Genomic DNA, 72,089 nt, shown 5'->3' with positions numbered 1-72,089 from the left:
ACATTGGCTAATGACTGTTGCCTGTTGGTTCCAGTGAAATTATTAAAATAAAAATCACAATTTGGTCAGAAAGATTGCTCAGTCAACTGAATGTATAAGAATATAACATAAGAAATGGCAAATTGGGTGAAACCAAACCATCCCATCCAGCATCCTGTCTCCGACAGCAACAAGCAGTGAGTGCTTAAGAAAAGTGTATAAGAAACAGGGCATATGTAGGGTTGTGTATCTCCTGCCATACGTAAGTAAGGAAAGGCAGGCTTCAGTAAATCAGCACCCAGCACATAACTTCCATGTGCTCACCTGTTAATTATTTTTACGCTCACTGATAATCATAGATAAACTAGGAATTGCAAGAGTGAATTACATGTAATGCAACCATAAGACATGTATTAAAAGGAAAATATGACACTCATCAATTAGTCTTTATATTTGAATCATATGTTACCGAATATTTTTTGGCAGTTCTGTTAAATATTAAAAATGTATTTAATATATGTGCCTTATTGTAAACCGTTATGATGGTAAATAACCTAATGACGGTATAGAAAAGATTTTAAATAAATAAATAAATAAATAAATAAATAACCTCCCAATTTCTAATATCCATAAGATTTGCCATACCAAGTCAAGTAAAAAGGTTGCTCAAGCCCAGCAACCTGCTTCCAACAGTGGGCAAGCCAGGACACAAGTACCTGGCAGCATCCCAAAAGGCCAATAGATTCCATGCTACTTATTCCAGGAATAGGCAGTAGATATCCCCAAGTCCACCTTAAAAATGGTTTATGGACTTTTTTTCCCAAACATTTTATAAACCCAGCCACACTAACATCTTTCACCATATCCTTTGGCAATGAAATCCAGAGTTTAATTATGCATTGAGTAAAACAATATTTTCTCCTATTTCTCTTAAATGTATCACCTAGTAACTTCATTGTGTGTCCCCTGGTCTTTGTACTTTTTGAAAGAGTAAACAACTGATTCATGTTTACCCATTCTATTCCACTCATTATTTTATAGACCTCTATCATATCTCCTATCAGCCATCTCTTCTCCAAGCTGAACCTCTTTAGTCTTTCTTCAGAGGGGAATTGTTTCATCCCCTTTATCATTTTGGTTGCCCTTCTCTGTACCTTTTCTAATTTTGTTATATATTTTTTGAGACTGATGAGTGTGCCTGACCAGAAAACCAACATGGAGAAAGGAAACTGACCCCTAATCCTCTGGTTTCTTAGCCTGCCGTGGCTGCATGAACTCTAAGTGACATTTTGAGAATGACTTGCAGAATTCCCAGGACATCTGGACAGGCAGTCAAGCTGGCTCCATAAGGTGATGCCTAATCCTAGGGTCACACAAAGCAGAAGCCAATGGCGGGAACTTCAGGCTATCCTGTCACAATAGAGGCACTCTTTCTCAAGGGTTTCTATAAACACAGCCACAGATGTGTTAATTACCCTGACCAGCAAGATTCTAACAGAAGAAAAAGACTATCCAAAGAGTGATGGTAAATGGGCTCCATCTTGGAGAAATACTCAGGGGTAGCTAGGGATTATCTTATCATGCTGTTGACATTACAACCTATGTAAATTATCCTTGAGGTAGTCACACACTCTAGAATCTTCCACAATATTGTATGTTATCTATAAAAGAAGGATCACTGGTGGTCAGTTTGTCAGAGACATGGCATCAGCATCTCCCAAGAATACTTATATTGATCAATAAAAAATGATGCTTTCTAAAAAAATTCTAAGTGTTCTTGTATCCCTGGATATATAAGCATCATAAAAAATGGCATGGCGCTTAACAAGATGTGGTGACCAGAACTGCACACAGGGGTAGATTTTAAAAAACTGCGCCCACGCGTACTTTTTTTTGCACGACCGGCGCAAACAAAAGTACACCGGATTTTAATAGATACGCGCATAGCCGCGCATATCTTTTAAAATCAGGGGTCGACGCGTGCAAGGCTGTGCAAAATCGGCAGCCTGTGCGCGCCGAGCCGCGCAGCCTGCCTCTGTTCCCTCCACCCCCACACCTTCCCCTCCCTTCCCCTACCTAACCCACCCCCCCAGCCCTATCTAAACCCCCCCTACCTTTGTTGGCAAAGTTACGCCTGCCTGAGGCAGGTGTAACTTGTGCGCGCCAGGCCAGCCACCGGCGCACAATTCCCCGGCCCGGGAGCAGTTTTGGAGGCCTCGGCCATGCCTCCGGAATGCCCCCGGGCTGGAACCTTGCCTGCGGCCCCACCCCTGGATGATGCGCCGCCGCGACATGCCCCTGACATGCCCCACCAGGAAAGCCCGGAACTTACGCGCATCCCGGGGCTTGCGCGCGCTGCCAAGCCTATTCAACATAGGCTTGGCAGCGCAGGGGGAGCTTGGGGCAGGGGGAGCTTGGGGCAGGGGGAGCTTGGGGCAGGTTTTTGGGGGGTATGCGCGTATCTTACACGCGTACCCCTTTGAAAATCTGCCCCACAATATTGAAGATGAGTTCGCACCATGGAGTGATACAGAGACATTATGATATTCTTTGTTTTATTCTCCAATCCTTTCCTAATAATTCCTAGCATTGTATTTGCTTTCTTGGTCACCACTGCATAAGTAGCAGAGAATTTCAACATATTATCCATGGTGACACCTAGATACTTTTCTTGGATGTTGACTCCTAATGTAGAACCTTGCATTTTATAGCTAGAATTTGGGTTGCTCTTACCTACACTCACTTTGCACTTATCCACATTAAATGTCATCTGCCATTTGAATGCCACATCTCCCAGTCTTGCAAGCTCCTCTTGCAATTTCTCACAATCCTCTTGTGACTTAACAACTTTGAATCATATCATCAGCACATTTGATCACCTCACTCATTGTTCTGTTCTCTAGGTAATTTATGAATACATTAAAAAGCAGCAGTCCCTTGGGTACTCCACTAATTACATTTCTCCAATGAGAAAATTGACCATTTAACACTACTCTCTATTTTCTATCATTTAACCAGTTTTCAGTCCATCATAGAATATTGCCTCCTATTCCAGGACTTTTTAATATTTATTTAAATTTATTTAAAATTTGTATATACCGACATTCATCCAGGATATCACATCGGTTCACAGTGTAACGCAAACAGACGCCATGCATGGCGCTTTACACAGAACAAATAAAACATGTTAACACGGGAATAAGGGGGTAAGAAAACATGGGAGAAATTGCATTAAATAATAAACAAGATTTGCAATTATATACATATGTACAAAATGGGGAGACTGAGAGAAAAGGGATATAGGAATACTAGGAAGGGAGGGGGGGTGGAGAGCAGGGGGGGGAGAACAAGAGAGGAGGGGGAGGAAAGAAGAAGGAAGGGGCGAGATGTGGGGGACAGAAGGAGGGCCGTGGTGAGGCCGTGGAGAGGAAGAGGGGGAATTAGGTGTATGCTTTGGCAAAGAGCCAGGTCTTGAGCTTCCGCTTGAAAGATTTAAGGCATTCCTCTTGCCTTAATTCAACTGGCATTGTGTTCCAAAGGGTCGGCCCGGCAAGGTACTTTGTCAAATGCTTTATAAAAATCCAGATATACTATATCATCTTTATCTACATATTTATTCATGCCTTCAAAAAATGTAACAAACTGGTGAGGTAAAACTTCCCTTGGCTAAATTAATGTTGACTTTGTCTCATTAAACCATGTGTATCTATATGTTCAGTAATTTTGTTCTTTAGAATAACTTTAACAATTTTTCATGTCACTGAGATCAGGCTCACTGATCTGTAGTTTCCTGGATGACCCCTGGAACCCTTTTAAAAAATCAATGTTATATTGGCCACCCTCCAATTTTCAGGTACCACAGCTTAATTTACTGATACTTTTCAGATTATTGTCTGAAATTTCATTTTTCAGTTCTTTCAGCACACTGGGATGTATACCATCTTTTCCCAGTGATTTACTGCTCTTTAGTTTGTCAATTTGCCTTAGCACATCTTCCAGGTTCACTGAGATTTGTTTCAGTTCCTCTGAATCATCACCTTTAAATATTACTTCTGGCATGAGTATCTATCTGCCTTACTTCTTCCTCAGTAAAGATCGAGGCAAAGAATTAATGTAATCTCTTCCTATGGCCTTATCCTCTCTTAGTGCCCCTTTTGCCCCTCAATGATCCAACTGACTCCCTACTAGGCTTTTTGCTTTTACAGCTGGAAAAGTATGTAACCTTGGAATAATAATGGACCCTGAAATCAATCTAAAACAGCACATATCACTAAAAGTAAAGGAAGGATACGCAAAACTCATGGTACTCAGAAAACTAAAACCACTACTAACTCAAAATGATTTCCGAACAATTCTACAGGCACTAATTTTCTCCAGCACGGATTACTGTAATGCCCTGCTGCTAGGACTACCAAATACTACGATAAGACCACGTCAAATACTTCAGAACACAGCAGCTAGAATACTAACCAGAAAAAGGAGGAGGGACCACATAACCGAAACCCTAGCGGAACTACATTGGTTACCGATTGAACACAGAATTAAATACAAAACCCTATGTACCATCCATAAACTAATTCATGATGAGAAATCAGACTGGCTAAACACAGCATTACGGGTACACGTCCCACACAGAAATCTTCGATCAGCAAATAAAGCACTCCTAACCATCCCTTCAGTTAAAACAGCAAGACTAACCCAAGTGAGGGAAAGGGCCTTATCATTAGCAGGACCCACAATTTGGAACACAATGCCTCCAGAGATCAGATTACAAGGTGACCTAAAGGCATTTAAGAAAAGTTTAAAAACATGGCTTTTTAAACAGGCATTTTACAAGGAGACGGAAGAATAGAAATTATTCAGGAATAAGCAGATAAACACCGACACACAGTACTTATGACAATACAGTAGAGTAGTCTATGAACCCCACATCACAACTAGCATATTGATAACACTATGTATAATAAATTTACCCATAAAAGTACTTTCAGTACACTTGGTCATGACCCACTTCTCTAAAAATTATTTTGTCTAATGATATATTGTAACCGAACCTTTGACGGCACCTGTTAGAATGTACTATAGTACACTTTTACTTACATTAAATATGTGCCTACATGTAAACCGTTGTGATGGTATATAACTTAGCGACGGTATAGAAAAGATTTTAAATAAATAAATAAATAAATGTACCTGAAAATGCTGCACTGGAGCCAGGTTGACACCCTGGCTGTGATGTACCAAATCCCTGACTGTCCCATTACAATACCACATAGGAGTAGTGTTCCACTTGGGTTTAGCTCAAAAGCAAATATCAAATTAATTCCCCAGTGTTTCCTTTGTGTAAGTACAGTTGAATCCTGTTAAGGGGGTACCTCAGTAGCAGGAGAAATGTGTGTGCCTTGCTTCCCTGCAATCCAGATTGAAAATTATCTTATGGACTTGGCAGCATATCTGCTTCCAAAGACAGTTCCAAAAATCCCAGTTGATCATTTATCAACATCTCCTCTACCCACACTTGAGAAGGTTTAGATATTTCCTTTGGTTGTAGAATTTGATAAGATTTCATCATCTAATTGAATACAAGATCAGAAGGAATAAATAAGCTTCACAAATTCAATTGCTGATCCAGGAAGATGTTATTTAGTTGATCATGTAGGCAGATCAACTGAGAGAGAAAATGGCTGCAGTAAGTCATTTTGCTCTCCTCTGTATCATCATTAGGGTACTGTCAGAGAAGCAGGGGAGAAGAAAGTTGAAAAAAATGGTCTCCTTTTAACCTAACTGACCACAATTCCTCTCTCACTCACTCTTCTCACAATGCATTTGGAATACAGTTTCAAACCAGTTCCCAGTGCACTCTACAAGAGTTGGCGACAGTTCATTTTTGTGGAATGACTGCTTGTATCTCAGGTCTTCCCCTAGCTGGTCCAGTTTGCCTCTTGTAGTAAGTCTATCAGCTTGGATTCTTTCACATGTTCCCCTGTGCCTCTTTCCTATTCCTAGCGATTGGGCGCAAAGTTGCTGTTTACCATTTTATGCAATAAGTCCAGCTGATATGACTGCGTGCATCCAAACTAAACAGTGCCCATTTAAAAGGAGTGGGGAACCCCAGCATTTATCATTCATTCTATAAAGTAAAACCACCCAAACCAGTCCCTTGTCATTAGAGCAGGGGTGGCCAACTCCAATCCTCAAGAGCCACAAAGAGACCTGGTTTTCAGGATATTCATAATGAATATGCATGAGATAGATTTGCATGCATTGCCTCCATTGTATGAAAATTATTTCTCATGCATATTCATTGTGGATATCTTGAAAACCTGGTTTGTTTGTGGCTCAAGAACTAGAGTTGGCCACCCCTGCATTATAGAGTTAAATCTGTGTGTGCTGTGCCATTAGGGAATGCTAGAAGCAGGGAATTACTGGAAGATACTTGCAGAGCCAGGTTGCATTGTGTCTACTGTTTTAACAGTGAAAGTTCTTGTTTCATTAAATTGCCTCAAGCTTTGTCTGTGAGTGACTGGCCGATACCCATGACACTCCCCAGTGCTGTTGTACCCCTAGGACATTCCCCCAGCACGAATCTGTATGATCCAATCTGATATCAGACCTCCCACCCCTATTTGTAAACTAGTACATCAACCATATTCGTCATCTTTGGTGTTCTCTGCATTCTTTGTAAAAATGTTAAAAGCCAGGAGACAAGTAACCCTCTGTCTTGTATAGGATGTTCCTTATCTTGGATAACAAATATTTAAAGAAATTAAGCTTTTTTTGTTGATTCCTCCAACAAAAGAAAGGTGTCATTAGCCTAACTCAAAATACAGTTTCTTCTCTTCTGTACCCCTAGTGTTCCCTGTGAGGCTAAGCTTGTGAAATATTGATATTCTCCTGGAAGGTCTCTGTTTTCCTGCAGTGTGCGATGGGACACGAACAAGTTAATGTAAGTGTGTTTGTTCTAGCTGCAGTTTTGCATTGCCAAGAAAGCAGTGAAGATTTATCACTTCTGAAAAGCAAGAAGACAAATGTTGGGTTGTTTTGTTTTTTTTTTTTGGCAGAAGACCTATGAACTATAAAATAAAATTCTCAGTCTTAATCTGAAATGCATCATTAAACTTGGGCACATAGGGGAATGCAGTTGTCATCCGCCCCAGATTAAAGCGCCTCTGAAACGAAAACAGAATTCATGAGCGATGGGACAGAAATGGACATAGGGCAGTAGGTGAAGGGTTGCAAACTTTCCCTCTGTCCTCTGCCGCCGGTGCCTGACTTTGCAGCTTTAGTTAAGGTAGAATTATCGACCAGCTTCATCGCTCAGAACAGAGTCAATCCAGCATTGGGTTTTTTTTGCTGGGGAAGTGGGAGAAGAGCAGAGGAAAGGGGTGGAGCGAGAAAGGAGAAAGAATTCAGAACTGGCTCGGTCTGTCCTGAAGAAAAGGAGTCCATCACAGTCATCCTAAGTGGTTCTCCGGTGAATAAGGGCCAAAATGAGTCTTCCCTTGGACGCGACTAGCCAACCTTCATTCAGAGCCTTTTATTCATTTTCAGGACCCTCTAAAAATAAAAATTGGGAAAATAGTTTACTTCCTCAAACTAAAAAATGCTAATTGTGTTGGGTGTGATCTTTTTTTTTTTTTTCTTACTTTCTGAAACATGCATGTGGATAAATTTGGATAGAGGGAAACCTCTGAGCTACTCCCTCCTCTCATCAAATTGTAATTACTTGGCAGCTTTTAGCAAGAAGAACGGGGAAAAAAAACCTAGAACATGATGACAGATAAAGACCATACGGCCCATCCCCGCTTTATATTTCCTTCTTCTCCCTCTGCACTTACTGTCCTTGTCTGCATCACTCTGGTTCAGAAGGGCCCCAGACAGCGTCCAGTTTTTGGGATTGCTGCGCTGAGCGCTCATCAGCTACATATGTAATACAGGTACACTCATACAGCCTGGCTACCCCAAATACCAGATCTATCCAAAGACCCCCCTTGCTTAAAGGCACTTGACTAGGTAAAAATGCTTCCTTGCGGATTTCATTGTGTTAAATATGTTAACAGTGATGGGGGTTTATCAGTTCAAATACACCCATGACAGACTCGGTGTGGCTGGATAGTGCTCCCTGGGTGTCCATCACTGCTGCCGCTGGCCTAGCCACTCACCGCCGAGCAACTGGCACCTTGAAGTCGGCCAAATATCCCCGCCATCCTGAAAGCCAAAAGGTTACTTCAGAGGGAGGCGGTAGTTGAGAGGAGAAAAAGGGCCACTGAGAGCGTGAAGAGGATCCACCCACTGCGCGCCACAGGCTGATGCCATTATAGCTGCCACTGCCATGATTCCCGGGGGGCTGACGCCACAGCAAACCCTCCACGCCCATCAACTGGCAATCTGAGGGGGCGGGATGGTGGGTCCCTCTGCCCAGTCCATCAGCGATTCAAGAGCTGGCGTGCCACGCTCCTTTTATGGTAGTGAGACAGAAACCAGGTTTTATAGAGAGATAGACATGTGTGACATATATTTTTCTTTTAAATGAAGGGTTATTGTCTCTCTATAATTTTGGCGGCTTTGCTGCGCTCTTGGCTGCATGCCAGTCCCCCGGCTCCGAGTTGAAGCAAATAGGAATATGCAGCAGATGCTGGGGAGAAGGGCCCTACCTGACAGTTCAGCAGGGGTTCGGAAACACCTCTCTGAAGGGGGGGGGGGGTGTGAGGGATGAACAGATATTCTCTAATATGCACCTAGCATACCCCAAATTTAAAAATAAATTACTCGTTCTTTTAATAATGTAGAGAGGTTTTTTTTCCTGTTAAGGATGATGTAGTTTCGTGATCTGTGCCCCCCCCCCCCCCCAAGGACTATTTGACAGGAGCCTTTCCCATTCAAATGCCCTGGCAATAGAGAAATTCAAATAGTTGCCAGTGAAAAATAATGGTTTGTTTGGACAACGTGGGAAAGCAGGAGATCTTGGAATAATGAAGATTAAACACAGGGCAAGGGCAGTTGTGGCCAGTCACCAGTTGTAGAGCTGAGCGGATATTATTGATGGTCTCTGCCTCCCGCACTGGAGGTCATGATACCAATATATACAAGAATTATCCACACTGCTACGTATTCAGGCTTACATGATGTAACTGTTAACTCCAGCCACTAGGTGGCAGCCAAGGGTCTGCTGTATCTGTGTCTGCATCTGCAGCAGCAGCGCCAGCTCCCTGGATCTGTGGGGGCAACATCTGCAGGGCTTTGAGTGCCTGGATAAACCTGCGTTATCAGAAACCCCCCCCCCCCCCCTTGCCCCCATCTCTCCTCACTTTCTCCAGATACAAAAAAAAATGTTGTATGTGAGCATGGAGGCCTCTTGTGTCCTCTGACGCAGGTCAGAGCCTATCAGTGGCTGTCCCTGTGTGTTCCTTCCTGTGGCTACGCCAGCCCGAACAGAGGAACTGTGACCTCACCCTCCCTGTGGTCTAAGTTTTAACGAGAAAAGCAGAGAAAGTCCTTAGAACCAGGGAATGCAAACAGAAGCTGTTTTAGAGAGAGGGTCAACCAGTGCTGGGCTAATTAGCCCTATTAACAACAGAAAGAAAACAAAGAAGAAACATTTAAGCCAAAATTGTATATAGATAGATAAATCATAGCAATTTCCTGAACTTCCATTTGACCTTAAACTTAAACATTCGGGCTGGCTCAGGACAGCTTGGCTCAGACATAAAGGCAAAATATTCAAATAATGCCTTTCTTGGAAACATCTGTTGCTCAAGGGATGTTTTCCATGGGAAATTAATTTTCCACACCGTACTGGGATAACCTTATTTGGGATGGGGGTCTCTCTTAAATTCCACAGATGTGCTCCGTTTAAAGGCACCAGTGCTAGGGAATAAAATGTACTTGCAGGTATGACAGCCGCTGGGAGAGAATTTAGTTGTATTTGGGGGGGGGGGGGGGGGAACGACAGGGATGGGTTTGTTCGTCCCAGCTCCTCTGGGCTTGCAGCTCTGTCGGAGCTGGTCCACTTAGGGCTACACCGTCATGAGTTTTCATTCAGAACTATGCAAGGTTCCTCTCCCCCGGTTTTTATTCCCTCACGCTCCTCCCTCTGAAGCGCAGCCATTGAAAAGGCAATTCTCGGGGGGGGGGGGGCAGGGGGAGAGGGTCACAACCCATGGCTCGTTGGAATCCCATGCATGGATTTAATTTGTGATTAACAAACCACAAAAACTACTCACTGTACCTTCTGTGCCTGTGCTGCGTCTTCAGGAAACCAGACAGAAATATTTTCCCATTGCTTTACCTCTGTCCTGTGGAATTCCCGACCTGTTGACATTTGCAGAGAATCTGAGGTTTCAAAGGAGAGTAAAAACATTCCTGTTTACTCAGGCCTTTTCCAGCTATGCCAGGATGTAACGAGATGATGAAGTAGCGAGGGTCCGATAAGTGCTGGATGTAATCTTGTGCATTTTCTTTTATAGTTGTGCTTTGCTGATTTCTTGTTTATTGTTTTAAACTGTCCAGTTCATGTATTTTATTAAATTATGCATCTCTGTAATCCGTGTTGGCCATTCCTGGAAATAGCAGAATATTAAGACGGATAAATTAAAATAAATAAATAAATACATAAAACAAATACAAGGCAAGCCAAATCATACCCCCACAAACAAAACAAAAAAAAACAAAAAACTACCCAGTCCATTGCCAACCCTGGCAGGTCACAGAGCTACCTGAGAGACCCGTTCCCCCCCACCCCCCAAACAAATCACCACACAGAGACATCCCCACCCTTGGAGATCACAGCAGCACACTGAAACCCATCCACATCCCACCCAGATCCTTCTCGCCCCTAAACTCCCCAGAGGGCTACAGACCCTCCAGGCCTCAGCCACTTCCATATTACATTAGCCTTTAGGAAATATCCAGGTTTGTTTGGTTTTTTAAAATTATTTCTTTATTGATTTTAAATCATATTTACAAAACATGCTGGAAACCAAGAAAAGGAAACAAAGCAATTCAAATACTTACAAATAACCACATCAATCCTATATAGTCCTCATTATATTGGAGCTGTAAAATAAGGAAACAAATTATATTGGATCAACCCACTAACCAATCCCACCTCATTGAAACCATCACAGGACAGGGGATATATGGAAACCTCTGGAGAACCTCAAAATACAATCAAAGAAAGAGCACAAAGCTGATCTACCCCACGATAAGTTACAACTCTCCTGTAATCTCTTCCTGCCTATTGTTTACTCTCCTATAACTAAATGTTCAATCTCTGTCAAGGAAAATCCCCCTGATAAATGATCCACTAGAAGAACTAAATCCTACTATCTTCTGCATTACCGAAACCTGGCTGAAAGACACTGATATAATGTTCTCTTAAGTCAAATTGAGCACCCCAATGATGATATCTTCCATTTCCCCAGTCACAAATGTCATGGTGGGGATCTCTTAATAATCAGTAAAGAAGAAGTTAAACCCTACAAAATTGAGACTAACCCTCCCTACGAGGTGGCAATACTAAAATCACCAAAAACTAAATATAAGCTTGGTCTACTGTCCACCTGGAGCACTCCAAAAAGACTGCTCACCTCTAATCAAAATTTTCACTAAAGTGTTTCCATCACCTGAATCCACTCTAATCGTAGAAAACTTTAACCACGAAGACAGTATACCAAAAACTACTGTATGTGAAATCTTTCTAGACACTATGGAAGCAATGGCTTGGACACAATTTGTAACCAACCCCCCACACAAAGCAGGACACATCCTTGAACTAATATTCACCAATCACAATAACTGCATAATCAACACTTCTCACAACACATTGCCCTGGTCTGACCACCAACTAATAAAAGCAGAAATAATCCTCCTCAACACACAGCAAACAAACTCATATAATAATCAAGCTTTCACAAAAAGGAAAAAGATAGAACTGGAAATACTTGAAGAAACTATTAAAAATAAGAGAACCGATTTCAAACAAGATAATGCCTCCTCAGCTTTTGACTCCTGGGATAAAATCGTCAATGAAATTGCCAACAACTTGTTCCCAATCCAGATGAAAATGTTCCAAAAAGAAGGCAATACCTCTAAACAAAAGAAACCCTGGTACAGCGAAGAGCTAAGAAACACTAAACAGACACTGAGAAAATCTGAAAAACAATGGCGGAAATGTCAATCTATGGAATCCCTAGAAAAATACAAAGCCCAATCAACAAAATACCATGAACAGATCAATAAAGCAAAAAAAGATTACTATGCTAAACAGATCCATGCTGTAATATTTAATTCCAAATTACTCTTCGAAACAGTTAAAAACTTAATCAAGGACCCATCTTCTGCAATCTCAAATAACTACGACTTTTCAAATAATTCTTGCAATGAATATGCCACTTTTCTATTAGATAAAATCAATAGATTAAAAACACAATTCTCCACTTACCTACCAACAAAAGAACCTGAAGAAAAACATGAGCAAGCTAAATGGAACACATTCAACACAGTATCTAAACTTGAAATTAACCAAATCATTACAAAAATTAAGCCTGCTATCCACTCACTTGCCCCAATCCCCACAAGTTCTCTCAAAACAGTACACAGCATAATCACTCCAACAATCACAACCATAATCAACCATTCACTTTCAGAAGGATTGGTCCCTGAGGAGACAAAACAAGCTGTGATAAAACCAGTCCTGAAAAATAAAACTGGAAGAATTGATGATTGGGACAATTACCGACCAATATCCAACCTGCCTTTCATCGCCAAAGTACTAGAAAACATAGTGTTACCCCGATTAGAAAACTATCCAGAAGACAACAATATTCTTCTATACTCAGACCAATTCAGATTCAGAAAAGATCGCTCAACAGAAACCCTACTCATTTCCTTAACCAACCCTGTACTTCAGGGGTTTGACAATGATGAATCCTATATCCTGGTACTAATTGCTCTAACAGCAGCCCTGCTATGCCATCAGTTGAGAAAAATCGGAATAGATGTAAATGTTATCAAATGGTTCTCTGCCTTCCTAGCAAATAGGTCTTTTCCAATCAATCTAGGCAATCACACATATCTGACACCTTCCCAATAGATACAGGTATCCCCCAAGGTTCAGCACGTTTGGCTACACTATTCAACATTTACATGCTTCTTCTGTATACATTGCTAGCGGAGCTAGGAATCAACTTCTTCCTGTATGCGGATGACATACAATTCTATATCCCATTCAATATATCATTTGAAAAAACTGCATCGACTCTGTCAACATACATGAAGGCAATAAAACAAAAACTATCCCTGCTAAAACTAACACTAAACACACACACACATACACACACACACACACACAAAAGGAAATTGTGTGTTAAGGAGAAATTCCTCGTTAATCAAACCTCCAGCCCTAGACCTGGGAAATGTTGACATTACACTCTCAGATTAAGTACGGGACCTAGGAATCGATGAAAACTTTACAATGAAAAAGCATATAAGCATATTAATCAAAACTGGATACTCTAAGCTGAGAATATTAGATCGGTTGAAACCATTACTAACAACACAGGACTTCTGCACTGTTTTACAAACACTAATATTCTCAAACTTAGATTATTGCAACTCCCTATTACTAAGCCTACCCTCAGGACTATTAAAACCTCTACAGTTACTACAAAATGCCTCAGCTAGACTCTTACTAGGGACAAGGAAATTTGGCCGCATCACCCCCTCACTGATTGCACTGCATTGGCTTCCTGTACAATCCAGAATTCATTATAAAGTATTAACTCTAATTTTTAATATCATCAACATTAACCCATGCTTAATAGGCGTGACACTTCAACCATACACACCACAGAGAGCCTTAAGATTACAAAACAAAGGACTTCTAAATGTGCCCACATCACGGAGCATACACCTAACACAAATAAGAGACCAAATGTTTTCCATAGCAGGAGCCAAGTTGTAGAACTATCTTCCTGAGTCATTACGCCTGACAACAGAAAGAAAGAGCTTCAAATGTGAACTGAAAATATGGCTCTTTAGAAATGCATATGATTTAACGTAAAACACCAAAGTACCGATAACATCACTGTCAAAACCATAGATAATGTTAGTAGAATGAGCAATAAGTATTGATCGACCAAAAGTGTAACATGACAACTTTCGTTTAATATGAGAAGGATAATGAAATGGAAATTTCAGGTTACAAACCATGATTATAGCCCCATAGTTAACTTGTACCTGATGTTGATGTGTTAACCTAGAATATGTATTTCCTGTTGTGTTGACCTAGAATATATATGTTGTCCCAGAATATGAATGTTGAATTTGTAAACTGTTGTGATCTTGCTTTGGAATGATGGTAAATAAAACACCTAAATAAATAAATAAAATAATATGCAGTAACATCAAGAAGACTTATCCAAAAGAAAGGTTTCGAAGTGCATTGGGTCTACAAAGACAAATTTGTTATTCTGATAGGTAATTATGCACATAGGGGGAAATTTTAAATAGAATAAGGGACCGAGAGATAAGACACGAGGCTTTAATTGAAGAAACTGCTTTCTCCCTAGAGACATCTGGGAATACCTGAATACTTTGCTCACACATAAGGAATCCTTATATTTAAAATATTGCCTAAAGGAAACCTTCCTATCAATAGTTAGAGCAAAAGAGACAATAAAAGTAGATCGAGTGAAAATATTGTCATCTGAGGTTTGCAAAACCAGAGAAAGATCGAGCTAGAGAAAGTTGCTGGAACATCTGTTCCAAATAGCCAAGTTTTTGCTTTTTCCCTAAAAGTAGATCATTTTTAATCTAATATCAAGCAGCAGCCAGTTCCATGACAGTGCAGCAGTCACTCTAAAACAGGCTTTATGCATTTCCCACTCTGTCAGAAAGCAGTCCCTTGACTAGATCTAAGGCCTGCCTTCTGCATACCTCTCTCCAGCTGATGCAACAGATGGGCTGGCCCCATTACTCCTCATGCTTGGAAATAGCAGCCTGAGAAGCTTACATCTAGCCCACGCTGCAATGGGGAGAGTCAATGCAGGCTGCAAGGCACAAGAGGCAGCACCTGCCTTCAGGGCCAATTCTTCCACTTGGCAAAGTAGGCAGTCACCTAGGGCACCAACATATGGGAGGAAGCGGGGAAAGAGGGCAGCCAGAGAAGGGGTTAACAAAGGGTTATCCATTATTAACATACACAACTCGTCAATCCTATTAATTAATGAATCCTTCCCATAAAATGTAGAATCCAATACAAAGTCCTGACGATTATTCATGCTCTTATCCATAACGTCTCATCAACCTGGTTATGCACATCACTACGCAGTTATAAACCTGGCAGACAGCTGAGATCACTATCAAAAAATCTTCTAGACATGCCTACAATTAGTCTAGCAAGACTAGACATAACCCGCAAGAGAGCCTTTTCTGTGGCAGGCCCCTCTTTGTGGAATTCATTATCAGATTTTCTCCCATTCATACCAACCACACAACAATTTAAGAAATCTTAAAAGCCTACTTATTTAATAAAGCATTCAACACTCCCCCTACAAACTGATCATAAAGTTCCCCCACCCTGGTCCTTCCAAGTCGATTACCTACGCCACATACCACTAATATGCCCATATACCCCTACTCTCCCTATTACCACTTAAGATTAATGTGAGTTGTGGCACTTTTCGTAATGCACTTAAAACAGAGTTCTGTTTTTGTTGTTTGCTAGACATGTTGACTTTTTTGTCTATTTTATTGTTTTAATTTTAAGCAGATTATGTATGTTTTAAACTGTAAACCATTTTGATTAAATTTTATTTGTAAAAGCGGTATACAAACACTTTTAAATAAATAAATAAATAAATAAATAAATTACCGCCACAGTGCACAGTGAGAGCCACATCAAATGAGCACATATGAGCCCAACAAAACATCCCCAGTGCACCTTCGGCCTGTTATTTCCTCCCCCTGCCCCTATACCCCCTACCTTAACAACCCATTCCCCTCGAAAAAGATGGCCCTTATATAATCAATGCACTAACAATCAGGCTGTGGATTCTGGTAGAAAGTGATTTCAGGTATGAAGCTCAGATCTTCATTAATTTCTGTCACTGTCTTGTACTACTTTTGAGCACAGTTAATTTTTCCAAAAGTAACAGACTATGCATGCAATTACTCAACATCTCCAGGGTGGAAGAACTATCACTTATCCATTGCAATAATATACGATTTTTATCACGCAGCATGCTTTCCTTAAAAACACCAGCAGGTTTGCATCAGACATATTATAATCAACAAAGATATCTAACAAGCCCAGCCTTACATCTACTGGTACTGGACATCCTGCCCACTTTGCAATATGAGCATATACATATACATCACTCCAAAAATTGCTGAATAAGTGGACAGGTCCAAAAGCATTGGATTCAATTTTAAAAAGGCATTACAGGCTATCGGGCAAACATGAGACTCCCATGTTGAATGTAGGGTCCCAGTGAACACTGAGGTTTCCCAGGACAGATGAATAAGATACTGGAACTTTCTCCACACAGAGTACCAAAAGAAGTGGCACTATGCCCACACCACCAGTTCTCAATATCCCAGCCTTTTGACCATTAACAGCCAACTTGCTGCTCAGAAGTCCACTAGTAAATTCCTATAATCTTCTGTCAGGCGAACCAACAGAAACCCTACAGTCCTACCCAAAGGGGACAATCAGCCGGATGTCATCAGCATGGAGCTACCTTGTCGTCATCCCAGGAGGTCACATGAAGGTGGTAGATAACAAAGGCAGCGATGCCTGGAACCCTGAGGGACCTCACAGCTCACACCTCTTGGTGCGGACAGGGAATTGTGCACATCAACAGATGTCTTTGTTGGGCAATGGCTGGGAGTCTCTCCTCCTGGAGACCGTGAAGCTGCCGTCTGTGAAAGGATACATTAATCTCCTATTTGGCATGTTGGACTGTGGTGTATTGGGATGGAAGGAGGGTGCTGCTACACAACATGCATAATTGTCATGTCAGCAAAGCCATCTGAATCAATGGGGTAGCAGGAGAACCCTAAATAATCCTATTTACCAACCCTCATCTCTGATCATCAAAACTTTCAGCCATATAAAAGAAGAACTGATTCATTTAAAATCCTGAGGGCACCATGGATAGAAGGCTGAGTTCATGAGGATAAAAATTCTCCCAGCTACAAACCGCAGGGCACACTCCATCTCTGCATGCAATCTTAAAGCTTTCAGGCGATGGTTTATAGGCTGCTGCTTCCAAAAAAAGTTTGCCAATTTATAACTGTGCCTTGCAGCTTTTATTGACCCATGAAATGTAATTAACTGTTGCTGTTATCCCAGCCTCAGGAAGCTGGGGGTAGCTTTTTAGTTTCCTTATTTAATACGTAGGATTATATATCAAGTCAGAAAAACATTTTTAGAATTCGCTACTGCAGAAATAAGAAATAGCAGTAACAAAGAGAGCATCTGAAAAGCAGAGGAACATGAAACTCTTCACTAGAAGTTATGATAATGGAAGCAGTGAAACAGTAAAGTATAATTTATTTAACCCATCCACACATATTATATATATATGTGTGTGTATATATCTGGCTATATTTGCCGCTCCCCAGCTTATTCAATATGGACCTCAGATGTGTGTGGATAGATAGATAGATAGATAGATAGATAGATAGATAGATAGATAGATATAGCCAGGTAAAGTTATTCTCATAACTTTAGCTGAATATTCAGTAGGACAAGTCTCCCACTGAATATAGTCAGCTAAAGTTATTTGGATAATTGGATAAAGTAATCTGGGTTAGTCTGCTGTTCATTGGCCTACTCAATATTTGAAAATAAAACAAAACCTTGCAGGCAAGCAGCGATTTGATCCTCTCCCTATCTCCCAAGTAAATACAAATATTGAGGCCATGGCAGCCTGAACCCCACGTCCCCTGCTTAAAAACATGGGACAGTGCCCCTATCTACCATCCTTTCATTACTCCCACAGGGGAGGAGAAGCTCTTACCTCCTATCCACCATGAAAACCATCTTACTGGGGTGGAGGGTGGGGAGGGGGAATCTTCCAGCCCCTTGGCATCCCCTTCTTGCACCCCACGCATTTATAAATGTTGGGCGAGAGGTTCCTCCCCACACCCCTCTCCCTCCTGCCAAAAGCCAGAATCACAAACAGCGCCAACAATCTCCTCTCCCAACTAGGGGAAGGGAAAATCATTGGTGAAACTCCCCCCTCTCCTGTTCCTCCCCCCACCATTCCCAAGAAGCCAAAGCCTGGCCAGAAGGAGCCAAGCTTTGTCCTCCTGGCTAAGCAGCTCATGTTGCTCTGTTAGTCTACGCTATCAGCACTGCTGTTAGAGCAATGCCAGGTGCTGGGAGGAGCAGGCTTACAGCCAGGAACTGTGCAAGAGGAGTTCAGTCATTCACCCTCATCTGCCAACATACCTACTAATGGAGGCATCATTCTCTAGCACAGTGTTGCCTCCTGCTGGCAGCAGTGGCTCTAGCATAATGCTCCCTTTGTTGATGGTATTGGCTCTGGCACTGCATTCCTTTGGGCCTTGAGCTGGTGGGGTTTTGCCATCTCCAAAATGTTCGCACTCTATGTGAATGCCTAATTTGCCTAATGAAAGCACCGACCCTGCTTACAGTCCTGCCAGAGTCTAAGGTTTACAGTACAGATTCATTCATACAGCTTGGTTTCCCCCCAAACTGGACCTATTTGAAGACCTCTGGCTTAAAATTTAAGCCCCAACCCTGGAATGCTTCAATGCCACCTCCCATTCGATGGGGCTAGAAATTCAAAACTCAGGGTCCATCTGGCTAATTCCGATTTTAACCAAACACCTCCAAATAAATATCTATCTATCCATATATACACTGAGGAGGTAGAAGAGAGAGTAAAATGGCAGGAGACTGCTAGGCCAGCCTTGGGCCCTGGGGTGGAGAGTAGAAGTAGGCTACATAAAGGGAAACTCCATGCTCTGCATTCAAGGCAGCTTGCTATCCAACCAAATGAAAGTAAACATCATTTCTCCACCCCACCCCCAATCTAAAATGCAGACTGTGAGCTAGCTCGTCTGGCAGCAACCTTTATATTACTGCTTGGGAGCATCCATCTTGCGCTGTCAGCATTGGCAGAGCAGTGAAGGAGGCCACAAAGATCCTTCTATTTTCCACAAGTGGGAGGGGCCTTTTTACATTGCTGCTGCTGCGTGTACAAAATGGCCGCTGCCAGGTGTGTTTCAGAACCCCTTCCTCAAGGTAAGCCAGCTTGCAGTCTACTCAGATCCAGAACAGGGACGCTAACTCTCAAACCAATGCGTGTGCACATACGTCAGTCTGCACCCAAGAACATGGCTATTTTAGAACATACATGCGCATATGCACGCATGTTATAAAATAGCCTTGCCGCGCGCACGTGTGCGTGCAAATCCCACTTCTACCGCGTAAAAGGGGGATTTTAAAAGGGGTGCAAGCCAACCCCATTTCCACTTTTACCAGGACATCCCCAGTTTGCCTAGTTAAGGGATAGATTCTCCAAACCCCCCTTGGTTCGATAGCCCCAACCCTTAAAACCCCACAGATCTGCCTAGTTTTCTGGAAATTTTAACTTGCATGGCATCCATAGCAGAAGCAAAGTTACCCGGCAGGGGACCTCAGTGTGCGCCAGGGCGCGTAAGTATTTACGAGCACATCGCCGGTTCCCGCCCTGAAATGTCCATGCCTCACCTCTTTTTGAAAACGCTTAAAACCCGGTCGGTGCGCATGAATCCGACTTCTTTGCACTTCCCCCGATTGATGTGCTCGTTGGGCTTTTAAAATTCACCTTTTACTGTGTGGTGTCTGTGTGTGTGTGCTTACTTTCATCTGACTGGGCAGTCGCCTTTAACTGTAGGCATGGAGTGCCTCTGAATGCAAGAGCTCTTTTACTCTGTTCCTAGATGTCAGTCCTTTACTTGGAATTATAGAGCTAAGTGCAAAGTCTAAGGTGCCTGAGATAATGAATTGCATAATACAAGAACAATTAAAGTCAAATACCTTTTATTACCCTTGGAAAACATTAGTTCAGCTTTTCACACTTTAAGACTTGCTGACTTGAAGCATTAGTATTCCCTAGTAACTTTTACTAATGCTAATGTTACTTTTTATAAAGCGCCATCAGTGCATATCTGTAGGATGCTGTACAAAACTGAGATTTTTAAAGGTAAAAATGAAAAGGCAGCTCAGTAGGAAAAAGTTATAGATCCTGGCTCACAATCTAAGGGCCTGATTTTCAGAAGCATTTGCTTGCTTAAAACGGAGTGTTACACATGTAAATGTGCTTTACCTGCGTATGTGGGCTTCTGAAAATTGCTACAATCTAGGCCATTGAATTGTCCATAAGATTTACCCGCCTTAAGTGCACTTACGTGAGTAAACGGCTTTTAAAAATTGCTACCATAGTACATTACATTTACATGCATAACTCCTTTGAAAATTCACCTGTAAGTGAGGACAAGAAGGGAGGGGAACATAAAACAGGATATGGTTGTTCAGTGGCATCTGCTGGTTAAAAAAATAAATAAAAATCTACAACTCTGTAATGTTTATGAGCACAGCCTCTTCTGCATTCCTGAGTGCTGGGGGGTCCTCAGCTCTTTCAGTTCTCATGCTGGCAGGAGGCTCTCAAGACATCTGTTCTAAGCTCATGGGCTTTCTAACATAGCACTCGGGATGACGCTCTTGACCTCAGTGCTGTAATGGCCCAAGAACTTGTCCGTGACTTGCTGAACTCTAAAGAAGTTCAGAGTAGAGTCCTGACAGCGATCGATCAGATGCTATAGTGGGAGTGAAACATTTACTGAAAGAGGCCGACCAGACCACTCTCCGGCTGGTTTCGCTCTCTTGTCTGCTACAGACTGGGAAGAGCTTCGGGCAGCAATGTCTTGTGGTTCCAACTGGTCTGCTTTTATTCACAGGAGGAACATTTGCCACGTTCGATGCCTCGGACACTTCACAGTAAATGCACTTCACACTGGCGCCTTGAGGCCACTTGTAGACGCATCAGTCGCCTCTCACTACTCCTCCAGAAGAGGATCTCATTGATATTAGAAAGGTGGTGTGTTCTACTTAATAAACTCAACTAAAACAGTGGTTCTGGGGGCAAGCTGTCGGCGCTCAAAGTCCGAACCCACATGGCATCAGAGGGATCAACAGCGGTGTGCCGAGTCCCCTGTTCCCGTGAGCATCCCAGAAATCTCAGACACCGGAGCCGAGAAGCCCCGGATCTCTCTCTCTCTGGAGCCCGTATTGTGGCCTGATTACTCCCGCTCGTCGGAAGTGGAGGTCAGAGGTAAATCCTGGAAAAGAGGAACGTTCCGCGGGTCCGGGTCGCACTGCATTGGCCCCCGCAGGGAGTTCAACCAGCCCAGCCTAGGGGGCGTAAGGACCGGCTGGAGTCTTTCGTGCTTGTGAACCTCAGGAACAACAAGCAGGAGAAGAGAGGTTCTCTTTTCGATTCCCTGCCTGCAGACTCAAACGCTGCGGATAATTTGATCTTAACCCCGGTGGTGATTTTCTGCCAAGTCACCGACTCAGAACCTTTTCTATTTTGCCTTCTTTTCCCCACTGGGAGAAAAGGAAAAGATGAAGGCTGCCATTTTTTTTTTTAATTACCATCGCTTAATGCTCTCAGAGGGGCTCTAACACACACACAGGGTCTCTTGACATAGTTTGCAAGGACCACTGCATAAAGGGGGTTTCAAAAGCCATTATGCAAGGGCTTAGAGCACACAGGCATCCAGATGCTGATTCACCAGGGTAGCGGTGCTCAAGAATATCCTGGAACAACTGGCTCTATTGCTGGAGAGGCTATGCACAAATCTTTATGCAGACTCCTCCTGCTCCTTTGCATCTCCAGCTGGAATCAGCTCCTACTGAGCTACGGCACCATTATTCTCCATTCACAACTAACCAGGGGATTCCCGTTGCCCCACTATTGCCCCATCACAGCATCCATTCTTGTGGGAAGGAGCTGGGGGGGGGGGGGGAAAGGGGGAGGGGGATAATCCAAATCTCACCAGGAGGTGTCACTGTCCTGTGACAAGTGAGACCTCCCTTTTCCAGAGGCTGGGAGTACCTACCTTTGCAGCTTCTCTGGCCCCAGCCAGCCTGATGAGCGGAAGTCAGGGCTGGGAATCAAAGCCCGGTCTCCCAGGTGGCAGTGCCACTAGACCAGCGGTTCTCAACCACATGTCCCGGTTCCCCCCTGCCGCAGTGAAATAGGAACTCATCTTCCACCTGGGCCTAAAATGATGATAGCCCGAGTCCCACCCCCTGCGGTCCGAAAGAGGAAGTGGTGTGCAGCGGCCACACGCGTGGGTAGAAGAGATCATGCTAGTGCGGGAAGCATCAGCCCGAAGAAGACAGGCACGGCCTGCAGAATGAGCAGCGCGGGTTGAGCAAAAGAGGAGCAACGTCAGCCCCCCGTGGCCAATGGGTCTCCTTTCTCGAGGCCACAAGGGCTGTAAGTGGAGGAGGCTGCTGCTGCTGCTGCTAGGGTTGGAAGTGGAGGAGGCTGCTGCTGCCACTAGTTCAATGGGGAGAGAGAGAGTGAGTGAGCAAGCATATGTGTTTGAGATCCTGTGTGTGTGTGAGAGAGAGAGAGACAGCAGGGATGTAAGTAATTGAGAGCCTGCATGTACAAGTGTGTGATTGAAAATCTATTTGTGTGAAAGAGAGTATGTGTGTGAGATTGAGAGCCTGTGTGACTGAGATCCTTTGTGTGTGAGAGAGATAGCATGAATGTAAGCGTATGATTGAGAACCTGTATGTGTGAGTGAGTGAGAGGTCATGTGTATGTATGATTAAGAGCCTGTGTGTATAAGTAAGAGAGAGGGCATGTGTGTCTGAAACTGATTGAGAGCCAGTGTAAGTGAGAGAGTATGTGAGTATGTGACTGAGAGCCTGTGTAAGTGAGAGAAAGAGAGAGAGCATGTATGTAAGTGTGTGAATGAGAGTCTGTGTGTGAGAGAAAGAGACAGCATGTATGTGTGTCATAGAAAGCCTGTGTGTGTATATATGAAAAGACAGAAAGCATATGTGTGATTAAGAGCATATATAAGTGAGAGAGATAAAGCATGTGTATATGTACGTGATTGGGAGCCTATGTAAGTGAGAGAGAGCGAGAGCATGTGTATATGTGCATGACTAAGAGCCAGTGTGAGAGAAAGAGCTTGTGTGTGATAGAGAGAGAAAAAGGTTGCAAGCAAACCATCCCCGCCTCCTGTTAATTTAAAACAATCTCAGGGCACCTGGATATCAAACATTCCCAGGTATGCAGAGCAAAGCATTTTTTTTCATCCTTATTATTTTTCATTATTGGATCTTTGTGTCTGCTATTATGAAATATTGTATTGGTATCTAGAAATGTTTGATATGAGTTTTTAATTATTGGATATTCCATTCATCAACTGTTAAATCTATTCTTTATATATCTTATCCAGGTTCAACAGCTTTGCCATTACATGCCATACACCTGGATGCACAGGATGCACATAAACAATCTCCACAGCTGCCACTCGAAGAGAGAAATTGGAGCAGGCATGTGATGGCTTCATCCAAAAGCCGGTGCCATGCACACCATGGATGTCCAACCCATACCCTCAGATGACCTCCAGTCTGGAGAGTATGGATGATAGAGAAGGACTGGTTCAGATGTTGCCTGCAAGGAGTCTGACAGCCCTGACTCAGGAAGGCATGTTATCCGAACATCCTCCATCTGTGGTCATCCTGTAGTGCTGGGGCAGCAACGATACGGCGCCATGATCCATGAAGACTTCAAAGCTATACAGGAAGAGCTGCTCTTTCAAACCCAGATAATTTCAAGAACTGGTGAGCTGCCCTGACGGCTGTTCATGCTGAAGTCTCTGAATTCCCGCTGTGGTCATTGGAAAACTAACCACAATAATGACCAGCACCACACGCCAGCTAACAGATTCCAGGAGATTGTCACCAGCACCATGCACCTCATCCACCAAAGTGACTTCACTGAACCCACTCCATCCAAGCCAAGCCATGCCAAAGGGCCCTGATCCACAGATGGGATGGCTGCAGAGCGATATCCAAACTTTGGTGGGTAGAGGCTGCCTCCTGACCATCCCTCCTAATTCCTCGATTGCTTGTAGGAGAGACTCAACCCTCACACCTATTGCAGCCTTGTCTCTTCTGAGACTCCTGTCTTGCAGACTGTGGGGAACCATCTGAGACCGTGCAGGACACAGAAGACACACAGTGACATGTCTGTACCCCACCATAGCAATGGCTAGGAACTTGTGGGATAGTCCTTTATTTCCATGCGTCACGTCATTTTGAAGTGCACAACAATGTTCCAAAAAAAATCATCCATTATGAACTACTTGAGCTGTGTGATGGCTTGGCTTTAAATAAAACCCTTATGAACTGTCTTCGTGTGGCAGAATTTGACTGTCCTACACCTAACCCCAATCTCTCTCTCTTACCAATCCTCTATGAGGTCCCCCTGTCTTCTTCACACCTGCTTATAAGTCTGTCTTATATTATCACATGCTTTTGAACCAAGTGGTCTGAGCTTTTAATTACGGTCAACCAACCATGAGTAATTTCTCATAGCCTGTTAAAGGTAAATTTGTTATAGCTGGTTTATACCCATTTGCCTGCCTTGGGTTCATGGTGTTCCAAACTGTTAGATCACATCTCCTTTTTGGTAAGGATATTAGTCTTATTAAGAGCATTCCAGCAGCTGTTACCTTTCCTGTTTTCTTATTGTGAGGACATCACGTGGTAGATGAGCAGTTTGGAAGTTGGAAGGATGGCTGGTATGACCACTGAAACGTGGGTAGGGGCCTGGTTTCCGCTTTCCTGATGGAAAATTCGATATAAAGTGTTGACTAGATGGATATTTCACTCCAGTTAGGATGAAGAAAATGTTCCCTAATGCGGATGATAAATGCTGAAGGAATGGTGGGGGCCGGGGACTCTTTTATCATATCTGCTGGGAGCATTGCTGGTTTCTGACAGGAGCGCCTCATTTTTCTAGTCTGTTCTGGGGGAGGAGATGGAGCTTTCGCCTGAGTATGCTTTACTGTGTATGCCTGTGTCCCATATTTCTCCTTTATGTCAAAAACTGATCCAACTCATGTTCACGTCAGCCAGATGTGAAATTGCCAGTACAAACAATGGAAACTCTCAAAAAACATTTAGGATGAGTGTATTTACTATATAAGTTAATGGCTTTATGGAAGCGTTCTCTGGAAACCTTCATGAGATATTTGAGAGACCACCTGCTCCTTATTGATAAAAGTTTTCGTTCGGAGAGGGCACACATACTGTATGTATGTATGCATGCATATATAAATGTTGGATGACGTTTAAAGACTATTTGCTTGTTATAATTTCTGAAGTCTTGGCTATTCACACAAGCCTTCCCCGATAGCTAACCTGATGAAGCGACAGTTGGAATCCATACGGCTGTACATACTCTTTCTGATTGCTTTCCTCGCTTTTCAGTTTATCTTGTTTTGATTGTTTTGCAGTTAACCTTGTTAGGATTGTTTCCTGAAAAACTTTTCCTCAACTTGTTTCAATGTATTTCCTGCCACTGTGGCGACAGTTCAGTTCTATGTAAACCGGTGCGATATGTATTGTATACAGGAGCATCGGTATATTAAAAATTAAAAATAAATAAATAAATAAATATGCGTTCAATGTAAAACTAATTGAAAATAAAACTAGAAAACAAAAAAGGGCTAGCAAACTAATCCCAAAGGAAATTCCAAAAGATTACCTTCACAAAAATAGTTCTCTAGGATTAAAAGGAATTCCTCATAAAATTTGTAAGCCATTTTCTATTTGTTCAGTTTTTATAATTTCTAGAGAGGAAAAGACCTCAGGAAAACAGCGGAAGCAAAATTGTCATCCATTGGTATTTCAAATCATGGGTCATAAAAACCTCCCCCTCCTTTTTTTTTTTAATTTTTAAAATTAAAATTGTGAAATATTTAAACAAAAGTTCATAAATCCAATGAAATAAGCAGAATAACCAACATTTGTTTAAGTCAGGTTATGTTGGCCCAAGTAGGTGTCACTTGAACTGGAACATTAAGGGTATCAGCAATTTCTTGGGTAACTTGCTTCCAGAAACGGCTTCCCTGTGGGCAAAACCAGCACATGTGAATATATGCACCTGTCTGGCCACAGCCTCTCCAGCATTGAACCCCAGCATCCGGGAAACATTTTGAATAGAATTTGGGAGTACGCTAGGTTCTATTTAACAGTTTAACCATTCATTTTATTCCGTCATCATGGATTTTTAATACTTTGGAATATGTTAAAGAGGCTTCTAGTTGTTGCATCTGTGGTCCCCTGCGATGAGATAAGATTAACTACCTGCAGGGCTCCTCCCTGCAGGTTCTCACCATCGGCAGGCAGACCCAGGTAAAGCAAAGACCAGTCAGGACTTTCACTTATACCAGCCCACGTTCCCTTCGGGTTGAGCCTTTGGGTGCTGGAGCCAGCAAGACTTAGGTGGGGTCTCTGCTGATGGCAGAAGGTCTGTGGTTAGGCTAAAGGTCATAGGCAGGTGGCTTCAGGCGTAGCTAAGGTCCAGGAAATGGTCAGGGGCAGGCAGTGGTCAGTCATATCCGAGGTCCAGGCCAAGGTCAAAACCAGAGATCCATCTGAGGGAGGAGAAGAGGGATGGACAGGCAGGGCAGGCAGGTAAAGACGAAAACAAGCGGGCAACCAGGATGGAACAGACGAACGAAGAGAGAAGACAAAGCAAAGGCTGCTGGGTGAAGACCGAAGACAAGGCTGGAATGAGGACTGAAGACAGGAACGCTGGAAGCAACGCGCTCTACACGAAGTAGCTGGACCTGTTGCTGAGGCAAAGAGGGAAGGACAGAAGAAGCCCTTTATAAGGCTTGGCGTGTGAGGTCATCAGTGGGCGCCACAGGGCTTTTCCCGCTGCAGGCCCTTTAAGGGAGGAGCACGTCTGGATGGGTCCGGCAACATCCTGCCGCATTGGAGCGCGGTGTTTCACAGCAGAGGGAAGCGGCAGCAAATTATCAAAATCTGTCCCGGGAAGAAGACAAATCCCTGAACTCTGTTCCCCTCCCTTCTAAACTTTACTAGGCCATGAATCCATCTGCATGTTCTTTCATGTAAATATTTATGGCAAGGGTTTCTTAACTCACCAGAAGTGTTTATAGGACCAAGATAAAGGGTCTCAGCTTTGCAGGGAAAAAAAAAAGCAGCCTCTATCAGGGCCAGGCTCTGGGCAAAGTCCAGGAGGATCTGCTGCAAACAAATCCGTCCGCTGGGCTGATGTGATTTCCAAAAGCCCAGCGGCGTAGCCAGAACTGATGTTTTTTGGGGGGCCCAAGGTTAGCATGGGTGGGCAGTAGACGTACAGATCTAGGCCCTACTAGTTGTGTTCTTGTCGATAAATAAAGCCTTAGCGTGCACCCTACAATGGGTTTCTGAGTAGTTTGCAACAGTCATCATGCATGAGTGACATTTTAAAATATTCTAATTCCTATTACTTCAAGCACTTACCAACATTAAAAAAGATACCTTATTAATATATATTAATTTATTTTATATTTATTGCAGTTTATAAATACACAATATCATGTAAAAAGTAAACAAAGAACACTTCAGAAACATCAGATCCAATCACATAATAAAACAAGTATCAATATATTCTTTTATGAACCCTCTTTCCAAAAATGCACAGAATTACAATAAAACAGCAATAAGCATAATAATCATCATAAAAAGATGTGTAATAGATGTAGAACCAAACTAGGACATGCAAAAGAAAATTCAAATTCCGGTGTCACCTTAGTGACAAATTCCCTTCACTACCAATTTGTGAAGTAACACAAACCCTGCAATCAATCAATAAGTAAATAAATAGAACCTTACCATACCATTACAGCAGTAACTCTCAGGACTCAATCAGCAGCAACCTTATCTATGAAAAGGCAGCAAGGGAAATATTACACCAGGCCCTAGAACACTAATACACTACCTAATGGGCAAACAGAACAAACCAGACTGCTACAAATCCCTACAGAGAAACTAAATGCTAGCCAAAATACTGCATCTCTGGCACACATGCGCAGCACGGACAGACCCTTACCTAAGAGAGAATAAGGGACTGCAAATTAAAAATAAACATGCAGACAAAACTGAAATGGAAAGCCTAAGAAACCAGACTCTGTGAACACTGGAATACTGAAGAAAAGGCAAAATAAAAATATATAAGAGATGCACATTCCCAAAGAGGACATATTCCAATCGCTGAAAGCAAAATATATATTTTTTTACCTTTGTTGTCTGATCTTATTTTTCTAATCAGTTGGTCCCAGTCTCTTTTTCCCCCTTGTCTGTCTTTTCCTTATTCTTTTTTCAGGGTCTCTTTTATTTTGATGTCTTCTTTCCTTCCTCCTTCAACACACACACACACACACACACACACACACACACACACAAAGACTTTCTCTCACACAGGATCCCACTCTTCCATGCTGTCTCACATACACACAGGTTCCCAATCTCACACACACACACGCTCTCACTCTTTCATGCTGTCTTTCATACAGGCTCCCACTCCTACAAACACACACAGAGGCTCTCATTCTCACATGCTATTACATACATGCTTCCATTCCCACAAACACAACACACAAGTTCTCACTCTCACATGCTGACTCCCACTCCCACATACACAAGTTCTCACTCCCACATGCCCTCTCACACACACACCCCCTCAGGTAGGCTCTCATTGACATCCCCCCAAGCAGATTCCCATTCTCGCACACACCCCCAGGCAGGCTCCCATTCATATCTCCCAGCCCTTCAGGCATGCTTCCATTCACGCACCCCCCAACCCCCACAGGTAGGCTCCCATTCACACACAAACACACACCCCTCCCCAGGCAGGCTCCCATTCACATACACACACACAAAACACAGACAGACTCCCCGTCGGAGGCAAAAGGGGGAGCCTGTTCTGCTGCTGCTGCTGCTGCTGCTGCTGCTCCTCGCGCGCCTGCCCACGGTATTCAAACCTTGCTCGGCTAGCACTCCTCTAAGCTGATCTCACGGTGCACGAGATCAGCATAGAGCACTTACCTGCTGCACGGGTTTTGAATGCACAGGGCTGGCACACGAGGAGGAGCAGAGAACAAGCACCTTCCAGTGAGAGTTTCTTTTTCTTTGACTGTCAACCTCCCAATCCTGCTCCTTTTCTCAGCAGTGTCGTAGGCCTCCTCCTCCTCTTCTTGGCGGCCTCGCGGGCCTCTTCTCTCAGCCGTGGTGGAATGGGGTCCACCAGCGGCCTCCCGGACCTCTTCCTCCTTTCGCCTGGCAAGTCTGCTGCAGCCCTGTGACAAGGTCTCTCCTTCTTGGGCCGCCGGGCAACGCTGATTGGGTGGGCCTGAGCCCAGACTGGGTGGAATGGCTGTGCCACTGCAAGAACCCCGCCTCCCTCTGGCTCTGGATTTATATGCAAGACGGAGAAGAAATATTAACCACTGGAGTGTATCGCTCATGGCACTGTGATTGCGGGCATGGGGGCCCTGGCTAATCCATGGTGGAGATGAACATTAAAAAAAAATACCCATGACTTTCCAGAAGCTTTTCCCTGCCTGTGTTTGATCATTATCACACTGGACTAGGGCAAGCAGGTGAATTTAGGATCCTGCCTCTTCCCCTCCCCCATTCCCAAAACCTTCCGTCCTCCCCCCTCCACCCCCACACACTCTCGTACTGTACTTGTTTGCAGTTTACAGACCCTGGCGGCAAAGATTGGTGAGCCGGTGTAAGGGCTGATGGTCCTGGAGGAGAGGGGCATTGCATCCATACCACTGGTCTGAGGAGCGCAAGCCCTCATGAGGCAGAATCTGAGTGCAAGGGGCTCTTGGGGGGGGTCCCAATGTAAATATTCACGGTCATACGTATTTCAAATGGTCACAGGCTCACGCTGCTTTTGAAGACCTCAGTCACTTTCGCAAACCTTAGACTAATAATGATAGATTTAAATCAGGTCAGAACTGGCTCTCGATTACCTGAGCAAACTGAAGTCGTGGTAAGGGGTATGAAGGCTTCGAATTGTGGTAAAAATAACTCTCTTGTTACAAGGTGGTTTTGGTTTCTGTGCCTTAGTGCTATGCACCCATGGGGAAGTGCCGCACTCTTAGACACTTGTTTGGGTTGGCGAGATCTGTAGTCCCTTATTAATATTCCCAGAAACCTTCAGCAATGTTTACGAGCTAACTCTGTACAGCTGTCAGCTCATCCTTATCAAGAAGGGCAGGCCCCCATGTGTGAATTTATTAAAGGATGGATCAATAGTTGGCTCTGTCCCTTAAAATAACAAGTTCAGCGCTTTCCAACAAAAGGGTAAAATTTGGTTCTCAGTTACCACAAGATTATTATTATTATTTTTTTTTTTTTTACCTTTTATTGACCCAACACAAGAATTATCCAGATGTGTTGCTGTTCCTGAAGATAGGCTGAACTATATAGCTCTATATCATTATTTTTCCACTACTGCATAGGAAACCAGAAAAACATCTCCATCCATGCAATTTATGGGATTAGCGCAGGACTGGCCTGACCCTGTTGGTCACCCCTACTTCAAGATCTCAGAGGCAACGCCTTGCCCCTCAACAGAGGTTTCAGGTTTTGGCAGCTGTGGCTGAGGATGTATGATCTCTTCTGCGACCTTATGGCACATGACGCCCATCCCTGCCGGCTGTTGGATGCCTGATAGCGATGACACGTTTGCCATTTCCAAGGAAGATTAAAAAATATTGAGGGATTTTTTTTTCTCTCTCTTTTGTTTTCTGCATCTTCTTGGTTGAGATTCCCATCGAAGCCAAGCAAGCGTCATACCGGATTGCTTCCATTATAAACATCGCAGAGATATTCTGTTCTTGCACAACAGACAGTCGATGGGCCAGTTTGACAACACTGACACCACGGCTGCCTTCCTAGGCCACCGCTTCCTCATTTTCTCAGCCTCCCAATGCCAGTTTGTTAATTTACAATTACCCAAGTAGGCCATGCAGTGTAAGATGTTTTTTCTGTTTAATGTAAACCAGTATGATTTACATTTGATGTAAGAATGTCGGTATATAAAAATTAAAAATAAAATAAAAAAATAAGATATTACGATCAACTGTCTCCCCTGACTAGACAGACATGCAGTAACGCACTGCAGAGAACTCAGCAATGTAACATCCTGCATGGAGCTCCTCCAGCAAACCAGCATTAGGTCAGAAGGCAAGCGACAGGTAGTGGTCAATGCTAGGAAGCAGGCCTGTAAATACTCCCTGTATTTCTGAATAAAATCTAAGTTGCTGTAAAGCCTGTGAATCTGGCACCACACAAACCCAAGGGGCCACAGTGGACAGTGGGGGTGCCAGAAGAATACGGAGCAAGAGGCTGCTGGAGTGAGCAGATGATAAAATGTGCCTGCCAGGGACAAGGAGGAGCAACCTTCTGGTCTAAAGCAGGCAGCTCAAGCAGCTTCTCTCCTGAAGGCAAAGCCTTTCCCAATGGCCAAGCAATATGAATGACCTCAGGTGTAGATCTGCCTTTTTGTCACTAGAGCAGTGGTCTCCACTCTGATTTCAGGATACTTGAAATATGCAAAGTAACTGAATGTATGCAGATCTACCTCGTGCATATTAATTGCACATACCTTGGAAACCCCACTGATCTGAGGGCCACCCATGAAGGCTGGAGCTGAGAACCCCTGCCTTAGAAAGGAAGCTTATTACACTGGTTCAGAATCCGTGGACTTCTACTTCTGCTTCACATTTTTACTCCACCCTTTCAATCCCTAAGAATTGCTCAGAGCAGGTTATAGGGCCACTGGAAAAGTCCAATTTGAATAAGCAAATTCCCCAATTTTCTGACTTTCGAGGGATTTTCTAAAAATAAAAAATAAAATTTTTTTTTAGCATATTCTTGTGTTTCTTTCAAGTCAGGGAGGCTCTTCTGAACATATGATGCAGTAAGATGGAAAGTCGGGAGCTGGCGATAGAAGAGCAGGACACAGTTAAGAGCAGCTTGCCTGATGAACAAAGGTCACAAGGAGGGGTGTAGTAGGAAGATAAGAAAGGAGAGGTATAGGAGGAGCCAGGTTACTCAGGGTTCCTCGCTTTTTTTTTTCCGCACTGCTATGAGCTGTAGAATACACCTGGCCATGTGCGGCACTGCATTTTTAATGACTTGCGTAAGATAATTGCTGTGCCCAGGAATCATAAGGCGTTACTCCTTCGGCTCTCGATTAGAGCAGTGGGTCTCAACCTTTTTTTCTATCGGGTCACACCTGGCAGAGGATGCTTACATGCGTGACACACTGAACGCATGACCATCCTAAGCCCCAGCAATAGGTGCAGGGCAGAACTAGAACCTTTCCCCTGTACAACTCACCATACAAAAAAAAAATATTCTGCTTCTGGTGTCATCTCAACAGCAGCAATACAAACTCCCTTTACTCCCAGCTGCCTTGTGAAATACACTCAGCACATGTGTAGCAAACGTGCCATACTATAAAGGCACCAGCTCCGAGGACTCAAACAGCAATAATTGTACACCTGAAAAGGCAGCAGTGCACCACCAATGCATGTCCTATTGAGAAAACGCAACAAATAAGACTGAAACGTGTGTCTACATGCTAGTAAGTTTCCTCACCTCAGGCACACAGAGAAATACAGACTAAAGGACCACAAATTACAAATGTGGAGACGAAACTAGAATGGAAACCCTAAAAAAGCCACACTGCATGCAGTGCAAAAGTGAAGAACTAGAAACAAAAATACGTTTCCTCCTACGCACATCCCCAAAACTGACGTATGGATCTTGCACCCTGTAACTCCCCCTCCGGACCCCCATCGTCCCTCACTTCTCCCAATTATTCCTTTTCAATCATCTCCTCACACTCACATCCCTGCCCAGCATCCCCAACTCCCACCCGCATCCTCTTCCCTGTGCTCCATCTCTCCCCTGCTCAACTTTGCCCCCTTCCTCTTTTCTTCCCCTCCCTGACCAACTACCCCTGACCCCCCTCCCCCTTCTCTTTCCCGCCCAGCAGCTCCCACACACCCTCTCTCCCTGCCCTGCATCCCCAACCTCCTTTCCCCCACCCCCCACCCTCACCAGGGGAAGAGAGCATCGCTTCCAGGACCAGCAGGGGGCCCCTTAGAGCAGGAGCTGGCAATGTCCTGGGTGAAGGAGGAAGCCCCTCATTGGGCCAGAAAGAGGAGAAGGGAGTGAGAGTAGCCTCCTGTCAGGCCCGATAAAGGAGTTGATGAGGAAAGAGCACACCACCCAGGACCTTGTGACACGCCAGTCTGTCCTGACGCACCTGTTGAGAACCACTGGATTAGAAGATGGTTTGGTTCAACCCAACAGGAAGAGCCACCAGATTACAGCGCCTGTTAACATCTGGGCTCATGTAAATAACAGTATCATCTCAGTCTTAATGTGAAGAACTGCCTCTCCTGGAATGAGATGTGCCTAGGCTTGATTTTGGTTTTTTTGGCTGGGCCATGATGAACACCAGATCCTATCCATTCAGACTCCCTCTTCTTTTGTAAAATAAGCTGCGACTGCTTGTCTACGTTCTTTCTGCTGCTCCTAATGTTTTCCTGGCTCCCCATGCACTTCAAAAGGCGAGAAGCTCTGCTCTCTCTCTTGCCTGGTCTTCTTCTTCTTAAGAGCTTTCATATATTTCCACCTATGGCCGATCAAGATATTCCTCTCCTCGCCAGGGGCGGAAACTGGAGATAAAACAGCAGGGGGGGGGGGGTGAGGCAAAAGGACCAAACCTGGGGCACATTATTGGGGGAGTGTTTACCTGCCTTGCCATTAGAGTTACCAGCTGGCTCCATGTCAACTTGACAGGCTGATCCAGTCCTGGCCTTTCCCCAGTGCCCTGTGCAGACTTGCTGCTCCTCCTTTTCTTACAAATATTGGGGATTCAAGTGTTTACGTGTACGGGGCACAAAAAAGCAGGACTGGCTCAGCCAACTGTCACCCTCCCCGCTATACTGGTTGTGGCACCCGTACATCCTCTTGGAATTGTTAATCCCCATGTACGGCCGAAGAGCTCCTATAACGGCCAGAAAGCTCTGGGATGGGCTCAAGCAGCTGCTTTGTCCTAAAAGCCAAGGCTGCCGGGAATTCCTGTGTAAGTAATGTGGTGATATATTAACTTGGCTGTTTATTCCCTGTTTTCCTGCTTGTTTCTTGTTTTCCGTGGTCTAAGTTCATAGTAGGAAAAAAAAAAAAAAAAAGAAAAGACAAAGCCACGGGAGGCCCTGGGCTTTACTGGATCAAAGAGTGAGGATGGGAGGGAAACAGGACTTCTCCGTTTACCATCCCCAAGCTCCTAAGGCGTGTTTGTCTTGGGCGACCTTGAAGAGCAGGAGGCTTTAAAGTCACAGCTGTTTGTTCATTTTAAGATGCTCCGAGCTTGCCTTCCTTGTGAGAGATTTGTCAGAAGAAAGCTTTGCATTCCGTGGCTCTTTCACTTTTAAGCCCCCACGCCAGTCCCCTGAGAAGTAGTGACTGTGGAAATTATTTCTCCGTGTGTGTGTGTGTGTGTGTGTGTGTGTGTGTGTGTGTGTGTGTGTCTCAGGGGGTGGGGGGTAGGGGTGTGTAACGTCTCCCCAGTGACTTGCAGGACTGAATCTCACTCGTAAATTAGGGTGTGCCGGCTACGACCTCATTCAGATTTGCTGTTAGTGCCAAAGACAGTTTCCTCGTACAGGCAACATATCAAGGGGGCGCTTGGAAGTTGTTTTTCATCAAGCCACCGTCACCCCTGACTATTTCTGTGTCTCTTCTTAGTCTCTGATTGCAGCTATTATTACCTCTTGGTACTTGAGGATCTTCTCTCTCTCCATACCGGCTACAGAATAGTTGCTGGGGACTGACACGTCCTTGTGTTTTTTTCTCCTTTAATCTGATTTTCTAGCATCAAGCTTTTGGTCAGTTGGACGGGCGGGTTTGCAGATGGATCCGGGACAGCCTGAGATAGGCCTGTGGCTATGGGCTGGACCTGCTTTGCTTTAGAGCAGTTGGATGCAGTGGGGGAGGCAAAGCAGAGCTGTCTCAAGCTGGCCCGGATTTAGGCAACTGCCCAGGGTGCCAGATTTCAAAGGCGGCAATCATCCAGACCAAAGAGAGGAGCCTGCTTCTGCTTGCACTGGGACCATGTGCTGGCACAGCTTCAAAGGGGCACTGCCGTGGCACTCTGCCTATAGGCACCAAAATCTGAAATCCGGCCTGATCCCAAGTGACCTGCAGCCTGCAGGTGATCCTAGGCTTAATGTTAGCTGGATGGGCAAATAAAAACAAGTCCTTGGTGAATAGTTCTGATTTTAACACACAAATCAATGCATAGACTTGCTTATTAGGAATGAAGTCCATATTTAAAAGATTTGTCTGGTTAACTCTGGGAGATAGTTGGACAAACCTTCAAGGTTAAAACTAGCCTCCTTCTTTCCCCTTCTCTCCCCTGCTGACCTGCTCAATTTTCTCTTGGCAAATCATGACATGCACAGTCAGATAAAAAGTGGTGCTAAGTGTGTTCCCAGGGTGTGGCTTAACTTTAGCCGGTCAGAGAGGATATTCAGCGCTGGGTAATGCTAGCCAGCCAAATAGCAGATTCCAAAGCAAAGTATTAGACGAAATATCCAGCTGCACTTTGAGCTGGACAGGTGCTGTTGAATATCCAGATGAGCAGAAACATTTATCCTGGTTATCCGATCTGCTCAGTGGGGTTTTCAACATTGACTTTAATGTTAAGCTGGGGTTGCCTTTTTTCTTTTTTTGCTAGTCCATGCCTTTAAGTTGCGCTGTAGGGTGAATTCAGCAGAACTTCCCTAACCTGTCCTGGTGACCCCACAGCCAGTCAGGTTTTCCAGGATATCCACAATGAATATGCAGGAGATAAATTTGAATCTGCTTGCAGACTCATGCATGTTCATTGCTATTTCTATGTTTATGTGGGTGCCTGTTTTTTTTTTATGTTGATTTGCAGGATGTTTTGCTGATGTATGCAATTTTCATTACTGTTCACTGCTTTGGGCGACTCTTGAAGCTCAGGGGAAGCAGTCTATACATTTTTAGAGCAGAACATAAGAACCTAAGATTTGCCATACTGGGTCAGACCAAAGGTCCATCAAGCCCAGCATCCTGTTTCCAACAGTGACCGATATAGGTCAAGTACTTGGCACGACCCAGGGATAAGCAATGGATTCCTGCAACTCCATTTTAATAAAGGTTTATGGGCTTTTCCTCCAGCCACTCTAATGGCTTTTACCATATCCTCCGGCAACAAAATCTAGAGTTTAATTATGCATTGAATAAAAACAATTTTTTTCCTATTTGTTTTAAATGTACTATTTAGTAACTTCATTACGTGTCCCCTAGTCTTTGTGCTTTTTTAAAAGGACAAACAACCAATTCACATTTACCTGTTCCACTCCACTCATTATTTTATAGACATCTATCATATCCCCCTCAGCTGTCTCTTCTCCAAGCTGAACAACCCTAACCGCTTTAGCCTTTCTTCATAGGGGAGCAATTCCATCCCCTTTATCATTTTGGTTACCCTTTTCTGTACCTTTTCTAATTCTGATATATTTTTTTTTTTGAGATGTGGTGACCAGAACTGCACACAATACTCAAGATGAGGTCGCACCATGGAGCAATAAAGAGGCATTATGATATTCTCTGTTTTATTCTCCATTCCTTTCCTAATAATCCCTAGCATTCTATTTGCTTTCTTGGCCGCCACACACTGAGCAGAGAATTTTAACACATTATCCACGATGATGCCTGGATCCTTTTGCTGGGTGGTGACACCTACACAGATTTTATAAATCAACATAAGCCAACTAAATGTGGGGTGACCGAGCCAGCCCTCCTGGTTTTACTTCCAGTGCACAAAAGAATTTGTGGATTCAGTTTCTTTTGCTGTGGAGCTCCTTGAGGACTCCCTGAGCACTGAGCATGGACACTCACAGTTTGCCGACTTCAAATCTAGAGATCATCCGGCTAAAAACTGGGGATTGCTGCGGAGGCAGCGTTCACAGCCTCTGGTGTTTGGGGAGGTGGGGTAGGGGGCAATCATTCATTACACAGCAGTGACATCTACTGTCAATAGTCAGGGTCTACACATACTGGGCTCTAGAGAGTAGCCTGTGGCCAAGGGCTGTTACTGCAGTGGCCAGGCTGGCTGGGGGTGGGGGGTATAAAATAGAGGAAAGGTTCAGGTAGTTGTGAATGGAGCCCCCTAGAGAATCACATTCAATTGAGCTGGAAGCCCTGAGGAGCATAAGGAAACCGATGAGCCACAATAAGGGGCAAGAATGATTGCATTGGAGGGAGGCAACACCGATTCGCCCAATATGTTTCACCACTGTCCTGCCGTGATTGGACTTGACGGCCTCTCTGGATGTGTTTCGTTCTCAGCAGGATCGCCCATGGGGGTTGCACGTTGTTTCCAGAAACAGCTCTAGTAAGCGGCATCCCACTGGGGGGGGAAGGAGGGGTTTGTCACCCAATCGCTCCTGCCCATTGACTGTATGAATTTGTTTTCCTATGCGAGCATCCAGCACTCACTGTCCACAATGAGAATACAGGAGGATGAACGCACACCTCCTGCGCTCCAGGGTCCGTGAACTGCTGAGTGTGCTGACAGGAGCAGAAAAAAAAAAGCTGTAATTTTAAGCAGGAAGCACAATAGGAGTCCCGCAGCGGCGTCAGAGCAAAGCTGGTATTACTTTTGTACTTTCGGGGAGGACAATTTTAAACGCATCTTGCCCCAGATGAGTACTGCCCTTTTCTCAAAGGACACGAGTATGGGTGCACTCTCACCATGCACATAGCTTTAAGCGTGCACAAAAGGGATGGGGCTAAGAGGGGGACGTGAAAGCACGAGTGGGGATTTCGTTTTTGCATCCCCGTGGGGACTCTTGCACCCGGCCGAAGCGCAGTCTACACTGGCCTGCATTTTCAAAAGGCAGACTCCGCAGGGCGTTTCCTTTTCAATATTAGCTGCAAACCACAAGCCACCCCTATATCATTTGCTGCCACCAGGTGAACTAATCAGAGCAGAAGGTCCTACCGAAACAGGATGGGAACTCTGGGAAGGAAACCATCACGCCTTTCATCTAGGAACTGCTGAGTTGGTGAGAGCCTCCAGTTCCGCGATTTCTCTTTTGCTCCAAAAGGAGCGAGGGATAAACTGTAGGAAGGGAGGGAGAGGAGATAAGAGATCATGATTACAATTTTTAAAAACCCAAAAAACTAGACATTTTGGAATCATGAGCACCCTGCGCGAATCGAGAAGAAAAAGATAATGGGATTCCTAGCTCTAATCCTCTGCTAATGATCCTGGCTCTGTCTGTTCAGCTGGCAGTCGTGGTCCCTGGTAGGATGTGGCAATGCCTGCAAGAATGCAAAGGGACATTTGTAGGGATCAACCTTGCTTTAGGTCCCAGCTGCAGATGTTTTTTGGTGGTCCCACAGCACCAGATGTGCCTTCTTGTTTTAAGTAAGGCGACCAAACAGCTCCAGCAGAGACGAGGTTTGGATTTGTAGTTCCTGCTTTTCTTTGGGAAATCAGGCAGTGCAGCAAGAGGAGGACTGCTAAACCTGTCCCTGACGCCTTGATGCTATCTGGTTACCCTAATGGCAGCCTTCCTGGATACAGCCAAAAGAATGCTCTTCTCATGAGGATGTCTCTCTTATCCAGAGTGGGTTATAGTATTAGAGACGAGCTTCACGCTAGACCGTTTTCCCATCTCGCCCAGATGATCTAAACCCCTTTCGATCTAGGTTCGCAAATGTTTACAAACCCCAAATGACCACGAAGGGCCATATGTGCATCCCATCCTCAAATCACAAGCAAGGAGTGGCTCATTTCCGTCTCCGCCTTGCACTAAGATATTGCCCTAATGACTTCTTCTTATTACTCCTGTAATTGCTAGGCCTCTGAGTGGGTTCAGCCTGAACTCCCCAAGCAGCTCTAAGCATGAACATTTGGCTGAAGCTACACTTTGCTTTATTAATCTAAATTAATCACCATATGTTCTGTCTTCTTATTGCCCAGAGATAATGGTTGGTGTGCCAGTGATTTGGAGCACAGACTCAATTTATCTCTGTTTGCCCCACGTCAACCACAGTGAAAATGGGATTCAAAGAAACTCAAAAGCCAAAATATTTTGTTGGCTTTAGCCAAATCTGGAAGCCAGTATAGCCCTGGTAAGCTATAAATGTAACAGAATACGTCCAGGCCTCCATGAAGTATTTTATATTTGTTCACTGTTTAGTGGACCTGAACAGGTGTGTTACTGAAACAGGTGAACATTCTCCAAGATCACCTGGTGCCACCTGCTGTCCCATGCATGCCTCTTAGGAATCCAAGTCAGCTCAAAATGTGAATAAGCCAATAAGAAAGAATTTGACTAACATGCTTGCTCCAAATAGCTGTAATAGAGGACCCCAAATGTTCCCCTTACCAGTGTAGTTGCCCCTGGATAGTTAGTCTTGAGTTCTCAGAGATCCTGCCCCTGTGGGTGATGACAGAGTAGTGAGGTGTGTTTTAGAGAGGTCTGACACTCCCCAGTGGGAATGTCCTAGATTTAATAAAATCCCTGTGCCCACACGAAGATACTGGTTGAAATGCTTATCTCAATAGCGAGACCTCCCTGGGGAAAGTGCTGGGACCCATGTTCGAGGGTGCCCGGGCTCCCAGCCAGTGGGAAAAAGTACCTTGGGGTTTTGGAGAGATTTCTGAGAGGTTATGTGAAGATAAGAAGAGAGAGCTTTAAGTCCAGATTCCTCATCTGTCTGAAGAGAGTGCTTCGGAAATATGGGAAAAGAGGATTGCGTTTTGCGGGAGGTCAGGGAGAAGTCCAACCCTGCCGAGGAAGGTCCTCGAGTTCTTGACTGACAAAAGGAATCAGCCAGAGGCTCATCGGAGTGTGAGAAGGAGAAAGAGCCGTGTCCAGAGAGAGCCAAGAGAAGAGAGCATAATTTTGAACCAATAGTTTCTTGTATGCAAGCTTGCTGTTGCGTGACTTTGACTGGACAGCCGTGCAGGAGATCCTCACAGAAAACCCAAAGGATCTTGAAAAAGTTAGTCCATTTCTTCGTTTCCATTTTCCAACCACTAGGGATCCATTCTCTGTCCCTGTGTTCTCATTCACTGACCTCACGCCTTTGGATTTCACTTGGTCCCAATGGCATTGCACTTCACTTCCTCCTTTCCTGCTCTCAGCACTTCTAGATTCCTTTTTGCTCAGTTACAGTGCTGGGGATTGCTGTGTTCCTCTGAGTTTTTGCTCATTGTTAGTACCAGGAGTGCTGCACCCCATCTCTCTATCAACTTGATGTGTACTTTAAATCTGTGCTAACAGATTTCCTTCTACCACGCTGCTTACATACCGCACACAGTTACGATGTCACATGGCATGCATGACTGCTTTTTCTTGCGGATACTTATTCCAACCAAAACCGCATGTGTTGCCTTCTCTCCCCAGGCTAACCTCGCCCCGGGAGCACCTGCAATGCTGGTAAATTAGGGTTGCCAACTGGCTCCAGATTTTCAGGATAGGTTGATCCAGTTCTGCTTTTACCCCATTGCATACTCGGACTTATTCTGATTTCCCTATTGCATTCCCTAAAAAAAAGCAAGTCTATTAGCACCTGCATGCAGTGGGGTAAAAATAGGACCGGATCAGCCTGTCCTGAAAATCTGGAGCCATTTGGCAACGCTATGGTAAACGTGTGTGTATTGTGGAACAATGTGCATCCTTTTATGTGCATACTGGCCGGACAGCTTTCAAAGAACCCTTGCACCTGGGAAAATAACCCTGTACACAGGCTAAACGACGTTTGAAAACCGCCCACTGTCCGCACCGGAATGTAAGTCTGCAGGCACTTTTAACACCCCCCCCCCCCTCCTCCTCCAACTTTGAACCCGTTTTCAAAGCAAGAGTACCCAGGCAGTGGCACCTTAAAACCTGCGGCGGGCACAATGCACCTGCAGTTAACGTTTGCCCCTGCTTTTTCTGCTGGTACTTTTTCTCCTGGAAAATAAATGCGGGTAGAGTTGGAAATGCAATCTGTGCATGTTATTTCCCTCCTTGCCACAGGAACGCATCCTCCCAAGGCAGGTGAAAGTCCATGCATTGTGACTTTTAGTCCCATGGAGGGGGAAGATTATTCAGAGAGGCAACTAACATGGGTGAAATCACTTTGAGTGTGGTCCTCCCCTGGAGTAAGACTTCACAAGGCGGTCACTTTGGCGCAGCAGGGAAGGCGACCTACCAGCTTGAAGAGAGGCCCGGAACAATTTGTTACTTGGCTTGCAGTCGTTGACAATATGCCAGCGTGTGGAAACCTGCAAATTTAAAAACACTTCCAGTGAAAAGAAGAGGGATCATGATACCATGTGCGTATGTGATGAAGAGTACGGAGGCAGCGTGTATCCATTATTAATCCAGAGATCTATAATCTATTTATTCATTTGCATTAAAAAGTCACAATTTTTGCATAACTATTTAGCGCACATTAGGGTGGCACTCCTAGGGGCCTTGTTACCAAAGGGGAGTAAACATGTTAAGGCACATTAAATGGCAGCACTAAAACATTAACGTGCATTAAAGGGCTACACCGCATGTTCCGGTAGCGCACACGCTTGCTTTACCATTATTGCCAAAATAATTCCTGCCCAATGCGAGCAAAAGGTTAATGAGCTACATCTCTTCCAAAACAGCTCGTTGCTACTCCAAAGGGTTAACATAAATCATGTTAGCCACGCTATTTGCATTAACCCAGCTGCTAATGCAAAAACTTAACTATACGTCTGCAGGATTAGTTAAAAGTTTTTTTTTGTCCACCTGCCCAAGCTGCCCCAAAAAGGGCAGACCTTGCTGACCCAAAAATACCCTCCTGTCCACATTAGAAGGTCCACTGTGCCCCCCCCCCCCCCTGAGATGCACCAATGGCACCAGATAGCCCCTATAACCTCACCACAGCTCCTTCCTGCCCATTCCTCACCTGCCCCCATCACAAGGTCCAGGATCAGGAGAAAGCTCCACTTCCTCTTGCTCCGCCCACTCTGGTAGCCAAATGGCACCAGATGGCCTCACCTCCTCTTTTGCTTGGAGTTCAAGGGGGGACATCAGGGCCTCAAATGCCTAGCGAGGAAATCTCAGGAGGGGGTGGCACAGCCAGTAGCATCTCTAGACACAAGTATTTAGTGGGGCAATGGGGACAACCAAAGTATGGAAGGGGCAAGCCAAAGTGACAAATCCACATATCGTGCTCCCCCCCCCCCCCCCCATGGCATGGCCCCCACCTTTAAATTGTCTATAAAAGAAACAGTCCCAGGAGTTTTCCACTCAAAGTTCAATAGCATCATTCAATCAATTCTCCTACCTGGGAGTGAAGTTATGTTCTCTTATACATCACTTTCCTTGAAACAAAAGTCTGGAGCCTATACAGGCGAGGCTAGGCCCTTAATATAAATCCTGCAAACACACTGTGCATTCACAGAAACTCCTCCAACAATGGCCGCAGAGCAGAATTAGCAGGTTTCCTCTTCCAACTCACCATGCAAGACATATTTCAGTTTCAGTATTTCAAACTCCCTCCACTATCAGGTCCCATGTGATGCAACACAAAACTCTCCCCAAGACATTCAGAACCAGTTTGTAGCAAACCTATCATGCGATAACACTCAGGAGTCAAAGAGCAATAACCCTTCCAATGAAAAGGCACCAAGGAACTTTTGAGTTCTGGTCACTCCTGTGGATTAGCCGGAGGAGAAGAGGGTGCACGGGAATTTTTTCTCTCTTCCACGCTCCCAAACACTGCCCGCAGCCCACAGACTCTCATGCTCCCACTATCTCTGCCCCCTCCAGGTCTGACCCCAGTACTTTTCCTTTTCCCATATCCATCCCCAGGACAGACTCCAGCACTGTACCCCTTAACCCCATTCCCAAGGATGTATTCCAGCATTCTCCCCCTTCTCAGAACGTCCACAGCACGATTCCCTTCTCCCCCTTAGGAAAGACTCCCTAAAACTCCCCCCCCCCCCCCCCCCCCCCCCCCCCCCCTCCCGCCTTCAGGACTCCTTACCTGCTTTTTCCCAGGTCAGACCCAAGCACTCGTCCCTTCTTATAGTGGGCCCAGCCCACCAGTTTTTAACCCTCCCACCTCTGAAGTTGTGCCTGAGCTCAGGACGATTCTGCTACTGAAGCTGCTTCCTCCTTTTCAGGGCTGGTTTTAATCCCAGTGGATTAAATGGATTTAATTCCTGCCTTCCTGCCCAGCCCCCACGAACATTTCTCAGCTCCTCGCTCTCTCTCTCTCACACACGAACACTTACCCACACACAGGGCAGATACACTTTTCCCTCCCCCACCAATTATCTAACCCTCACCCCCTCCCCCACCATTCACCCTTTCCTCCCCATCTCCCTACTAGGGCCAGAAACATCCTAAGCCAGCCAGATACTGCAAACATTTGCAGAACTTGCAAGTGAGCTGTGCTACTTTCACGATGCACGAGGCCGTCCCACGAGTCTGAAAATACCTGCATGGTGCTGTCAGGATTAAATTGTCTTTGGCCACGGTGGCCCACTCGCCTTGGTCTCCCGCGGCCGGCAGGATGAGCTCAGTCAGTCTCTGCACCTCATTCTCCTCTTCTGTGGCCGGCGGCATGGGCTCCGTCAGCCGCTGTGTCTAGGTCTCCTCTTCTGGGCCTCTTAGTCCACGCGACTCACAGCGCGGCAGTGGCCCCGTCCTTTGCGCGGGTTTCCCTGGTAACAGGAAACACAGGCAGCAGGTGGGGGTGAGGTTTCCATAAAGCAGGGGTGGTGAACTCCGGACCTCAAGAGTCACAAAGAGGCCTGGTTTTCAGGATGTCCACAATCAATATGCAGGGGATAGTTTTGCATACAATGGCAGCAGTGCATGCAAGTCTACCCATGTAGATTCATAGCGAATTGCTTGGAAACCAGATCTGTTTGTGGCTCCTGAGGACCAGCATTGGTCACCCTCTGCCATGGGGCCTGTAAGCGTGCTCAGGTTCAGGGGCCCCCGTACTGAGATGGTTTTTTCTTTTTGTCTGCGATTTCTGCCACAATCGTAGACAGGGCTGACCCTGTTCCATCTTCTGGCCCACATGGCTAAGTGTCTTCAGGAGTAAATTTCTCAGTGGTGGCCATGGCCATCCCATATTGACACTACTGGCCACAGCGGCCTTCTAGTTTGTACTGGGTGGGCTGGCAGGGGCTGTACTTCTTATTGCAGTTGGAGGTGCTGGGGCTACCTTGGTAGGCAAACCCTAATTGCATCTCTAGAGGTGTAGTTAAATGTCTGCATTACCAGTTGGATTAGTGCAAATTGCCTGGCTAATACGATTTGCATTAGCACTTTGGGCTAGTGATGGGCTGATTTGCATGTGAAACGGTTCATTACTATTTTGCTTGCATTGGGCTGGATTTGTTTTGGAGGAATCGTAACACGTGACCCCCTTTAGCCAATGAGCCCCTCAGTGTGGTATAGCACACACAGTCTTCTGCTTTTCCAGCACAGCATTTTGTAAGCAGTATGAATATCAAGCTAAACCATGCGAAAAGCTAGAAGCTCCGGCAAAGACAGTGGTTCCGCATTGCTTGGAAAGCGAGCAGTCCCATTTGCAACTCTCCTGCATGGTTCTTTTACTACCCAACGAGTATGTAGATCAGCAAATACCATATACAAATCAAACAGCATTATGTAAATACGTGTCATGAATATAAGAAGTGCATGTCACAAGCCCTTTGCCTCTTTAGGGAAACTTGAAAAATTGCTAGCAGGTATCTTACTTAGCTTGCACAACAGTCATGATAGTGGATTGAATTAGTGTCTTCCTGAACCCTGGGCTTTGTAAGGCCTACAGATTTACAACATTTTGAAACCCATCGTAAGTGAACAGAGGGAGATTTGGGGAGCAAGATGACATTTTTGACAAGCATGCCACTTGGTTGACTGAACAAGTTGTATAGTCCTGATCGCTTCTGAAGTAGACGCCGTCAGAAGAGTAAATGGAAGGGTCCTCGTTGAAGTAGTTGTAGGGTCTCAAGTAGAAGCCAACCGCATTTCCTGCTGTCACCGTGTTGGGAATGTCTTCAGCGTGTGGAATATGGAGGAAGCCAATGGTTATCCAGGCCACCAAATCCTGGGAAGAAAGGCAATAAAATCCATAGCATCCTTACATTTAATTTTATTTTCTTATCCATACTCAACTAGGTACAGTAATTGGGATCCAGTTCATCATAGAACTGGATTATGTGCAGAGCAAAAAGGAACAATGTCCCAGGTTTTCAGTGGAGACTCACCAAGTGTCCCTCAGAGAGGACACTTAATCCACCTTTGCCTGCCTGAAAAATGGGGTCCTCCAAGGTTGGGTTGTTGGGATCCTGGGCAAGGACAGAGGCTTAGTCTTGATCACCTATAAGCACTTCGAACATTTTCAATTTCACTTTGCCCTACTTGTGAAATTGCAATTCAAATCATATCTTGTATCTTTAATTATTCTGTGGGAGAATTAGGTAAATAGTTGAATGTTAAAGGACACAGAGAGCCAGTTCCCTGTAGAAATTTCACCCCAAAATAAATTTTGTTAAAAAATTTTGGCACCCGGGAAATTGCTCGGTTTGCTGCTCCTAATGCCATCACTGCCAAAAGCTCATGTATATCATCTTAATTATTCATACATTGTTTCAATAAAGGGTACCACAACCCACAAAGATTCTGGTTTTATGAGCCATAAATGAATGAGGAGAGAGCACACAGAATAAATGGTTCTGGCCCAGCTTGATACAAGATTGTATTTATTTGTTAACAAAATATCCCCCCTCCCCCTGTTATTAAACCTTGGGAAGCCTGACTTTGATACGCCAACAAAACATTGTTTGTCCCCTGCAGTGAATGCCCTGCTTTTCAAGACAAAATCCTCATCCCAAATCGGGGACAGACTAAGCTGGCAAAATCTGTCAAGATCGATTTCTGAGTTTTGCCTCAGACTGGACATAAACATAAGAAGAGCCATGCTGGATCAGACCAAGGGTCCATCGGGCCCAGCATTCTGTCTCAGACAGCAGCCAGTGCAAGTCACTTGGATAAACCTGGCAGACACTAATAGGGTTTGATTCCTCTTATTCCTGGTGATGAATAACAAGAAATGGATCTCCCTAAGTTCACCTGGCTAATGCATCTATGCTCCAGGAACTTTTCCAAAACTTTTAAACCTAGCTATACTACTAGCCTTGACCATATCCTCTGGAAACAAATTCTCTTAACATAAGGCATTGGGGTAACCTGCATGGAGCAGCAGTCACTAACTTTACTAGAAGGCTTGAGGGTAACCTTCATGGAGCAGCAGTTACTACTTTTAGCAGAAACATGGAGGTAACCCGCACAGAGCGAAGTTCCTACCCTTAACAGAAACATGGAGGTAACCCGCACGGAGCGAAGTTCCTACCCTTAACAGAAACATGGAGGTAACCCGCACGGAGTGGCAGTTACTACCCTTAACAGAAACATGGAGGTAACCCGCACGGAGCGAAGTTCCTACCCTTAACAGAAACATGGAGGTAACCCGCACGGAGCGGCAGTTACTACCCTTAACAGAAACATGGAGGTAACCCGCACGGAGCGGCAGTTACTACCCTTAACAGAAACATGGAGGTAACCCGCACGGAGCGGCAGTTACTACCCTTAACAGAAATATGGAGGTAACCCGCACGGAGCGGCAGTTACTACCCTTAACAGAAACATGGAGGTAACCTGCATGGAGCGTCAGTTACCAGCATGAGCAACTTGCTGGGCGGACTAGATGGGTCATTTGTCTTTATTTGCCATCATTTACTATCAGGCCGATACAGTATAGTGAGCTCCGACAGAGCACACTGTTAGCCTGCTCTTAGACGCGCGTTTTCCCTTACCCCTTGTTCAGTAAGGGGAGGAAAACGCGCGTCCAACCCGCGGCACTTAATAGCGCCCTCAACATGCAAATGCATGTTGATGGCCCTATTAGGTATGCGCGCGGGATACAGAAAGTAAAATGTGCAGCCAAGCCGCACATTTTACTTTCAGAAATTAGCGCCGACCCAAAGGTAGGCGCTAATTTCTTCCGGCACCGGGAAAGTGCACAGAAAAGCAGTAAAAACTGCTTTTCTTCATGGCGATATTAAGTCGGAGGTCCCGAAGAGTAAAAAAAAGTTTAAAAAAAAAAAATTGGAATTCGGCCCGCGGCTGTCGGGCCGAAAACCGGACGCTCAATTTTGCCGGGGTCCAGTTTCCGAGCCCATGACTGTCAGCGGGCTCGAGAACCGACGCCAGCAAAATTGAGCGTCGGCTATCAAACCTGCTGACAGCCACCGCTCCGGGCTAAAAGGAGGCGCTATGGACGCGCTAGTGTCTCTAGTGCCTCCTTTTGCCCAATTCTACTGCACCACCTCATTTGAATACTGTATCGCGCACACCGGCGAGTGGCCGGTGCGCGCGCCAGGAGAGTGGGCGTTCGTCCACTCTCCCGCGTTTTTACTGAATCAGCCTGTATGTTACTATGTAATTGTGCATTGACTAAAACAAATACTTTCTTAAACTTGTTTTAAATCTGCCTCCTGTTAGTTTCATGGCATATCTCCTAGTCCTATTTGAAAGGGTAAATAACTGTTCCTTATTAACTTGTTCCATACCAAACCAAACATAAATATCTGAAGCCTGTATTATCCCCTCTCAAGCGTCTCTTCTCCAAGCTGAAGAGCCCTAACCTTCTTAGCCTTTCCATCCCCTTTGTCGTTTTTGTTACCCTCCTCTGCACTTTTTCTGGTTCTGCTTTGTCTTTTTGAGATGGGGCGATCAGAAGTGCACACAATGCTTGAGGTGTGGTTGCACGACGGATTTATACAGAGGCATTATGATATTCTTAGTTTTATTCTCCATTCCTTTCCGAAAAATCCCTAACATTCTATTTGCTTTTTGGACTGCCACCGCACAATGAGATGAGGAGTTCAATGTATTGTCTGCAACGGCTCCCGCATGCTGATTCCTACTGTGAAACCCAGCATTGTTTGCATGAGTTGTGTTTGGGTTTTTTTTTTTCCCCATGTTCTTCACTTTGCATTTGTCGCCATTAAATTTCAAGTAGATACCCGGTTCCCCAGTATCATAAGGTCTTCCTGCAATTCCTCACGGTCTGCTCATGTTTTAACTACTTTGAATAATTTTGAGTCATCTGCAGATCTGATCATCTCACTTAGTCCTCTCTTATCCAAATCATTAATGATAAGTTAAAAAAAAAAAAACAACCACTGGTCCCAGTATAGATATCTGGGGCACTCCACTATTTGCCTTTCTTCATTGAGAAAACTGACCATTTAGTCCTAATCTCTGTTTCCTATCTGTTAACCAAGTCACAGTAGACATTGCCTCCTACAGAATTCCATGACTTTTTAATTTCCTAAAGACTCTCTCATGAGGGACTTTCAAATAATCCAGAAACACTTTATCAACCAGCTCATCTTTACCTACATTTGTATTTACATCTCCAAAGAAATCTAATATAATAAGGCATGACTGGTAATTTTGTTCTTAATAACTTCCACCCCTTTACCCATCAGGCTCAATGCTGGATCACCCTTGGAACCCTTTTTAAAAGTTGGCATTTAATGATAGGTTACAGATTACTAGTAACAGGCCTGAAAATATATATTTGAGTTCCTTCAGAACTCTGACGTGAAAACTGTCAGGCCCTGGGGATTTGCTGCTATTTCATTTACTGATTTGCTCAAAGCCTCTCTTTCAAATTCAGTGATTAATTTATTAATTTATAAAATTTGTATCCTGTGCTATAGTCGAATCTAGGATTTCTTTAATTCCTCTGAATCATCAACTGCAAAGAATGGTCCTAGTGCCAGTATCTCCACAGAAAAGAGCAAAGTAAAGAATTCATTTCGGTTTTCTGTGATGACAGAGGCATTCAAACACTGCACGGAGCGGCAGTAGCCACAGAGGCATTCACGGAGCGGGATGCCAGTGGCCAGTAGTTGGTGTTCCACCTTCACGGAGCGGAAGGATGGAGGGCTGCTATCTCAAAAAATAAAAAAATAAAAACAGGGGTGGGTAAGAGTATGGGGCAGGGGTGTGGCCTGCTTGTTACAGCGGTTGCTACCCCCAATTGAGCTGGATGTTCACTTGGATGCAGATACGGCGCTGCTCTCTACATCGGTGGTGGGGTGGAGGGGAATTAGGGCTGGAGGGTACTGGAAGCCAATAGTAACAGGTGGGAGAGAAAAAAAAGGGGAAAAAATGGATAAAGTGCGTAGCTTGCTGGGCAGACTAGATGGGCCGTTTGGTCTTCTTCTGCCGTCATTTCTATGTTCCTATGTAAGTATCTATTTTATCCTGATCATCTCTTGGTCCAACTGACTCTTTCCCAGGCTTGGTTTAAAAATGTATCCGAAAACGTTTTTATTATTAGTTTTTGTCTCTTTGTCAAGTTTCTCCTGGCCTGCCTTATTTCACATCTAATAAATGAGTGCTCATGCGCTTTCCTAATGTCCACATTAGGTCCTACTTTCCATCTTTTAAAAGATACCTTTCTGGCTATAACAACCTCTTGCACAGCACCATTTAGTCATGCTGGCAGTCATTTGGTCTTCTTTCAAACTTTTTTTTAAACTTTTTATCTGGGCTTCCAAGATGGTATTAAACAGGCCTCATGCAGACTTTCAGCTCTCTCATCTGCTCCTTTTAGTTTCCTTTTAACTCATTTCCTCAGTTTATCACAATCTCCCTTTTGAAAGTTCACTGCTAACCCAGTAATTTTACTTACTAGCTAAAACCTGCTGAAATTCCCCATTCACTCTCCTCCTCCTCAGTCTGATGCCTGCACTCCTTTCCACTGTCCTCAGCACCACCCTGGTACTTACCTCCTTTCTATTCAGCCTGTACTCAGCTCATCCCCAGCACTCCCCTTTCCCTCTCTGTCCCATCCCTAGAATACTCTGATCCCCCTTCCCTAACCCAACAGCAGGACACTTCTGACCCCCTGCTCCAGCCCTATCCCAGCACTTCCTTGCTCAGCCTGTTTGTACCCTTGAGTACCCTCTGTAACCTGACCCCAACTCACTTCTCACCTCCTCTCCCATCCCCAGCCTGGACCCAGTACATTCTGACTCTCCACTCCCCAGCCCAACCAAATCACACGCTGAACCCCCAACCTGGGAACTCTTTGGATTTTCCAAGGAGACTCAGGGAATTTGCATCAATTGCTCAGTCTCTGGGGAAACACTATAAAGCTCCAAGCCTCTCTGTTTACTGCTCCAGCCACTCCCTCAGTAAGCCTACAGGAGGAGAGGAGCCATTCTGGAGCAGAAACTGCATAGGAGTTAAAACCGGAGAGGGGCCACAGTACACAAAGTGTAGTCTACATCTGTGATTCCAGGATTTCAGACTCACTCAGCTGTCAGGATGCACAAGTCAGGGGGTGGTGGGAGCAAAGAGAGTGCTGGGGTCAGGGAGAAAGGAAGGAGAAGAAAGCTGGGGGTCATCTCTGGAGGGGGAAAACGTGATGGTGGTAGGAGGGTGGGGGGAATAAAGAGAAAGTGTGGATTAGCAGGGAGTGGTGGTGGAAAAGAGAAAGCTGATGAGTATTATTCCTTTCCCCCACCCCCATCTAATGAACAGCAGTCTCAGGGTGACCTTCACAACTCCAACGTTCCCAGGTATGGCCACAGCCCAACACCAGCACTTCATTCTGTCTCCCCAGCCTGATCTTGGCACAACCTGCCCTCCTGCCCCTGCTCGATCCAGGGATTCCTTTCTCTTCTCTCCAGCCCAGCTCCAGCACAGCCTGACCCCCTGCCAGATCCCAGTGCCACTGCTCAACTGCCCAGTTTGACACCCCTGCCTAAACTAATCCCAGCACTCTGTGACATTACCCCTCCAACCTTCAGTGGTAGCTGAGCTGTTGGAATGCGCATGCATACCCCACCGACCGGCAACAGACAGACAACATCCGCCTAAGCCTATTATGTGTATAGATTATCCTTCCTCTGATGATTCTACCAAACTTGATTGCATTATGATCTCTATTGCTCAGAGACTCCACCAGCATTACCCCTTACACCATGTTCATGGTAGGGAGTACACTATACTTATGGAGAAGAGCTTGCCCCACACACACACATGTAGTTTTCAGCAAAAACTGGAAGCCATGATTCCCTCTGACCCATCTCAAGCACCAACCTGATTCCTAATGTCTTCATTATTAAGGAATTTGTTGAAGTTCACAGTTGGCATCCATGGGTCATTCTGATTGAATATGGAGCTGCTCTGAGGTTCCTCATCTTTATGTTTAGTGACCGCCAGCTTGTACCTAAAATCATGGAAAGCAATGCGTTGGTTACACATGGATATTGCCAACACCTGCATTACAGTAGCTTCCAAGAAATTACCAATGTTTACAATGCTGTTCTTTATTTCCAGGCTTCTTAGGACATCTTCTTAAGATAGTCTTGTCTCCCACCCATTTGACCTTTTGACGCCAATCTGGGGGTAGGCTGGGAATTTTAGTCCAGTTTTGGGCATCGCACATATGAATTGTTGCAGTGCTGTTGCTCCCATACGTACCCATCTCACTCCATTGTCCAGTCCTGGCATCCTAACTACTGTCAAAGGACACTCGGATCCCTCCTGAACTGAACTTAAATCTTCAGCGGAAATGGAATTAGGTTAGGAAGCATGCACTCCTATGCATCAGAAGATATTATGGAGGAGGGAGAATTTTCAGACTCTCCATTTTGGGGGCAAGGTCCATAAGTACTTTTTTTTTTTTGTTATCCACAAATTTTGCACCAAGTTTCAAAGTGCAACCACATGTGTACTTTCTTTTTGAAACTCGCCAGGAAACTTTGTAACTGAGTTTTATTTTGTCTTGGTAGATTTTGCAGGGAAAACAACATGCATGGACTTGAAAACACAATCAACACTTGTTATTTTCCGATCCCACCCCAAAGCATGCCCCTTGCCCTCCACCTCCCCCACCCCAAATGTGTTATTTATAAGGAGCTAAAAGCATGCACGTTGTGGAACACTGCCTGTAATTTTAGCCATGTTGAGGGATGGCAGTCATCAGATAGCCAGTTCATATGGGTAAATTATTATTTACAATATCCCAAAGTGCTGGTACACCTGGTACTTTCTTCAAATATTGAGGAATAGCTACTATCTCACAATAATTTTGTAGGACCACTGCTCATAGGGTCAAGGTATTTTTACCAGACTCTTTTTCATGGATTCCAAGCTGGGATCGTGTCTATAAAAATGGATGGATGCAGCTGTTGAATACATCATACTGGTTTTGATTGTCACGGAATAATATGAAAGTTTTTGTCCCCTGAAGCAGGACCTCAAGAGTGGGGGTCCGAAACGCGATCGTGTTGGGCCATGCAGATAAGTACTTTTGCTGAATTAATTGTTATCGGGATTGAGAAAAGTGACAGCTTATAGACTTTCAAATGTGACTTTTTTGGAGTTTCACCAGCGTGATATAAAGTTATAAAAAATCATTTAAAAATTCTTTGAAAAAAATATATAAAGTAAATTGGACCAGAAACCATGAAAAAGAGTCTGGTAAAAAATACCTTGACCCTATGAGCAGTGGTCCTACAAAATTATTGTGAGATAGTAGCTATTCCTCAATATTTGAAGAAAGTACCAGGTGTACCAGCACTTTGGGATATTGTTTACAATTTGGGTACCCGGAATACATAAGGTTTGTGAGAGCCAATATATTGTGTAAATTATTATTTACCCATGTTAAATGCCATTGAGAACTGTCCTCATTTGGCCTCTTACCTGTGAATTAAGACCCATTGCTGATGTAACCAGAATGAATTATGAACACGGCACTGTAACCATGTGAATTATCTTGTACAGGGCTATGCACATGGGTACTACATGATAATAATTATATTTCACTGAAAGCGATTGTTGATGTCAAAACTCGCAAATTATAAAGCCTTTCTGACATCGCACCTGTGGATCAGACACCATTGTTGATGTCACAGTTGTAATTTACAACTTTTAAAAACATTATACAGTGTGTGGAAACTCTTTCATTTGAACACAAATGGGTAGTGTAGGTCCAGTAGCCATATTAGGCCTAAAGAACAATGGGGCTGTGACACCTTCTCTATTGGACCAATGTAAGAATGATCCAAAGACGATGGAGTACACAAGTTTTCGAGACTACATTGGCAAAGAACTTTCCTTTTCATCCCAAATGCTCATGCATACCTTCATCTTCATCTTCAGAGAAGATAAGACCATTGCGGAAAGATTAAATGATTTCTTTGCTTCGGTGTTTACTAAAGAGTATGTTGGGGAGATACCCATTCCAGAGAAGGTTTTCATGGGTAATGATTCAGATGGACTGAATCAAATCACGGTGAACCTAGAAGATGTGGTAGGCCTGATTGATAAACTGAAGAGTAGTAAATCACCTGGACCGGATGGTATACACCCCAGGGTTCTGAAGGAACTAAAAAATGAAATTTCAGACCTATTAGTAAAAATTTGTAACCTATCATTAAGATCATCCATTGTACCTGAAGACTGGAGGATAGCTAATGTAACCCCAATATTTAAAAAGGGCTCCAGGGGCGGTCCGGGAAACTACAGACCGGTTAGCCTGACTTCAGTGCCAGGAAAAATAGTGGAAAGTGTTCTAAACATCAAAATCACAGAACATATAGAAAGACATGGTTTAATGGAACAAAGTCAGCATGGTTTTACCCAAGGCAAGTCTTGCTTCACAAATCTGCTTCACTTTTTTGAAGGAGTTAATAAACATGTAGATAAAGGTGAACCGGTAGATGTAGTGTACTTGGATTTTCAGAAGGCGTTTGATAAAGTTCCTCATGAGAGGCTTCTAGGAAAAGTAAAAAGTCATGGTGTAGGTGGCGATGTCCTTTCGTGGATTACAAACTGGCTAAAAGGAAACAAAGAGTAGGATTAAATGGACAATTTTCTCAGTGGAAGGGAGTGGGCAGTGGAGTGCCTCAGGGATCTGTATTGCGACCCTTACTTTTCAATATATTTATAAATGATCTGGAAAGAAATAATACGAGTGAGTTAATCAAATTTGCAGATGATACAAAATTGTTCAGAGTAGTTAAATCACAAGCAGATTGTGATAAATTGCAGGAAGACCTTGTGAGACTGGAAAATTGGGCATCGAAATGGCAGATTAAATTTAATGTGGATAAGTGCAAGGTGATGCATATAGGGAAAAATAACCCATGCCATAGTTACACAATGTTAGGTTCCATATTAGGTGCTACCACCCAAGAAAGAGATCTAGACGTCATAGTGGATAACACAATGAAATCGTCGGTTCAGTGTGCTGCGGCAGTCAAAAAAGCAAACAGAATGTTGGGAATTATTAGGAAGGGAATGGTGAATAAAACGGAAAATGTCAAAATGCTTCTGTATCGCTCCATGGTGAGACCACACCTTGAATACTGTGTACAATTCTGGTCGCCGCATCTCAAAAAAGATATAACTGCGATGGAGAAGGTACAGAGAAGGGCGACCAAAATGATAAGGGGAATGGAACAACTCCCCTATGAGGAAAGACTAAAGAGGTTAGGACTTTTCAGCTTGGAGAAGAGCCGGCTGAGGGGGGATATGATTGAGGTGTTTAAAATCATGAGAGGTCTAGAACGGGTAGATGTGAATCGGTTATTTAGTCTTTCAGATAATAGAAAGACTAGAGGGCACTCCATGAAGTTAGCATGTGGCACATTTAAAACTAATCGGAGAAAGTTCTTCTTCACTCAACGCACAATTAAACTCTGGAATTTGTTGCCAGAGGACATGGTTAGTGCAGTTAGTATAGCTGGGTTTAAAAAAGGATTGGATAAGTTCTTGGAGGAGAAGTCCATTACCTGCTATTAATTAAGTTGAGTTAGAAAATAGCCACTGCTATTACTAGCAACAGTAACATGGAATAGACTTAGTGTTTGGGTACTTGCCAGGTTCTTATGGCCTGGATTGGCCACTGTTGGAAACAGGATGCTGGGCTTGATGGACCCTTGGTCTGACCCAGTATGGCATGTTCTTAATCCTCATGCTGGTCCAATCAAAGGCATCACAGCTGAAATAAACATGAGGAGCATGCCCCTGATCTCTTTACCGAAGCCTCTTACCTGGCCCAGTTCATTGCATTCTCCACGGAACTTGCTTCTGGTAGATAGTCCCCAGCAAAGCTGACAATCTGAATTCGGTACGAGCGTTGGTGGCCCCATTTGTTTGTCCGGTTGCTCGCAAAGTGGACATATCTGGGCATGGCAGAGTGGAGCCGGAAGCTGGCCTGGTTTTCCGTCTCGAGGACCTGTCGTGTGAGCTTGGGTCTCTGGATCTGAACCGTCGGCTCCCAGGGAATATTCACAGGGCTAAAGCTCATGTCCTGCGTCATGAAATAATTTGTTTTTCCTGCAAGACAAAAGGCATATCATTCCTCTTAATTAAATAAAAAGCGCCATCTGGAATAAATGACACAATTTAAAAAGTGCTGTAATCTTAAAACAAGGTGGTTTTTATTTCAGTTTCCTTCTGAAGCTGAGCTGTATGTATTTCCTTGCAAAACTTGCAAATTTAAGGCTCACAAGAATGTCTGCGGTGAAAATCTACAGGTTCCACGGATTTCTTGGAGTTTTTGCTATAAATAAGAAGGGTAGGGAGGTTCTAGTGGAATTATGGGTAATCTGGCAGACTTTGCTGTGGATTTGTGCTGAAAGCTGCAGTGAATTACCCAGCAATCTGCAGAAAGTGGGTTAGTCTCTAAGCATTTTAGGAAAACTTTCTTTGCCAGAGAGGAAAAAGGGGGAGGATGGGAGGCATTCATTAAAAAATCTGTAGAGGCAAAACTGTTTTGCTTTTGTCACAGAGAAATTCTCTGACTGTAATGATTCCGCTCTGCCATCATAGCCCTGACACATAGGAAGTCTTGTTTGGTTCTGTCAAGTCACCAGCTATGTCACTAGGCCCGGGCTTGTGAGGCCCATGCACCAGCTCCAGTTCTATTTCACAGTGCCCTAAATCTATTTGGTCCGTTATCCAGGTCGATGCAATTGTCCAGCTACAGTGAGACCTTCTTTCTCTTCCCCCGGTATCAGCGATCCCAGACTCCCACCACCTACCCTCCACAGGTATGAAAGGAGATAAAGCCTGGAGGATCTGGGGCACCACATGGAAGAGGCCTGAGTCCCAATCTCCAGCAGAGTATTACAGAGCAGAGCATCCTTTGCCAGCTCCCCAAGAAAAGGAACCAGAGCAACTTCAGGCTGACGTTATCTTGCTTTATTTATCTCAGGCATGTCAGGTGCATTCAAGAATGACTCTCTTAAAGCAGCACTTTAGTTAAAAGTTGTCGAGGTGTTTCCCCAAAGGTTCACAGCTGTAAACTGCAGTATGATACACCTTGGGAAGAATAAAAGGTCTTTGTTAAATATATATATATTTCTGGATGGTGTAGCAGCAGCAGTGATATGTCCTAGATACCATTGCCTGACCCAATGCTTTCTTTGCACCCCTGCAGGCTCTGGGACAGCAGTAAAGGGTCCCCCTTTGAATGGAAAAGAATTCCAGGCATTACCCAATAGCCACACCTACTAACCAGCCCAAAGGGCTACCTGGGAGGGAGCTGCCAAGAATTGTCACGCTGGTGGTTGGGCTAGTTGATGGGAGGGGAATAAAGGGAAAATAAAAAAAAAAAAAAATAGGCAGCCAAAAACAGAGGCCTGTACCATCTCAGTTTCAAGCTCCTCCCCCCTCCATCCCTAACAATAATGGTAGTGGGTAGGGTCAAAGCAACTTTTGAATAAGCAAAAAGCTATTACTGACTCTGCAATTTGATGCTTGCTGCTATATTCTAGGAACTCCTTGCCTCCTCAATGGTGTGCCATCCATTACTACTCTGACTTATCCTACAAGAACTCCCTGTCTGCCCTGGGCTGACCCGGTGGCTCCGAGGGTGTGCTATGCAGTGCACTGCTGCGGGGAAGGTCTCTCTCTCAGTCCCCAAGTTAGATCTTCTGGGTCGAAGCAGCGTTCACAGCTGCTTAAAGGCGATACCGAGTGGCTGGTTTAGAGCCCCATGATTGCAAGGGCTTCAGAAGGAGCTAATCGTTCACAGCACCCTGGTCCAGGACCATCACAGCAACGGCCTTCCATGCTATGTTGGGGGAACATATAATAGGGGATAAATTCCCAGGTAGTTGTGAATGAAGGCTCATGGTGCTGGATCCCAGCCCTTGTTTATGTGAGGTTATAAAGGAGCAGGAGGAAACTCCTGGGTGAAAAAAAATGTCTGCGTGCTGTGATAGCTTTAGGATTGGGTGAGCAAAATGACTTCTTATTACTTATTTCAAGAGGGGGGAGGGTATGACATGTTGCTGTTCAAAGCTATCCACTAACATGGAGCACTTCTAGTATTAGGTAGTGGTTGCCTCTCTTGAGAGAGCCATTTCCTGCCTTCTTAGGGTGATGACAAGACTCAGCCTGTGTGTGGTAGGAGCTTATAGTAAAAGCTGCGAAAACCCTGGAGACTGAGGACATTTGTCTTTCCTGTGAGACCCAGAAGGAACAGGGTCATGCCCAAGGTCTTGGATAGGACAGAAAGGTGTATGGACCTACCTCCAACGTCTAAGTCCACCTTGTAGTTGATAAAATGGGTGTGCATTGTTCCTAAAGTATGTTCCCCAACTTTGGAGCCATAATCTAGCCCATCCGCAAACAAAAAGGAGGAACTTATGTATCCTGTGGCATGTACTTTGGTTTCAATTGCTCCATTTTGGTAGAATATAAAATCCCACACATAGTCATAGTTTATGAGGGTTGAAATGGCCCTAATGACGAGGACGGTGTTTGCAAGCCCTCCGTAGTACATAGAATGCAAGTTGGAATAATGACGCCGTAAAGGGACTCCTGAGTTCTGTTCAAAGATGCAGATTGCGTTTTTAATTGTTTCTTGAGAGCCAGATTCAATGAAATGGTGGGTATCTACATAGGTAGCTAGGTAGGGACAGTCCACACCCCTGACCAGCTCGTGTGAAAATCTTCCAATGCCAAAACTCCCATCAATGTATCTCGTTATCATCCCGCCAGGAGCATTTGAGCCATAGATTGCAATGGCTTCCTGGATACTCAGTTCATAAAGAATCCTCTCTCCCTGAAATCGAACATCAAACAAGCGCAATCCTGTGTTGACATTTTTCCCAAAAGCAAAGCTCCAGGACTGGAAAAGCACTTGGTTGTTTTTGACACTGTAGCGTGGTCCATTTGGTTCATTTTGGAAGGGAATGTCTGCCGAGGAGGCGGCCTTGGGGTTCATTGACGCAATGTCCTCGTCAGGGTGGATTTTGCTCATTTTTAGCACATCCACTCTGCCCACCTTGTACTGCTCTTCCAGATGCGCCATGTCTGTGTAGTACATGCCATTGTAAAATACCTGGCTCACGTTCCACTTGGAGACATCTAAGCTCTCATGGTTCACCAAGACTTCCAGACCAACAGGGTGCAGGTAGAAGCCGCTGCCAGTCACGTTCTGGAACAAGACAAACCAGGTGCTGCGGTCTCCAGACCGGAATCCTCTGGGGACTGTTGTAAGGGCAGCAAAATTAGTCCCATCATAACCAAACACATTTTTAAGAAAAGTCGGTGCTTTTGCAAATTCTTTTTTGTAAATCAAAGAGTACATTTCTGCATATTCATTACCAATCACTGGTCTACGGTAATAAGGGAGTTTGTTTTTGTACTTTTGCAAAGTAATGTCCTTGTGGTACATTGGCTTAGGGAGAGGACTGACGACAAACTCTGTGATGTTTGGATCTGGTTGGTTGCCAAAGAAAACCACAGCCAATGCCTCCCTTTTGGGCTTGGGTTTTCCATTGTCCAAATAGTCCAGCACCTCTTGCTTTCTGGGAAACTGCACATCTATATAATAGATGCAATTGTCGGAAGGGTTTGCAACATCAGCATCCACTAAGTATACCCCAAGTTCCTTCTTAAGGTAGTTCACCACCTGGGAGAACTCGTCTGGAGTCAGGTCAGAGAAGACTAAGCTCTGGTCATTGTGCTGACCCTGCTTTTCCTGCTGCTCATGGCGTCCCGAAGATCTACACTGGTTTGATTTGACTGCTCCGGATAGCAGAACACAAACTAGGACTAAAATAGTGGCCAATGCCAAGGCTAGAAGCACAAGGACTGTTTTCAAATTCATCTTTAATTCAACCGCAGTACTGAAACCAAAGAAAAGAGTTGAAATGGCCCAGCTCCTGCTGTGGATTTCAAAGAAGGTTTTAGGTTCTTGTGCAGCCTATAGTATAAGTGGTTACAGTCCTACAGGAAATGAAAAGGGGAGGAGGGAGAGAATGGGGATTGGACAGCAAAGACACATCTGCATTTTGCCGAAACCCAATGGAAGGATTGTTGCTCCTTAGAGGCTTTCCACATTGCTGGAGAGTATTTCTAGAAAGGATTGTTGAGTACTGGAAGCAAGCACGACACTTTCCTTGCGAAGAACTTGTCAAGACAAGTTGCAGACCAGGGCGAGGAGCCTCCCCTTGCCCATACAGAGTAAGCTCCTGGAGCCTGCTTGTCATTTCCTGGAGCTTCCATCCAACATTCCGCTGGGAACTCGCCGAGGTTCGCAAGAAGGAATGTGCAGCAGCTCCAGGGAAATAAACATTGCTGATGGACAGAAGTGCTTGCCAAGCTCTGTAACCTAATCTGCCTCCGACTTGTCCCCCATGAAAATTGAATGGTTCCTACTACCCCTCTGGACAGACTTCTATTTATTTATGTTTTTCTTGGTTGTAGTTCCATTTGATTTCTTGAAACTGTTTTGTTACCGCTGGGTGTGCCCTGGGGAGGGGGGGGGGGGGGGGGGGGGGGGGAGGAAGGGAGGAAGGGCTCTTTCTGAAAAGTTTTGCAACAATTTCTGAAACTTTTATATCCGAGACAAGAAATGTATTACATTAGCCTAATAAAGAGTCATCACACCTTAGAATAGTGTTTGTTACCATTTATTTCCATGCATTCAATTGGACTAAGAGCAACCGCATCACTTTACCCAGGGTTACTGAAGAATGTAGTAAAAGGGAAACGGGAGACCTCTTGCTATCAGAGACGGTGGAGGTGCCCTCCTTCATCCTCCTCTGTGCAATTCCATCCCCCACCCCCAGAGTGTGACCTAGGCATCTCTCAGTAATCGCAATGCCCTTGACAGGTGAGCCCTGCAAGGCAGGAGGCACGTGGGGCCCATCCCTGACATTTTGATGATTTTTACCTGGAAGCTGTTGCATTCGGGTCACCCTGACATTGACAAGAATTAGCAGGAATTAGGGGGAGGGTTACACATGCAAATGTTTTCTCCTACCACCCCCCCCCCCCCACATGACTTAGACTGGTATTAATTAGGAGGGAGAGGGGGAGGGAGATGAAGTGTTTGTGCCCAGCTCATCAGTGTTGAATAACGGTGGGTTAAAGTGCACACCAACTCCCCTAAAGCACTACAAAATAAAACATTTAAGCTTTATTACACATAATATCCAAATTAGAAGAACAAAAAGCACATTCAAATTAGTCCACAATCTGGGGGCAGATATAAGAAATATAGGAAGCCCCTTAAAAGAAAAAAAAATAAGAAAAATGCCAATAGCCTGCTAATCTTTACCCCTTTCATAATTGCTGAGTTATAGGACTTACTAAGGGTGATGAAACATTCACCACCCTTTTATGGGAGTTAAGCCACAATTTTAGTTGTTCTGGGATCAAGAAAATATACATATTACCATTATATTTGATAATACATCTGCCCGGGTATCTTAGTTGGTAATTAGCTCCCAGTGCTCTCGTTTCCTGTCTGAGAGACAGGAAAGCTTTTCTACGATCTTGTGTGGCCTTTGCCAGATCGGGAAAGATCTGGACAAATTGGCTCATAAACTGGGCCCCCATATTCTGGAAATACTTCCTCATAATTAACCCCACATCATTTTCATAGATAAAGAAAATCAACAATGTAGCTCTCTCCACAATCTCAGTATTAGAGGATTCCAAAAATTCTGTCAAATTCCCCATATCAAATTGATTATTTCTATTGTCCCTCGAGCGAGAGTAAGGCAAAAAATACACCTTATTTAAGGCAGGTATTTCTTCAGAGGAAATATGTAATATCTCGCTCATATATTTTCTGAGAGTTACTCTAGGCATCTCTCCTATGATCTTTGGGAAATTTAACAGTCTTAGATTCAGTTTCCTAAATCGATTTTCCATCAGCTCAGTCTTTCTATTAAGAATAGTGCAGTCCTGAGTCACACTTGACTGTATTTTTTGTATATCTTTGAGCTGACTCTCAATAGCTTGTATCTTATTTCCATGCTCATTCATTTTGCTATTGTGGTCCAGAGTCACACTGTCAATTCTTGTAGATAATTGTGAAATTTGCATCGTACATGTCTGCAGGGCCTCGTTTTGCTGGGCCATTAACTCCCATATTGCGTCCAAAGTCACTATAGGCGGTTTGGACGGCTTCAGAATTACTGGTCAGCTCTCTCGCTCTGAAGACGTTAGCTCTACCTTTGTATCCATTATAGGAACAATCTTACCGCCTTCCTGCTGATCTATCTGCACACCTCCAGCCGCACCTCGATCTGAATCGCCTCCATTCCCTGATGTTCCAGCTATTGCTTCCTGCAACGCCGCTGTTCCCTCCATGGTGTCCTCAGTGGTCTGTGATCCCGAGGCACCCAACACAGCTTCCGGCGGTATGAGGGACGATATTGCCTGCGGACTTCTCAGCATCGGAGGGCTGAGTGAAAGTTCCCCCAACGGAATGGCAGCTTCCTCTCCAGTCTCACCAACGGGGATCAGCTTCTCCTCTTTTGGGTAAAGTCGCACGGTTTCAGTGATTGTACGCTGTCCCAGTGGAAGTGAGGGAGTTGAGGGAAAAACCCTCACTTTGCCTTTTCGTTTTGGAGGCATAATTCGATCCCAGGAAAACTTTCAATGAAGAAACCGCTGGGACTCCCGAAGCGTGCAGCTAGCAGGCGGCCATCTTGAAAACTCCGCCGCCCGGTAGCAAACAAGACTATGGGAAGTGGATTTATAGTAAAGAAATGATTAGGATTTGAAAGCAGCTTCAAAAAGGGGAGTTTTTAAACTGAATTTGAATATAGCCAGAGAGGGAGCACAATGCAGCAACTCAAGAAGTCTATTCCAGACATGTGGAAAATGTGGAGTTAGGAGTTCAGAGTGGAGGAGAAGGGCACAGATAAGAGTGACTTGCTCAAGGACTTCCCCACTCCCAACTCAGATTGGGAACTTAGATGTGGGAGGTAGGTTAATTAGAGGGCAGGAGTGGGAGTGTGCAGACAAACTTTCTCTGCCCCCCCCCCCCCCCCCAGACGCACGTGCTCTCTCTTCCCCCAACCTGATACCATCCCCCCTTCCTGCCTCCAGGCCCAACCTTCTCACCTGCTCATCTGCTTCCTGGGCACAGTCTCTTCCTCTTTCTGGCTTGTGCAGGCAGATGGAGAACCTTCTCCTCCTTCTGGCCCATGTGGGAACTTTCTGATGTTTCTCCAGAGACTCTGCAATCTATGCAAATTCCTGTTCCCAGGTATATGGAAATGCACACAAGCTTCCCCCCTACCCACCCACCACAAAGCTTCAAGCTTGTTCCTGCTGCTGCCTTCCAGTGCCTCTTACTCACCCTCATCTCGCCCTCTGTGCCCAGCCACTCCTTCTGCCACCAGCACCCCTCCTCTTTCTCCTACTCTCCATGTAGTGCACAATCAGATGTTTACTCTGTAGATACAGAGCTCCATGCAGTTTAAACAGATGATCTTCCCGTCTGTGCTTGTGTGCTCACGTCCTCACAGACTGATTCAAAAGGTCGGCATGACAGCCCCCTGGCTTGACTCCCAGGGCGACCACTCTTCTTGCTCAACCACTGTCACAGCCCTGGTAGGGTAGATGTTGGCCAGCCCCTAAGAGCTATTCCAGTGGTAGGGTAGGGGTTTGGGTGAGTGGAGCTGACTGCTATGAAATGAAAAAAAAAATGTTCTTTTTGTTTGTTTCGTTTTCACAACATAACAAAACATGAAATGTCATTGACATTTCTTATTCTCTTTTAAAAGAAAGCAAATCCCTAATGTGCATTTACATGTACTGTGTTAGGAGGCAGGACTGATGGCCCAGGCAGTCTCATAAGGTTGACAGCCCACAGCTCGGAGGTGTGAGCTACCAGTATCTGGACATGGGGATCCTCATCAGCTCTGCTACACTCACTCGGGAACATTCTTTGCTTTCACAAAATAATTCACATCAAGGGTTTCCTGGGAGCCCCCTCCAGGAGCACAGCCCTGCTACAATCTTTCTGAAAGTAAATGCACAATGGAAACAGATCCCATTAGGATTAAACCAGGGGCAGTGGAATGCCTTTTTGGGTTGGGTGGGACCAACCTAGCTCCACCCCTAGCTCTCACTGCGGATTTCAATTAATGCTATTCTCTCTTACATACGTTCTTCACATAAATCATAGAGTGTTATTATTCATTCCCAGACCAACCAAGGAAATGCTTGATGCCAGAAATCCAGAAATAGTGGGAAAGGAGAAAAATAACAAAATCCAGCGTTACTAATAGAAATGTCAGTACTGAGCAACAATTCTGTACTATGCATGGAGAGAGAGAGAGAGGATCATCACGTGCCAGCAGATGCAACCAGGAGTGGTACAAATTCATAAATTAGTGGATAATTATGTTGAATCAAGCGTAGAGTAGAATGTGAGCTTCGATGCAAAATATAAAAGATATTACAGGACAGAACAGAAAAGAGTTTAAATCAGATACAAGTATTACGGAGGGGCATCAAAGTACTAGTTCACATGTGTCGGGCAGTGGGAAGGTGAGTAAGGATGGGTACGTGCTACAAAAGGGGGGTGATCAGAAGAATGTTGCATAATAGCTTAGGCTGGTTTGAGCAGGAGGTGCGGTATATGGCTAGTGGAGAGCAAAACAGTCACCCAGATCTGTTGCCTGCTAATCTTTCACCATACAAGCTTCAAAAAGAAGCCTAGTGGCACAATGCAAGTATTCAGAGCACTGGCAGATCATCCCCACGTACCCTGGCTTAAGAGTGAGGTTCATTCTTGTCACTGTATGTGCAAGGCAAACCCAATATAAATCCTGTACCTCCGGTTCTTTAAAACTATACTCTGTATCCATAGGAACCCCACCAGACACATGAAAACCTACTGTACACCTCCAAAAAGGAGGCAGAGCAGGACATTTCCCCATGCTAAAAAAATATTCAAATTCTGGGGTCATCTAACCTAGTAACAGAAAGACAGACTCCCTCCATTACCAGGCACACTGTGAAATAATATAGGAAATCCTACAAATACATAAATAACCACTCAGCACATATGTAGCAAACCTGCCATACTACAGCAGCACTAACTCACAGGACTCCAAAAGCAGCAACCCTACCTATGCAAAGGAGCAGTGCAACTTTTACACTGGGCCCTAGAACACTAATATGCCTCCTGTTGGCACAACACAGTGAACAAGATTGCTACCGATCCCTGCATACTTGCAGAATATCTCAGCTCAATCGCATTTGCAGAACACAAACAGACTCTCACCAAATACAGAATAGTTGACTACAAATTTAAAACCCCAAGCAGCTCAGACTCTGTATGCAGTGCACAACTGAAAAACTGAATTCCTCTCTTTCCCTTGTGCACAGCAGCTTTCCTCTTGCCCCATACCCTAGTGTCTCTCTCTCTCACCCTGCTCCCTCCTACCAGAGGACTGAGGATGGAGAGAGAACTGGGGGGAGAGAGAGAGAAAGGCAGTGGGGAGGGCAGAGGGCAGCTGGGAGAAGAGGGAGAGTTGTTCCGACCCCTACTCTAGTCCTGCTCCCTCTCACATCCCCATCCCCAGTCCTGCATGTTTCTTTCTCTCTCTCTCTCTCTCACACACACACACACACACACACACCCCCTCAGTCATTCCTCCCAACCAACTAGCCTTATCCCAGCCTTAGCCAGCCTCCAGCCCTGTATCCCCCCCCCCCTTCCCTCTTCAGCCAGCCTTCAGCCAGACCCCTCTCCTTCCCTAGTCAGCCTCCACCCTCCAGCTTCAGACCCCTCCCTCCATCCTTGCTCTTCCCCTCACCCCAACCAGCCTCCAGCTTGGCCCTCCCCCCCCCCCCCCCCCGGCATTCTAGGACAGCCTTTTCTTCCCTCCAACCTTGGACCCTTTCCCCTCCTCTCTCCCCAGCCAGTCTTCAGCCACCCTGACATTCCCCCCCCCCCCCTGCCTACATTGTGCTGCTCTTTGCATTCTTGTGCTGATCTGCATGACTTGCGAGATCAACGCAAGAATGCAGTCTCTCATGGTGGCGGGAATGTGGGGAGGAAAAGTTGAACGAACCATGGCCCACCCTTTTCCAGTGCCTATGCATCAATTATTTCTCTTGGAACAGTATCAAGTGTTCTCCTTCCAAAATTCAAACGAACTATGCTCCCTCCTGTCCACTTACAAGTCTCTCGTTCAGCAACTCTTGCCCCCAACTCAGGAAATACATCGGCTGATTTATTGAACCAAATGGGAGACAAATGCCGCTAAATCTGACCCAGATGCTCTAAGTTTGATGGATTCATCTTTAGAAGCAGAGGAAACATCTGGAATTCCCAATACACTAAAGACAAACTTCTGTAAAACATTTTCCCATTTTAAATTCCTTTATTAAGTAAAGTTGGTTACAATTTCAGAAAAACAGGAGAGCATAAAACTAATTTAAGAGTGGATTAAACTATCTTTCCCCACAAAGTTAAAGAATGGTCTCTATACCTGCATCACATCCCGATATTTGTCTCTAACATATATTTGTCTTTAACATGTAACCCCTAGGCTTATAGTCCCGGATAAAGGCCCCAGTAACCACATCTCAAACGCAGTCTCTTAAAGGTAGGTCTTCCCAAGCTATGGTGTAATCTGAGCAGGAATAATTCCCTGAGAGGGGGGAGAAACATTCTCTTCTAGGCCTCTGTGCATTGCATTTACTCAAATCCCAATTTAAAGCCAAATATAAACAGCATTGACAATCACAGCAACAGTAATCACCCTGGAGGTCCATAGAGGTCCATCGAAATGCTTCCAGTGTAACTTTTACTGATGAAAGATGAAATTGATGAAAAAACTCTTTACAGCTTTAATTGTCTTGAAACTTTATGTGTTAGAAATGTGAGTCTGTAAGTAGATCTGTGATGATCTCTCTCTCCATTCTAATTGATATTAGTAGATCACTTCAAATGCCAATGAATAATTTTAAAGTCTCTTCTGGTCAATCAATCAATCAGGACAGTTTGTCAGCTCCCTCCCAATTGACAGGAGATAGCTCTTATTATTCAATTTAGTCAAAACCCAGGCAGAAAAAGCCCAGTCAATCCTGTCCCTCCTTCTTCCTTCTCTTTACTCAGGATACTTGATGCCTCTTCTCCTTGAATTTCCTGGAGATGATAAGGAACCTAATAATAGATCCAAACAATCTCCTCCTCTCTCTCTCTCCTTCCTCCAGAAATGGTTGAAAACGCCGCGCCCCCCCCCCCCCCCCCCCCTTCAGAACTACTCACAGTCCTCCTGTGTCTTCTGGATAAGAAACTCCACTCCTTTGGTTTACATACACTGGCCTTCTTCCTTTCTCTGATAAAGTCTTGTCACCTCACTTTATCTCTTTGCTTATCTTTTCTTGTGCTCCTGCTTTTGCCATCCTGATTTCTTTCTTCATATCTTTCAGCTTTGCCAAATATTCTCTTTTTGAGATCCTCCTTTGAATGCTAATCCTTTGGCCGTTGTTTTTTCAGCCATCTCTTTGGAGAACCATATTGGTTTCCTTTCTTCTTGCTTTCATTTATCTTCCTTATAATAAAGGCAACAAAATCTTTATGTAACTCCTTTTAGTTTAGACCACTGCTCCTCCACTTCACCTGTATCCTCCCATCCTGTCAGTTCCTCTTCCCTGCACCATCGTCTCATCCACACATTGAAACTTTGGAGCTCTGCCTGCCTCTGGGGCCCTGCACGTGGAACAGGGAGCATTTCAGAGAATGCTACCCTGGAGGTTCTGGATTTCAGCTTCTTACCTAAAATCCTAAATTTGGCTTCCAGAACCTCTCTCCCACATTTTCCTATGTCATTGGTGCCCACATGTACCATGACAGCCGGCTCTTCCCCAGCACTGTCTATAATCCTATCTAGGTGACGCGTGAGGTCTGCCACCTTCGCACCAGGCAGGCAAGTTACCAGGCGGTCCTCAAGTCCACCAGTGCTGTCTACATTCCTAATAATCGAATCACCAACTATGATGGCTGGCCTAACCCTTCCCCCCTGGGCAGTAGCCCTGGGAGATTGTCCTCAGTGTGAGAGGACAATACATCACCTGGAGAGCAGGTCCTTGCTACAGGATCACTTCCTGCTACACCAGGGTGATGTTCTCCTACTGGGAGACCTTTTTGATCCAAGGCAGCACTGGGGCTGCCAGAATGGATTTGGGACTTGGCTACTTATGTCCCTGAAGGTCTCATCAATGTACCTCTCTGTCTCCCTCAGCTCCTCCAAGTCTGCTACTCTAGCCTCCAGAGATTGGACTTGTTTCCTGAGAGCCAGGAGCTCTTTGCACCGAGGGCAAAGAATCTCTCACCAGTGGGTACAAAATCATACATGTGACACTCAATGCAAAAGACTGGAAAGCTTAATTGTGCATTGAGTGAAAAAGACATTTCTCCGATTTGATTTAAATGAGCTATATGCTAACTTCATGGAGTGCCCCTAGACCTTGTATTATCTGAAAGAGTAAATTCTTTTATCCAACAATTTCCAATGCAAAGGCCACTTTTTGTCTATTAGCTACCAGTAGGTTCACTATCGTAAGAATGCATCCTTTCTTTTGGGGAAAAAGACCCAGAATAAGCAAACCTAAGAACATTTTTACTGGATCATAGAACTAAAGAAACTCCATGCAATTACGTATCCAAAATACCCCGGCTACGTAATTCCATGCAGTAAAGGAGTAGCCAAGTGAGTAGAACAGGAAGCTGAGAACCAGGGAGGTCACAGGATAAATCCCACCCATTCTCCTTGTAACCTTGGGCAAGCCACTTCCCCTTCCATTGCCTTAGGTACAAACTTATTGTAAGCCCTCTGGAGAGAGGAAAATACTTACAGTACCTGAATGTAATGTGCCTTGAGCTACCAATGAAAACCGCAGGAGCTAAATTAATCTCCTTCCAATATATTTATCACTGGTAGAAAGAATTCACTCCTCTCCAGCACTCACCAAATAATATTAATCCCACTGGTTGCAGCAGGGGCATCGCTACTGGGTGAGGGGGCGGGAAGCTTGGAATGAGCCAGAAAAACTCTTTCCAATCCTAGGGGAAGAAGAGAAACAGCGGCTATAGCAGCTATCCTGCCACCAGGCCAGAAATGAAACCTGGCCAGGGGCAATACGGACCAGGACCAGACCCTGAGAATGTCCCCGATGCTGTACTTTGTATAACCTGCACTTTTATTTGATTTATTATCATTTTGTAATATTTCTCTCTCTTTTCTTTCCCTTTCATCATTCTGTATATTAGTTTGGCAACACATGTGAAATTGTCATGCCAATAAAGTTATTCAAATTTTGAATACAATCAGCTGCCATGAGCACTAGAGGCAGAGTCAGAAATAACATTGACAGCCGGGGTAAGGAGAGCGAGAAAAGACAGAAAATACAGCGTCTTGGCAGAAATGAAAAGGTTTTCTAGCCACTGCCATGAAGACCCCATTAGCATGGGGGTGGGGTGGGGTGAGGGGCTACCACAGTGCCCACCCATGGTAACCTCCCAAAATTCAGTTCTGGCTACAGCCCTGCTTCGGAGTGTAATTGGAGTTAAATATCAGTCCATCGTTACATATACACAATTCTCAAGGCAAGTCTGTTATGTGATTTGATTCCACTAGTCCTCAGTTATTTCCTGGCCCGTATCGTTTACCCCATGCAAGTCAGAGCTTCTTGATAGGATTTCTTTCCTCGCCCATAATTATTTGGTAAACCGTTCACATAAGACTCTTGCATACTAGTGGGGCATTGACTAGTTTTCCGGATGTAGTCGGCACCCTATCATACTTGGAACTTCCCAAGTTCTTAGAGGTAAGATTTTAAAAGCCCTGGCGCGTGCCAAAAACAGGAGACACTCACGCAAGTCGGGCTCATGCGCACCCACCGAATTTTAAAGTTTTCCCAGATGCGCAAGTATCCCCCCGCTGCGCGCACAGCTCAAAGATTTTCAAAAGGGGGCGGGACATGGGCATCTCAGGGCGTGGCCAAGAGATGCGCACATAAACACTTGCGCGCCTGGGTGCGCGCTCAGATTCCCTGCCCCGTAAGTTTACTTCTGCTCGGGACGAGGTGGGGTTTAAAACCAAATACAAAACTAACCATACGTGAGGGGATTTAAGGGTCTGGTGTATCTGGGGGGGGGGGGGGGGGGGGAGTGTAAGCTAGTCAACCAGGAGGGCTTGGAGGGCCTAGCTGTTAACCGGATGAACTGGTGAAACTGGCAAAGGCGTGGACATGCGCCCTACGCAACAGAAACAGGACATATGCGCATAGGCGCACGCCTACTTAAAATTGGGCGCACCTGTACACGCGCTCAGGCTGTCTCATAACATGCATGCACATATGCGCACAAGTTAGAAAATGGCCGTGTATCTGGGCACTCGCCGACACACACGCCAAAGTGAGCCCATGCACCGGTTTGAAAGTTACCATCTTACTGAATAGACCCCTTCAGTTGCACATATTTGAGTACGAGCATTGAATTTAAGTCAATTATCTCCTTCATTGGTTGGATGGAGAGAAAATTGCCACTGCAGAATAGCTGACCTGGGAATCTAATGTTGCAAGCATTATTTTATTTTATTAAAGTGACTGGGGAACCGTGAGTTACCCCAAAGCAGATTTAGAGAAGAGAGACAAGTAGAAAGCCTTCCTTTAGACATAAAAATCTGCCCAAGATGTTATATTCCTGTTACAAAGCATTTATTTTTTACCATCTTCTTTTGGCATGCAGAGGGCAGCCATAGGATATCCTGGAAATGAGACGTTTTGAGAAGTGCCTCTCTCTAGAGATACCCAATGTTTATTACAAGGCTTCTTCCACCGAATCATCAGACCGCTAGGATGAATAGGCGTTCAATCATTACTGAAGTCCGGAAGACCCAAGGCCTCCCTTCTGCTCTGCAATCCTATCAGGACAGCATGAGATGGCCCTTGCTGACTTCAGGTTCCTAATCAAATGGATTTCCTGTTTATTCTCAGCCAGGTCAAGGTTAACCGTTCAGCCTCCAAGCCTCAGTCTTAGGGGAGAGGGACTAGGCATGGTTCTTCTCTATCTCCTCTCCGTACTTTCTCGAGAGCCATTAGCCAGTATAATAAAATTAAAAAATCACCCGAATATTAAAGGTTTCTGCAACAATATCCTGCTATATATTCAGCAATCATGGATTTCCTTATGGAGGTAACCTCAATTTTTTAGCAAATTTTCAGGGTATAAAATTAATATAGAAAAATAAATGACTTGATTTCAAAATCTGTCAAGACACAAAGGAGGAGATTAAGGCAAAATTCCCTTTTACTTGGTCAATTGCTTACCTAACATACGGTCCGATACAGTAAAAATCGCAGGAGACCGGGCGAGCGCCGGCTCTCCCGGCGCACGCACAGGACACAGGACACTAGCGCATCCCTAGTGCCTCTTTTTGGACAGGAGCGGCGGCTGTCAGCGGGTTTGACAGCCGACGTTCAATTTTGCTGACGTCGGTTCTCGAGCCCGCTGACAGCCACAGGTTCAGAAACCGGACGCCGGCAAAATTGAGCGTCCGGTTTTCAACCCGCGAGCCCATTTAAAGTCGGAGGGGGCACAGAAAAGCAGTTTTTACTGCTTTTCTGTGCACTTCCCCAGCGTCAGCAGAAATTAACACCTACCTTTGGGTAGGCACTAATTTCTTAAAGTAAAATGTGCGGCTTGGCTGCACATTTTACTTAGTGAATCACGCGGGAAGGACTAATAGGGCCATCAACATGCATTTGCATGTTGCGGGCGCTATTAGTCTCGGGGGGTTGGACGCGCATTTTCGACGTGCTATTACCCCTTACTGTATAAGGGGTAAAGCTAGCACGTCGAAAACGCGCGTCCAAATGCCAGTTAACAGTGTGCTCTGCCAGAGCGCACTGTACTGTATCGGCCTGATACTTGGAGAGATTGGGAGGGGGGGATTATATTCCATCAGTTAAATAGGATTGGATGGTCTGGTCACTTGGTCCAGGAGAAATGCAATAATTAAGATGAATGTTCTCCGGAAAATATTGTTCATTTTTTTTAAATGCTGCCTTGTGAGGTTCCATCCTTTTCGTTTAAAAACTTAGTTATTCACTCAGCACATCTGTTTGGAAAGAGACACTTTTAATATAGCATTCGGCTCCAGAGAAATCATCTCTCACTCCCAAAAGGGTCTCCCGGTGCATACAGGATTCAGCTCCAGCTGTGGCATCCCCTTTCCTCTGAACATTTCTCCACCTCCCGGCACTGCACCTGCTTGAGGCAGTCCCAACATTCCCTGTCTCGTTTTCATCAAAATTCTGCGAGCCCAAGGGTACAGGGTGAGCATCTTGGAAATCCCTACTTATTCAATTCAACTAGATTACACGTCCTATCATTTAAGCCCAGGGCGATTTGCAATTTACAAAAGCGATATGCACAAATCGCAATGCATGTACAACATAAAATAACCCATCCCCTCTGGTGTGCCGGGAGAATCGCTAGTGCAGCACACTTACCTTTCAGCCTGTGTTGGTGTTAC

General features: G+C 44.7%; 1 protein-coding gene and 1 long non-coding RNA gene across 4 annotated transcripts; both read right to left on the bottom strand.

The window, feature by feature from the left end:
• Window positions 1-6,601: 6,601 nt before the first annotated feature.
• On the bottom strand, window positions 6,602-11,036 carry LOC115074525. Its single transcript, XR_003852262.1, has 3 exons — window positions 10,993-11,036; window positions 10,208-10,538; window positions 6,602-7,536 (listed from the first exon to the last, which is right to left on the bottom strand). It is a non-coding gene; the product is annotated as an uncharacterized LOC115074525 (long non-coding RNA).
• A 32,485-nt stretch (window positions 11,037-43,521) lies between these two features.
• LOC115074415 (membrane primary amine oxidase-like) lies at window positions 43,522-63,055 on the bottom strand. Of its 3 annotated transcripts, none has more exons than XM_029573834.1 (4): window positions 62,888-63,055; window positions 55,323-55,608; window positions 51,358-51,487; window positions 43,522-45,280 (listed from the first exon to the last, which is right to left on the bottom strand). In XM_029573834.1, the coding sequence occupies exons 2-4, from the start codon at window positions 55,589-55,591 to the stop codon at window positions 44,996-44,998; spliced, it is 684 nt and encodes a 227-aa protein (XP_029429694.1). In that variant the 5' UTR covers window positions 55,592-55,608; window positions 62,888-63,055; the 3' UTR covers window positions 43,522-44,995. The 3 variants fall into 3 exon arrangements, with proteins under 3 accessions (XP_029429694.1, XP_029429693.1, XP_029429692.1); XM_029573833.1 differs by lacking the exon at window positions 62,888-63,055 and adding an exon at window positions 62,650-62,813; XM_029573832.1 differs by lacking the exon at window positions 62,888-63,055 and adding an exon at window positions 57,811-59,930.
• Window positions 63,056-72,089: the final 9,034 nt, after the last annotated feature.

The sequence above is a fragment of the Rhinatrema bivittatum genome, chromosome 12 (assembly GCF_901001135.1).
Source record: "Rhinatrema bivittatum chromosome 12, aRhiBiv1.1, whole genome shotgun sequence".
Lineage (NCBI taxonomy): Eukaryota > Metazoa > Chordata > Amphibia > Gymnophiona > Rhinatrematidae > Rhinatrema > Rhinatrema bivittatum.
Note: the sequence above shows the minus strand (reverse complement) of the source record. Positions and strands in the feature narration are given on the sequence as shown.

What these genes read in the sequence shown, in the direction of transcription:
- LOC115074415 (XM_029573832.1), bottom strand. Translation starts at nt 59,395, where the DNA reads ATGAATTTGAAAACAGTCCTTGTGCTTCTAGCCTTGGCATTGGCCACT. An exon ending in GGTGGACTTAGACGTTGGAG is followed by an intron (nt 55,609 to 57,810) that starts GTAGGTCCATAC and finishes TTTGTCTTGCAG; the next exon opens with GAAAAACAAATTATTTCATG. An exon ending in AATGCAATGAACTGGGCCAG is followed by an intron (nt 51,488 to 55,322) that starts GTAAGAGGCTTC and finishes CCATGATTTTAG; the next exon opens with GTACAAGCTGGCGGTCACTA.